Below are 72,089 nucleotides of genomic sequence, written 5' to 3'. Positions count from 1 at the left end.
GACAAACACCAGGAAATATCTATCACCATCATACTCTGCATGTGAGCTTCCCAGGGACATCTGGATGATCATTACTTTTTGAGTCAGGGAGCTAGACTAGGTAGAGCTTTGGTCTGATCCAGCAAGACAATTATGTTTTAAGTCTAATTATTGTCAGATGACTTTTCAAAACTTCACATCATTCTAAAGGAAAAAATAAGAGCTTTAGTCATCCTTTAGAAGCAAAATCTTTTTTTCTTTTAAACATCAAGTACTCTTCCTTTGATCACTTCAAATGCTCTTCCTTCACTCTGCATCACATTCTTATTTCTCCTCACCAATGATTTTTGCTTTCTAGTCAAATCTAGAAATGTAATTCTATGTGTTGTTTATCTCCTTGCAGACCCCTAAAATATGGCTTGAAACTTATTACTTCTGTATGATTGCTGTGCTTCTTTCTCCCCTCCCCTATTTATGTAAAAGCTGACTTGCTTTTTAAGTACAGTTAAAATGTTCTTTGTTGTGTTAGCTGAGCTATACAACTGGTTTTTGTTTTTTTTTAAATCCAGTGTGCTGCACTCTTGCACACTCTTCTTTCTTGCTTACTGTGAAATAAATGAAAGGCAGAGTTTTGCAATTCATAACCTTGAAGTTCTTTGAGGAGTTTCACCTCCAGGGCTCAGGAACAGAGCATTTGCAAACAGCGTAGAGAGAAGGGGGGAAAGAAAAGGCAATAAACAATATGATTTGGGAATTTTTATTATTCCAGTTATACAAAAAAGGCAGACAAAGTGGCATCTTAATGATGGAATCGAATAGTTATATAACATATACTGTTATTTGTAGGATTGAAAATTGCCACTGAAAATAGATCACTGAACACAATACATTATAAGGCACTTTTAATATTTAAGGGTATTAAATCCTTGAATCCAGTACAGGCAGTGAAATCTAGGATGCAACCCCCTTGGATGCATCAGAGAAAGGAGGGGGCAACAGAAGCCTGAGGCTGGCTATGTAATACTAAACAAATCAATGGTTTAGTGTTATGTGTAAACCAGGAAGAAGAGTTAATCTACTTACTGCTAGTAAAGGTGCAGAGCAGGGATAGGGAACCTATGGCCTTCCAGATGTTGTTGAACTAATACTTCCATCATTTCTGACCATTGGTGGTGCTCAGATGTTGTTGACTCCAGTTCCCATAGCCACAGTGAGTCACTGTGGCTCATGGGAATTGGAGTTAACAACATCTGGATGGCCACAGGTTTGCCATTCCTGGTGTAGACTATAATATATTCTCCTAGGCAATGGTTTTCTTTGGTTTGTCAGAAAAGATTGCATAGAGACATAACATCTGCCAGAAAAGAGGTGAATCTTTTTAAAGAATACCTATTTATCCTATCATTTACATTTTAATTAATATTCCAGAGCAGAGAGGGCCTCATGTGGTAAAAGGATATCTTTCAAGTATCTTCCTGGCTCTATGCTATTTAAAGCTTTATATGTGATTATATCATCCCTTGAACATGCCTCAGTAATGAACTAAAAACCAATGTAGCTGGCACAGCAGTGGAGTAGCATCATCTAAAAAAGCCTAGCCCCATCCAGATTCTCACTGTCAAATTTTGCACCATCTGGAGTTTCTGAACAGTTTTCAAAGGCAGGCCCACATACAGCACATTGCAGTTACCCATTCTGGAGGTGGCATGGGCATGTGTGACAATGGGTGGGCAGTGAGAAGAGGAGGCCCACCACACTTTGCTATCCATGGGTGTAAGTTAGATTGTTGTTGTTTTTTGAAATGTCTAACCTGGAACATGCAGCCTCAGACTGAATCAGTGTGTGCAGGTGTGCCTGTTCAGTATGCCATGTCCTAATGTGTACCAACCATGTATAATGGTTTCCCAAGTCCTTTGGTAAATAATAGATATTTATGTATAGAGGTGTGTGTGAGAGAGAGATGGGGGGGGAAGAGAGAGGGAGAGGGAGAGGGAGATCAGATACAAATGCAGATTGACCCAGTAATGAAAACCCTTCTTATTAAACTCTGCTTTATCTTGGAGCAGCCCCTTTTTTCTGAACACATCCAAGCAGATAAAGGCAACTTACCATACTCATTAAACTGTGCATGGTTTGATGCAATCAGACTTGCATCATTTGCATATGGATCAGTTTAATCTGGTTCACCCATGCTCATACCTATTGTTAATAATGCTCACTCCCTCTCCCTTCCAGCTCTTTCTCTCTTCTTTTTTTGTGCCAACGCTTTGATGCAAGTAGATTAACAAATACTTGTGAGGATATCAACATCTTTGTCAGTGATCATCACGCTTGCACATTCATAGTATCTCATGTCTTGCTGATTATACCTTAGTTGGCATTCCATATGTTCTCAATTGTGTCTGTTTTTGCTAATTTAGAAGATGCTGTACTACCAAAAGAGTGAGGAAGATAGACAATTATGAATTGCCAATGACCCTGGTTTAATATCACCACTCACAAATTAAGCTTGACTTGTGTTTTCAATTTATCGAAGAGGGTAGAATTATAATGAAGTTGTGCCTGCATATTTGTTAAAAGTCCCTACTAAAACAGTTCTCCCATCCTAATATTTGCTGTGCTAAGTTATCCTGTTCATCAGCTCCCACTGGTAGTACACGCCCTGGTCACCTCTCGTTTGGATTACTGTAATGCGCTCTACGTGGGGTTACCCTTGAAAACGGTCCGGAAACTACAACTTATACAAAATGCGGCGGCTCGACTACTCACGAATAGTCGCTGCCGGGATCACATCACACCAGTGTTGTTCGATCTACACTGGCTTCCAGTTGTTTTCCGGGTCCAATTCAAGGTGTTGGTATAAACCTTTAAATCCCTATACGGTCTCGGCCCAGTTTATCTTACAGAGCGCCTTCAATGCCACCAATTATGCCGCCCGACAAGATCAGCCACACAGGGCCTTCTCTCAATCCTGCCGACAAACAACAGCCAGATTGGCGGGTACTAGAGAGAGGGCATTCTCAGTGGCGGCCCCCACCCTCTGGAACTCCCTCCCACAAGATCTCCGGCATGCCTCTTCCCTAAATACATTTCGTAAAGCCTTAAAGACCTGGCTCTTTCAACAGGCCTTTGGGATTTCCGGGGAGGGTTAATTACTAGATTGAATTGCCTCCTACCCTGTTTTAATATCATTGTCTGCTGCTGTATTGTTTTTCTACTGTTTTTATATTGTACCATTGTATTTTATCTTACTGTGTTTTAACTGTTGTACGTCGCCTAGAGTGGCCGTTGGCCAGATAGGCGACACAGAAATTAAATTTTATTATTATTATTATTTATTATTATCACATCCCAGAAACACTAGCCTTCAAAAAGAGCTGCCTTTCTTTGGCTGGTAAACAAGCACCAGCCTAACTCATTGGAGGAGGTGAAATTGTCAGGCAAGTCAGTGTCAGACTCAGATGGGAGACTAACCTAAATATTCTCCATAGATGTATCATTTCGTACTTCTACAATGGAAGTGATAAAAGGGATAGAAGACACTGCTTTTAGCCATCTATCAATAGATATATTGGATAGGTAGGTAGATAAAAGCAATGACTTATGCAGATAATAATGTCACTTCCACACATGTTTAGGTAACATTTTGGTTCTAGCTACAATCTATAACAGATGTGGGAAATCTTTGGCCCTCCTGATGTTGCTCAACTACTACAACTTCCATCAGTCCCAGGAAATATGGCCAAATGGCCTAGAATGATGGGAGTTATAGTTCAGCAACATATGGAGGGCCCACCCCTAATCTAGAACAAACACCTTTGAAATCAGTGAATCTGAATGCACTTAACTGTGTGGTTTGGAGTCTCTGGAGTACCAGCACTGTAAATTAGGCTCTTGGTGAAGCAATAGTTTTCTTTTGAAAAAGATGAAGCTTTGTTTCTGTGGGAACAAATGTGAGCTGGCCAACACAATTTATCAATCCCAAACAGAGATTATAGAGCAGCCTTTCCCAACCAGTGTGCCTCCAGATGTTGTTGGACCACAACTCCCATCTTTCCTGACCATTGGCAATGCTGGCTGAGGCTGATGGGAGTTGTGGTCCAACAACATCTGGAGGCACACTGGTTGGGAAAGGCTGTTATAGAGATTAAAGTGATCAGTTGGTTCACAAACTGAGAGTTCAAGAAAATCCATACTCTAAGCTCACATAGTTGGGCACACAACTATGGCCAAAGCCTGTAAATATGTATACCTGGCAAGTCAACTCTATGATTCTATTGTCATTATCCTGTCAAAGTAAGATAGGATGTTTCAAGAACTATCAACCTTGTCTGCAGTCTGCTCTGAAACTGATGCTAAACAATAAAAAAAAAGAGCAAGACAATCAATTAGTTCCCGTGGCTTTGCATTTCAAAGGTGCTCTTTTTTTTTTAAAGGCACTTAGATTACAAACACAAATCAGGTTCCCAACCTACGCTGCATTCATTTCCTCTCTACCCCATCTGTTCCATTTGCCCCCGAACAGTACACATGCTGATACAGACACAGAAGAATGCTCCCTTTTCATAACACAAAGAACATTGTTGTCAGTTCAGATGAACAAATGCCAGAGAGATGGCAACATTTTCCATCCTGGCAAATGCAATCATAAGTTCAGTTTCTTAATATTGCAACAGTTGCACTAAATGAGATCACTTGGATAACAAAACATTTATCAACTAAACGCTGCCACCTACTGAAGTTTTGCAAACAGCCCAGATGATTGGATAAGATCACAAATTCACTCTGTCAGAAGCTTATGGTTTTTGCTGAAATCTCTCAGAAGGAGGGAGGAGATAGAAAGGAAGAATGATAACCAGCAGAATGAAACAAGACGTCTCTTTCATACAGTCTGTTTGGAAAGTGTCAGGCTAAATCCTGGAGAGCAGCATCCAAACAGAGCAGAGTGGATTTTTGGCTCTTGATGTTGTGGAATTTTCAAGTACAGTAACTGAAGAATGCTTCTGTGTAAACTGGCTGCTGTATCTTACAAACTTCCACTCATCTTCCCACATTAATGGCCAGGTTTTCAACCCAGTTTGTGCTGAAAGTTTAAATTAAGAGAGGGGGAAGGGAGAAAATCTAGCCCCCCTTCACTTCACAGGATAAATGACTTCCTGGAAAGAAAGAAAGAAAGAAAGAAAGAAAGAAAGAAAGAAAGAAAGAAAGAAAGAAAGCTAGGAGGAGGAGGCATTGCTTTTCCCATTTCAAAGCACACTATTATGCTCCAGGGTAATACCATTTAAGCTACTGTGATTACATGGGTAGAAATCCTGGGTAAGCCCAATCAGAACCTAATACTTTGACCGAAGCTAAGGATGCATATATAATTTAATGTAGATTATTTACCTGTGTACACCCTTTGTGGGCCATGTAGTATTGACAAAGTGATAAAAGGGTTGGCATTACTCATCTTTTCAATGCATGTTTCTTGGTGAGGTGGGGCTTCCAAGTAAGGAACCAGAGAGCTGCCGTACTTGTACAGTAATTACAATAGAATCCAAGGATACAATCATGTTTGTGCTGTATGGAAACTGTGAGCAGAATGCCTAAGCCTTCAAAGAGTGTTTCTCAAATGAAAAAGAGCCTTTCCAGATTTGCAAAAGATGTATAATTGTTAACAGGTATTTTCTCCCAAGGTAGCACTTCTGTTGCAAGGATAGCATATTTTCCCAGCATGCAAACAACAGTGTTTTGTCACAGGGAGAAATGCAGTTCTCTCCACAGCTAGCACATTCACTGCTGTTCCAAATGCTGTGTAGAATATGGTTGTGTGTATCATTAGGGATAGACAAATCTGTCAGTGTTGGTTTCTCTCAGTTTCTCATTTTTTATCTTAAATTCAGTTCATCCCATTTCCAGGTCAGTTAATGATTTTTTAAAAAAACTTCTACATAAAAATTCATGCTTTCATGCACATCTCTCTTTATATGCATTTTTGCATGTGATTTTGCCTAATATATCAATTTTTGCAAGCATTTTTGCAGCTCATTTCTATACATTTTCACCAATATACTAGTTGTGTACAAATCCCCTTCATATATGCATTTTTAATGCATTTTTAGTTGGAGAGTTGCATCACAATATTTGCGGAAGTGTGAAAATGGATAGCTGCGTTTCCATTTGCATATTCATCTGGGAAGCATGAATTAGGTAGGTGTGCAATAAAATGCAAACCAAACAGATTTCTTCCTCATCCTATGATAGACTGTCATAGGCACTTTGGGATTGAATACAGTCTAGGCAACAATTGACAAGTTATCCACTTGTGGATTATCTAGGGTTTTTTCTTCCCTCCTCCCAATATTGTGAGCGTTCACATTTTGATTTTACCAGTTTAACTTCTTTGTGGCTGTGTCATCCCAGCTATGCTATCACTGTGGTAGATCACTCATGCAGCCACTGGTAAAAAAGGGGTTTAGGGAAAAGTTTGGAAAAAATAACCAAGTCAACTCCCATCCTCCATACTGTCCTATTATTTTTTTAAATCTATTTTAGGAAACTTGATTAGGATACTATTAAATGTATCTTGTGACTCTGTGCTTCCATGCTATGCAAAGCCAGCACTGGAGTGGATATCCAGATTTTTTAAGTTGTGTACAGCACCATGATGACTGTTTCCTCTGCAGTGAGCTTAGCACCAGCATAGTACAATGGGGAAAAATCCATTTTGAAAAATATTGTCTGGGAAAGCCCAAAGACTTACTTTTATTATTCAAAGGATAAATCATTTTTCTGACACTCAAGAGCTGTATTACCTTCTTCTTGGATTATTCTTCACCCCTTTAAGCCTTCAGCTTTACTGAGATTGGAATGGCTATTTCTGAGGGACCAAGGAAAGTGTTTTGTTGATGAGGAACTTATCTGTCCTAATATGGAATTCAGGAATCATAGACCTGGGATAAAGTGGCAGCAGCAATGACTCCATGAGAAAGTCCATGGGCAATTCTGACAAATGTCATGGATGGCAGCAGCTCTTGCATTCTCATTCAAAGGGAACATTCAAAGGATTAAAAATGGATGCACTATACTCAATTTCCAGTAGTGAACTCCATTTGGAAACAAGGGGATGGTTGTTTTGGAGGTTGCCAGGAAAGCGTCAAGTTAATTTTCATTTGTATTTGGCCTGTTCACAAAACTGACACAGAATTGCTGCCAAAAGGTTCAGTGTTGTCCTTTCAGCAGTTCTAGAAATGCCAGAAGGAGCAAGACATACAGTGTCATCGCACTTGCAATGTCAATGCATAATGTTCCTCATGATATCTCATCAGCATTAGCACCACGAGTATGCTAAATAAGGGCTTTATTAAGTAGTATAGTGGTAATTACTTTATTTTATTTTATATAGGGTATCACCCTTCCTCCAAGGAAGTACAAGTACAAAAGCAAAATACATCAACAGAAAACACATACAAGATAAAAATTAAATACATTTTAAAATGTATATATATGTGGATGTATCCATCGTTCCTGTCCCATTACCACAAGACATGAGTACTAGTGGAATGGGACTTTTCCATCCTCTCCTCTCTCTTGTAGCCTGCCCCCCATGCACTCTCTAAATCAGCTCCAGAGAGTTGGGGGACCCTCTGGAGAAGATTTTTGGAGTGCATTGGGGAGGAGGAAAGGAAATAGAAGTGTGGCTGTGCCATTGGAACTCCACTGGCACTGCTTTGGATTCAACCACTATAAACACATATATATGTATCTGGGGCCATCAGTACAGTGGCTGAAGGTAACAGTGTACCTGCCACTACCACCTATAGCATCTACAAAAGTTCTCAGTAATATATATTGCACAAAATCCACCATGAACAAGAGATAGCTTGATTTTCCTACTCAGTTCCTGTTTGCACTGGATCAGCCTCTTCTGCACTGAACACAACCCTTTAAACATGCCCACATTTCATTGGATGCCAGGCCTGGCCACCTACCGTCCCTTTCAGTTCTGAACACAGAAGGGGTGCAAAGGACTCCTCTGTGTGAGCAAGCACAGTGATGGATTATGTAGATGCTTTTTGTTCCAACTGGGAAGATGGAGACACAGTCCTGCACCATTTTGTGGCCCTATTTTTTCTGCTCTTTTCAATGTGGCAGCCATTTGTGTCATGCCATGCCTCCATAGCTTTCATTTTGTGACTAGCGGAGAAATAATTTTTTATTCTATTTCTTAGGTAAAACTTTTGTTTTAAAGGAATGTATAAGGGAATTCACACAACTGAATATGTTATTCTACATGAACTGTCTTGACTTTTATACACAAGGTATCAACTGACTATCAACTGCCACATTACATTGTATCAAAACAAAGGATACAGGGGGATTGATACGTCAAGTTAGCAGACATTCTGTCTCATCACATTGAACCAGAATAGTGGCCAGCTGATGGGGGGGGGATTCCACCCATATTTGAAGTGATTGACTGGAGACAGATCCTGGTTGGAAATAAAACAGCAGTCTCAAGTCACAGTTGGAGTCTGTCAGAGGGTCAGTCTGAAGAAGGGACTCACTGTGTGAAGAGGGAGAAGGTGGTCAGCTGAAGGAAAAGCTGGAGCCAAGCAGAGTACATCGGTACTAGGAGGCCTGGTGAGCCTGAGAGATGCCAAGAGCTGAAATCATTGGAGGTCTGTGGGAAAGCAAGTATCCCAAGAGACAGCCTTTAGGAGAGTTCTGAAGCCAAGAAACAGCAGAATTGCTGAATAATAATAATAAATTTTATTTCTGAGTCGCCTATCTGGCCGAGTCAACGGCCACTCTAGGCGACGTACATAAATAGAATGAATACAACATATAACCAACTTTCGTCAATAAATAATCTAAAAAACCATCCAACTATAACAAGATAAAACTAGTCCCCGGAAATCCTGTAGGCCTGCCTGAATAGCCAGGTCTTTAAGGCTCGGCGGAAACCTACCAGGGAGGGGGCATGGCGAAGATCGAAAGGAAGGGAATTCCAGAGGGTGGGGGCCACAATCGAAAATGCCCTCTCTGGTCCGCACCAGTCTAGCTGTTTTAACTGGTGGGACCGAGAGGAGGTCTTGTGTGGCTGATCTCGTCAGGCGGCGTACTTGGTGATGCTGTAGGCGCTCCTTCAGATAAACTGGGCCGAAACCATATAGGGCTTTAAAGGTTAACACCAACACCTTGAATTGGGCCCGGTAAACAACTGGTAGCCAGTGTAGTTCTCCTAACACCGGAGTGATATGATCACGGTGACGGCTGTTCTTGATCAAACGTGCCGCCGCATTCTGTACCAGCTGTAATTTCCGGACCTGAGGTCACAAATTGCTGGCCCTGACAGAAGACTGCAGCAGGAGTCCTGATAGAAGCCTGAGAGGAAAGAGGTCATGGACCTGAGTAAAAACTGCAAATATAGTCCTCAGTGCCTAGATTGATGAGTGGAATGTTGAGTTGGAATGATTTAGGGAAGTTGGCCATAGGGTTAAATAGGGGGAGGAACTGAATCTCTCAGTTCTACCTTCTTAAAGAAAAAGCAACCCAGTGTAACCATTCTGAGTTAAAGAAACAGGAACCAAGTAAAGTTCAACATATAGCAAGGTAACATCACCCTCTCTTTATATTGTTATTTAAAATAAAATATAATTCACAATGAGTTATATTCAACTAAGTCCTCAGAATTAGGGAGGGGCGAGAAATTCAGTTCACATTTAAAACCTATCAAATTTGCACTTTCTGAAACAATGTGAGAACAGAAACACAGCCATCCCCTTCGAAACTTACACTTATTAAATTTTGTGATACAGTTTGCCAAATGTTGTTTACAAAAATTCATATATCGGGAAAGTGTGCATAAGAATGAATATATGGGTGAAAATAAAATGCAAAAATGCATTATATGAGGAGAAATGGCTTGCAAAAATGTGTGTAATAGTCAAACCTCTGTACAAAAATGTGTTTATTAGGAAATCCACACTAAAATGCTGGAGAATTTTCATGAGGATTTTTTCCTGCAGAAATTTGGAGAACTGAATTTAAGGTTGGAAAAATGAGAAACTGAGAGGACAGAAACTGGCACATTTTTCCATGCTTACTCAGAGGAGACCAACTGAAATTAATGACCCTATGTTAGTCATGTCTATTTACTTCAGCATGTCTACTCTGAGTAGGACTATAAATGAATACCACCCACTCTTTTTTCACTTCAAAACAGAATCTGTGCAGTTTGTACTACACTTTTCTACAACTACTGGTGAGTAAATTGTGGTATATGGTTAACGATGTTTACATACATGGTAGCAGGGGAGAAAGGGTTGGATAAATAAGTAAAAGGTTTTAGCCTAAAGTAGATAAAAGAAAACACTTTAGGTGTGTGAGACTACCTCCTCCAAAATAAGTAAATAGTTGGAGTGGGAATGATTTGCTCCAGGCAGTCACAGCACTTGCCTAAAATTCCAAATTTGCCCCGTTTCCAAAGATTGGCAACTCCTGATACACACATATACAGGCAACCAAAGAGCAATAGTGCATCACATAGTATCCAGTTCAGCATGACTGCAAATATGCATTATTTCCTAGGAATAATCTCCTAGGAAGTGATTGCATAGGTTCAGCTTATAAAATACATAAAAGATCTTCAGCCAGCTGAAATGCAACTTTTGCTTTTCATTGGAAAGGCTAATAATCTTGCAAAATGTGTTACCATTTAAATTGCTAGAGCGGAGTAGGAACCTCATCAAAGGACAGGAAAGTAGTATCCAGGCTCTGCTTGGTTATTTTCCTCATTCTCTGACTTCTTCTATGCTAATCTATCACAAATAAGCTCAAACGTCTTATTATCACCTCACCCACTTGAAACAGAATTATCCTGCTACTTCTGCAGAAAGGTTCATTGCTCCTACTCTGAAAAGAGCCCCAGGTCTCTATTCCATTGTCTTTTCCCTCCATTTCACCATTGCTCTTCCCCTTTAGTACTGCTTCAGAAGTTAGGCCATCTGTACGAATGCAGTATATGAAGTAAAACACCTTCATACAGGAGGAAGCGATCCTGGGGGATGTTGTTTTGGTATTGTTTTCCCTTCTGCTCTTTTGTGAATGATCTTTTGCCTAGTTTTTATAGTACTGTACTGAGTTCCCAGGAAGGAGAGAAGATGTGCTTGGGACAAGATCAGCTGGGGACAGCAAGTGTGTGTGTAGCGCAATTGCCATGGTTCTGGGTAAGGGGAGGTATGGTGTGGGAGAAGGGGCAGGCCAGGTAAGGGGTGTAAGGCACATACAATTAGTGCTTGTGTTGTGTGTTGGCCTCTGCTCCAGCCTTGTGCAATTCCAGTTGTCTTATCAGCTAGCCCTCAGGTCTACAACTGCTGCTATTGAATGCCAGGTCAGCTTTAAATAAAATTTCCCTTATCTAAGACTGGATTGGGATGAGGAGGCTGACCTTGTCTATATTACTGAGACCAGGGTGGCTGAGCAGGGGAGCTGTGCCCATCTGGGTACCCAGGGCAGAATCAGGACAGACTCAAGGTTTGGGAAGGGGAGTTGCTGTGGGCTACAGGGATTCCATGTCTCTCCAGGTTACCTGTCCACTTGAGTGGGGATCTTAGAGTGTCTGTACCTGCCGTTGGGTAATTGGAACAGATTAGGCAGTCTGCTGGTTTACTGCCTGCCTCGTAGTCTCGGTCTTGGAGGTGGTGTTGAAGACTCCCGGAGTGCTGCTTCTGGGGGACTTCAACATCCATACTGAGGCCATTAATTCTGGGGTGGCTCGGGACTTCACGACCACCATGACAACCATGGGGCTGTCCCGATATGTCATCAGCCCTTGACTGGACAGGAAGAGGGTGATCTGAAAGTGGGGGATATTAACAGCAGTCCCTTGTCATGGTGAATCACTTCCTGCTGAGTTTTAGGCTTTCAGCACCTTTCCCCCTCTGCAGAGGTGGGGGACCCGTTTGGATGGTCCACCCTCAGAGGCTTTTGGTTCCAATTGGCTTCAAGACAGCTTTGGGGAATATTCCAGCTGATATGACTGGTGCTCCTGTTGAAGCCAGAGGTGATTTGTGGAATATGCAAAAGGCCCATGCCATTGACACATTTGTCCCTGAGCACCCTCTTCTGCTTTGTACAGCCTATTTGGGAAATTCAAATGAACTCTAAATGAATGCAACTGAACATTAGTAAGTGCTCATTATCAAGCCTACTCAGTGGCAGTGAAGGTGGCAAGGACGACATACTTTGCTGCTTCCATTGCATCTTCACTGTGTCTTCTAGAACCACTTTTCTGGGTCGTGTGGGGCCTTTTACAGCCTGGTCCAAAAGAGGTAGTGGAACTGATTGTGGCTTGCTGTGACCTGTTTGCAAGACATTTTGAGGATAAAATCACTTGCATCTGCTGGGACCTTGACTCCACTTTTATAACAGATGAATCTCAAGAGGTGTTCAAAGCATCATATAGTCCTGTTGTGTTGGATGAGTTTCAGTTACTAGGGCTCGAGGATGTGGACAAGGTGCTTGGTTCAGTCCAGGTGACTGCCTGTGCCCTTGACCTTCGTGGCTGAGAAAACTAGCAAGGAGCGATGGCTGGCTTGGCCAGGGAGGTGATTATTGCCTCCTTGCAAGAGGGGATAGTTTCTACCTGCTTAAAGGAGGCAGTGGTAAGAATATGCCATAAGAAATCCTCCCTAGATTCAGAAAATCTAAATAATTACTGACCAGTTGCTAATATCTCATTTTGGGGCAAGGTCCTTGAGCATGTGGTTGCATGTCAAATCCAGGCTTTCATGGATGAAATTGATTTTCTAGATCCATTTTAATCGGGCCTAGTTTTGTCACGGAATCTGCCTTGGTTGCTCTGTATGATGACCTCTGTTGGGAAAAGAGACAGGGGGTGTATGCCCCTGTTAATTCTCCTTGATCTCTCGGCAGCTTTCAATACCATCAACCATGGTATTCTTCTGGAGCAGATGTCCAAGTTGCGGATGGGTAGCACTGCTCTGTGGTGGTTCTAGTCATACTTGGATGGTTGTTTTCAGAGGGTGGTACTTGGAGACTATTGTTTGCCCCATGGAGCCCTCAGTGTGTGATTCCAAGGGGTTCAGTTTTATACTCCTTACTTTTTAACATTTACATGAAACCACTGAATGGAGTCAGCCAGAGTTTTGGAGTTAGTTGTCAGCAATATGCTGATGACACACAGCTCTATTTCTCCTTTACATCGGCAGATATGGCAGTGGATGTGCTAGACCGATATCTTGCCTCAGTAATGGACTGGATGAGAGCCAATAAACTGAAGCTTAATCCAGATGACTGAGGCACTGGTAGTGGGTGGTTCCCTAAACCGGATGGGTGGGGTATGACCTGCTCTGGGTGGGATTATACTACCTCTGAAGGAGCAGGTATGTAGCTTGGGGTATTTCTAGACCCATTACTGTTGCCTAAGGCTCAAGTGGCCTCAGTGGTATAGAGTGCCTTCCATCAGCTTTGTCTGGTGGCCCAGCTGTGTCCTTGTCTGGACAGGGACAGCCTAATTTCAGTTGTCCATGCTCTGGTAACCTGTAGGTTGGATTACTGCAATGTGTTATACATGGGGCTGCCTCTGAAGATGGTTCAGAAACTGCAGCTGATGCAGAATTCGGCAGCCAGATTGTTGACAGGGGCAGGATGGTCAGAACGGATAACACATTCTGGCACAACTGCACTTATTACCAATTAGATTCCAGGCTCAATTCAAAGTGCTAGTTTTGACCAATAAAGCCTTAAGCAGCTCAGGACCCCAATACTTCATGGACTGCCTCTTCCCACATGAACCAACCTGGATCTTGCATTTTTCACCTGAGACCCTTCTCCATGTGCCCCCTCTGAGAGAAGTGAGGAGGATAGCGACATGAGAACAGGTCTTTTCAGTGGTGGCTCCCCGCTTGTGGAAGGCTCTTTCCAGGAAGGTATGCCTGGTGCTATCATTACCTATTTTAAAGTGCCAGGCAAAAACCTTTCTCTTTACTCGGGCTTTTGGCCCTTAATTGGAAGAGCTTTAGGTATCAGCAGCCTCTTTTAATGTGGCAGGATCTTACAAGAACTGTCTTTGGGTAGCAACACACTCATTGTTCTGAAGGTTCCAGTGTGTCTCCACCTCTCTCTTCTGTAAACAGGGGCACACAATGCTAGCCAAATCCCACCCCTTTTTACTGTAAAACCTGGTGGGAGCAGCTTGAGTGCTTTTTTGTTTTTATAATCCATTTCAAAGAGATTTCACAACTGATCGGCAGATCAACCCATTCTCCAGGTGTGGCTAATGGAAACACTTTGATCTGGCAACTAGTGTGTTTACAGCCTTTATCTGTACTGATATGTTTTTAGGTTGTTGTGTTGTTTTTAATGGGTTTGTTTGTTTTAATAAGTGTTGATGCTTATTGTTATAAGTTGCTTTGGGTTGCCTTGTAAGGAAAGTGACTAATAAATTGGAACAACAATAAATGAATAAACTAGATGCCTTTCAGTGGAAAACTGGGAGGGATATGGATTTTTTTTTAAAGAGGCTATTGCATTAGGCATAGCTGCAGCTTCGTCTACTGTGCTGCTTCTGTGGAACCCTTATCATAGTTTTTAGATTAGCTACCCTGTCACTCTGTTTTGCAAGTGCTGGAGTTGAATAAATGGTTTAGGATTTCTCAGCTAATTCAGGGAAAAGCCACTTACAAGAACGACTGGCTTTAGTTTGCTGGAACACTGACTTGTAATGCTAACAACCTGGCATCTCTGTCTCACTGGTTGAAATGTCAAGAGCAGAGCTTTTGAGTGATTGTGGTCTATTGTTCTTGAGCACATCCAGCTGGGGTCAAGATGCAAGTTTTGTGGGTTCATTTAGTTAGCCTTCCCAGATGTCATCACTTTTTGACCTTATCTTTGCTGTTATTCTTCCTTGTCGGCCTGATATCAAGGACAGGCACAAGCTTCTGTCTGGGTCACTGCCTCAGTGCTTCTAGCATGCTTTCCTGGAATTATGGGGTATATTACTATTGCAAAACCTCTACACACTTGGCTTCCATAGGCAAATTAAAAGAAAAAGGTTACTAAAAGTCAAGAGTTTCACTTTACATTCTGGAAAGTTTTAGAAACCATGCTTTTATGCTGTCTTTGGGTGGATACTGCATATTGAAATGTAACATGTTTCCCCATTTCATACATTTATAATTTGGAAAAATACCTAAGTTTGTGAATTCTTTTTTTAAAATGTGCCCCCTGTATATAAATAATACTCTATGAAGAGCTAAAGAATGGTCTTCCAATACAATACAATACAACATGCTGCTGAAAATGGTGTTAACTGTCTTTTCTGTGGAGAATTCTTATAAAGGAAGGTCACCAGTGTGCTGTTAAATAACGACCAAGAATGCCCAAGAGATATCCAATGTTAGTCACACTCAAAGTAGACCCACTGAAATCAATGGACAACTTAAGTCCATTAATTTCAACAGGTTTACTCTGACTAATGTTGGACATAACCCAAAACATATAACTTTAATTACTTTCATGTCATAAGAATATTCTCCACATTTTGACAATTTAGACTTCATTCTTTCTCACTCCTGAACTCCTACAGCACATTTTTATTAATTAATATATATTTATTTAATGGATTTGTAACCCACTTTTAAAGAAAGTTCTTTACAAAGTGGCATACAAAGTACACATAAAAATACAACCAAGGGGGAGGGAAGGCTGGAGTGGGGAGGGAAGGACAATGAGGAGGGAGGGAAGAGAGGGGGAGGACAAAGGGAGGGGAGAGGATGAAGGAGAGGGGAGAAGGAAGGGAGAAGAAGAGGGTGGGGATAGGAGGAGGAGGGGAGGGCAGGTTTGATCATTTGCATGCTTATTGAGTTCAGTGGAATTTACTCCTGTGTAATCATGCTTAGGATAGATGAAACTAACCTGGGGGAGGAGGGGGAAAGGTGGAGGGGATGAGGGGAGGGGAGGAGATTGGGTGAGTGGGCACTGGGCAGAGAGAAAGTCCCTTTCCTTTCCCAAAGGAAAACATTGTTAACAGTATAATTATTTTTCAGGGTTTCCCCCACCTTCAGCAGACATCTGTAGTATCCCACCCAAATTTAAACCAAAACCATCCCTGGCCACACCAGACATTTATTCCACTTTAAACAGTCATGGCTTCCCCCAAAGAATCATGGGAAGTGTAATTGTTGAAGGGTGCTGAGAGTTGCTAGGAGATGCCCCATTCCCCTCACAGAGCTACAATCCCCAGAAGAGGCGCTGACTGTTAAACCACTCTAGCCACTGGAGCTTTGTCAGGGGAACAGGAGTCTCCTAACTCTCAGCACCCTTCACAGGCTACACTTCCCAGGATTCTTTGGGGGAAGCCATGGCTGTTTAAAGTGGAATAAATGTCTTGTATGGGTGTGGCCCCCTGATTAGCCAAGGCAAACAGCTGTTAATCTGGCTTTTAGAACACTGATAGTTGGTTCTCACTGAGCATGCCTGCGCTATTATAGACTCCAATGTGAATTTTCTTAAATTAATTAAAAATCAGCCATGCATTTTTTTTAACTTTTAAACTGAAGATGAACGTCAGAGTATGGGGCAAGGTCAGTAATAGGATTACACGTACTCTGTGAACATGACTGATTTTTAATTAATTTCAACAAATTATGACACCATTGGCAGAAAAAAGTCCAACAGGAGTCTGGATTATTTATTCTTGTTTTAGACTTTAAACTCTGGATTCCTTCTGAGTGTTTTGTGTATCACCATGTAAACTTAGAAGGTTGTTAAACAAGTGTTTCGGAGTTCAGGACTATATATATTGTAAGAATTTGATTTGAAATGAGCTTATGGGAAGCAGAAGAATGGCTTGGGGGTGTTTTCCATTTAACATGGTGAAATGTGAAAAATCCATGCTGGCTATAGGATACAGCTACTCTTGTGGCTGTATAATATAAAAATAACAACAACAATTATCATCATCTATTTCCTGCCCATCCCCCACAGGTCCCAGGATGGGTTACAATAATTTTAAAATGTGACATTAAAAACAATTTAAAAACAACCTATCACTATCTCTTAGTCTAACCTACCTCACAGGCTTATAGTGAGGATAAAATGGAAATGGGGAGAACCATGTATACCACCTTGGTCTTTTTAAGAACAGAAGAAGAGCCATGCTGGATCAGGCCAACTGCCCATCTAGTCCAGCATCCTGTTCTCAGAATGGCCAACCAGAAGCCCGTGGGAAGCCTGCAAGAGAAACCTGAGCACAAGAGCACTCTCTCCTCCTGCAGTTTATAGCAATTGGTATCAGAAGCATACCACCTCCAACCATGGAGGCAGAGCATAGCCTTCATGGTAAGCAGCCGTTGGTAGCCTTATTCCCCATGAATGTGTCTAATCCTCTTTTAAAGCTATCTAAATTGTTGGCCATCACTGCCTCCCGTGGAAGCAAATTCCCTCGTTGAACTATGCGCTGCATGAAGAAGTACTTTCTTTTGTCCTGAATCTTCCAGCATTCAGCTTCACAAGTTCTATTGTTATGAGAAAGGGAGAAAAACTTTTCTCGGTCCACTTTCTCCATGCCATGCATAATTGTATACTCTTACATCATATTGCCGCTCACCTTTCCTCTAACCTAAAAAGCCCTAAATGCTGCAATCATTGTGGTTGCCCTTTTCTGAACCTCTTTGAAAAACAGCAACAAACATTTAAGTGTTTATATCAGCAGTACTCAACTTGAAATATGGTGCTGGTGGAGAGCTTTGTGCATACCATGGACTGTGAAAAAGATCAATAATTGGGTGTTAGAACAAATTAAACCAGAACTATCATTAGAAGCTAAAATGATGATACTGAGGTTATCATACTTTGGACACATCATGAGAAGACATGATTCACTAGAAAAGACAATAATGCTGGGAAAAACAGAAGGGAGTAGAAAAAGAAGAAGGCCAAACAAGAGAGGGATTGATTCCATAAAGGAAGCCACAGACCTGAACTTACAAGATCTGAACAGGGTGGTTCATGACAGATGCTCTTGGAGGTCGCTGATTCATAGGGTTGCCATAAGTCGTAGTCGGCTTGAAGGCACATAACAACAACAACCAGCAGTATGAACCCACACCCAAGAATCCCCGTATCCCCACATATCTTCACTCCACCATCCCACTGTTCCATGCTGTAAAAACAACAGCAATAAAACATTTGGACATACTTGATCTATATTAAAAATTAGCATCTGTAACTGCATAATTTGCAATGTAGCATAGGCAAAAACAAAGGCATTGAGACACTAAAAATAAGCGCGCACACACACAAACAAAGCCAGGAAAGCAGGCAACCCCCCTCCATGCTTTGACTGTTATATTATACTCCTGATTTTTTTTACAACAATCAAATGCCAGTTTGCCAGTCTTGAGAAAAGTACTCTGAATATGTCCAATTTCACGTTTTAAACAAGCTTAACTCATTGTTTTGCTTACTTCCTGCCTTGGGCCAGTCATCAACTCTCAGCGAAAACTACCCCACATGGCTATTGCGAAGATATAGAAGCAAGTATAACATAGGTGCAAAAGGGGACAATGCTTGTATTACAGGCATCAAATTTTGCTTCCTTTAAACATCCTCATAAAAGAACATGTTTTGTTCTCCACCTTCTTCCCCACCCATTAGTAGACTTCCAGGCTTCAACCCATCTGGCATAATTATTGTGTGTTTAGATGCTCCCAGTTGTATTCAAGTGAGCTTACCTCCATGTTGCTGTACAAGGGGCCCTCTCCCCATGAACCCTTCTGTGCCCCTTCCTCACAAGAAAACCTGGGTTGCCATCTTATACCCACTTACCTGGGAATAAGCCCCATTAAACACAAAGAGACTTACTTCTGGGTAGACATATATACCATTGTACTGTTTGTTAATTATACAGTGAATTCTTAAAAAGTGCCTGGAATTTAGGTTCTAAGTGTCTTTGCAAAATGTTCACTTTTGCATTTGTCATTTGGGGAGGGGGGGAGGGGAATTCTTGAACACACACCCGCATTTACTGTGTGGTAGAATTTGCAGAAAATAACTCATAAGGAGTGCCTGATCTCAAATGGAGAGTGCAATGAGACAGAAAGAAGAAAACAGCACCAGCTTTTAATTGCTGGTTGATTCAGTCACGGCTTTGACTTCACTCATAGGCTAACAATCGGAAGGGGTGTGGATATGGAGCAGCAGGCAGGCTCATTTTACAGAAACTGTGGAGGAGTGGCTCACCTTTTGGTGTCTAAGTTTTGTTCTAGGCTACTTAGAAACTTATTTTTTTAAAAAAATGAAGCTACGAATGTAAGTTACTTACTAGCTTTGGTCCTCCCAAAATGGATCCTTTTCACCTCTCCGGCAGCAGCTCTGTCTGGAGGGAGGATCACATTAAGAGACATGCAGGCGACTTTGGGGGAGCACGAGAAAGATGGACACATTAGGACAGAAGAAAGACTCCACCCAAAATGCACCCCTGAAACACTTGGGAAGTCTCACAGCTCATGCGCCCATTCCTCACAAGTTAAGGGAACCTACAGATGGCCTTTTGTCTTTGGCCAGCCTGCAATAATATAGTACAGCCCATTAGAGACTGTACAAATGAATACCAAAATACAAACAAAAATGTAGCAAATTGCAATAATTTTTTTCAGTTCACAACTCAGCCAGGTATACTATAAACATGATAATTTTGCTGTTTGATGTTCAAAAGGTGTAACTCATAAATTGTTTCAGGAAATAGTATGCCAGACCTTTAGTGCTATAAAACAATCCTGGTGCATGGAAGTTGGTGAGTTGACTAGAATGATCCACCAACTGATATGGCTACCTCTACTCTGAGCTCTTGTCTTATGCATATTCTTGTATACGTGAATATTCTTTCAAGGCATAAGCTTTAAATTGAGCAACACTTTCTTTTGAAATTGTATATGCTCTAGCTTAATGTTTAATAGCACTAATGTAATATGTTTGAAGGATGGCAGGATTTTGTTTGTTTTGCATTAGAAAAAAAAGAAAAGAAAATCCCACCCTTCCTGATGCGGTTCATTAACACATTTCATGAAGAAGTCAGCTCCTGAAGAGGTCACAAGCTAAGACTGCAACTTTCTGGCTTAGCATGTATGGTAAAGAGAAACGGGGCGGGGGCAGAGCAAGAGAGACTACTGCCAGCTTGTAAAATACTCCTTGATGGTAACAATATTACATTTTAAAATGTTAACCCATCATGTAGGGACAACACAACTACAGCTGAGCTGCTGAAAGTACAGTAGTCTTTGTTATGTGAAAGGATAAGAAGAAAGGAGAAAAAAGCGCTTGTTTACGAAGGCAGCAGAGTAAAATATGACTTTTTTTTTTTTAAAGGCAAACAATCTCTTTGGAAGAGTCTGGCACTGTACCTTCTTTCCTGCCTGCATCATTTGTAAATTGAATAGCTACATTTTCATGGACGGTTCGGAGTGATGCCTAGGGAAATTGAACACCAATGAAATCAGCCTGGGTGTAAAGAAATGTGTGTGCTTTTTCTGGCTGATGGATTAGTAAACCACAAAGTACCAAGATCTCATTAATGCAGAATTCTCAGACTGTGGCTTGTGGGGATGGGGAAGTGCTCCGGAGAGACAGAAAGATGTGCACTATTGTCAGTGTGGCCTCCTAAAGCAATGGATCATGGGAAAAGAACAGCCCTCTAACTGTTCAGATTACCTTTCCCTGGAGAGTACTGGTGTTTCAACTAGCATATGAATCAGGAATGGGGAGTTGTGAAGAATAGCAGTTTAGCCCAACTTTTGACTTCAACTCCTCTGACCTGGCTGACTAGATATCGAAATAACACAATTTCCTTTTCTCCACATTCTTATGCTGCAAAACATGGACATTTCAGAGGCGCAGTGTCTGATCAGGCACTATCTGGATTAGGATCTATTTTGCGAGCTAGCATGTTAATTGTGATTCACAGCATCAAATGTTACTGTATTCTGTATTAGTACTAAAATAAGTCACTTTTTGATCTTGTATTATCTGACAAGACAACTTTGTCTTGAAGTGTCTAGGGCCCAGTTCAAAGGAGCCCTATGGGTATGGTTGTCTTGGGGAAAATGGGGTCTCCAAATCAGTTACACAAGCCCATCAATAAGAGGGAAGTGGCTTTACCAATATTCACCATTTGCACAATGAAAATTGATAAATGGAGCTGAGCCACCATTCCCATCACCAGATGTCCATAAAAACTCATAGCAGGCCATTAAATTTAGCAGATCCCATCTTAATTAAATTAGCTTCTGCACAGCATGACAGACGAATATTTCACTGATGGAGAATTTATAAACATTTCTGGTGGGAATTCTTTATGGAAGATGTAGTCTCTTTTCTCCAGTGAGGGAAAACAATAATGACACACCAACACTGGCATGTTAGAACATAAGCAACATCTTTTTTTAAAAAAAGCAAATTGATGTTCCCCTTTTATTTCTCTCAAGAACATACAAGCTTTGTGCATACTTTTGTGTGTTTGCATATAAAGCCCAGTTAACCTAACAGCATACACAATAGTGAGAAGCTATAATTCTTATTGTCAAATCCCATTATCAGGCTATCACCGTACAAAGAATTCATTTGCTGCCTTGACAGTTCAAGAGTTATTATTTTTACCTACATAATGGAAACAGAATTCTACATGTTGAATTGAGTGGATTTTGTATGCTGTAATCTAGCATCTTTCCACTCTGTGTGCGTGCATGCGCATGCGCACACACACACAATCCAGCATTGTGCCAACAATTCCACAGGAAAATACAAAAGATATAGACCTTGAATGGTAAGCTTCCAATTCTGTTTGATGGGGTGTATATTTGTGACACAATATGCTCACTCCTTGCAACTGGTTCATTCTTTCCAACCTCACAATACCATCTCACCCTGCTTGGATTCTCATACCTGTACAAATCACAGATATGGAAAACTAGAGGCTGTGAATAAGAATGAGCTTGGTGATGATGGGAAGGAGTGAATTCGGTGGACAAAATTGCTCCCTACAAATCTGATTGCACTGTAAACTGCTGCAGTTTAAAGACTGGTTACTTCAACATAAGTTCCATCAAAATCAGTGGCATGTGTTTTCAGGGTAAACATTTTGAAGACAGGCCTATCTGAAACACAAACTGGGAGCACAGGATGCTCCAGCATAGGTTTTAATTAAGGATACTTTCAGGATCCAACAAGCAGCCATCAGAGCTAGTCCAGGACATTTGCTGCATGAGGCAAGAGACTAAATAGCACCCTCTCTGTTTTCCTATACAGAAGCCAGCTGGACTGGCAGTTGAATCTTATTTCAACACTGCTGATGGGACAGCATCCTCCACTGCATCTGAAGGCATCAGGCTAGGTGCGGGAGTGCAGAGCATGCCAGCAGTGGTTGGTGGGGCAACGAAGACAGGGAGGCATTGTGCAGCTGGCTTACCGATGCTGAGCATCACTGCTGCTTACAGAGAGAGGGAAGGGCAAGGTATGGGGAGCTCTGTGCAGTGTGGGTGTGGCAACAAGAGCATGGGATTAGTTCCACTGCCCACCTGCACTAAGCTCCCCATGCCTTGACCCTCCCTGTTCAGGTAAGTGATAGCGATGTTTGGCTTCAGGAAGCCAGGTGCAGAATGCTGCCGATGTGTAGCACGCCTAACTGTCCTCCACACTTCACTGCCACCGCTATCCCCACCAGCTGCTGCCTGACACAGCTGCCTCCATCTGCCTAATGGCAGGGATTGTCCTAGCAGCCATACTTGTATGCACTATAGTTGTAAAGACTGATGCATGTCTGCATGTGTACATTATCACAAGATACCCATTGGTCTAGATTGCTTTAGTAAGGATGAACAAATTCATGGATAGGTCTATCAGTAACTATTATCCAGGATGGTTAAGTGAACATTACACCTTCAAAGGCAGCATATATCTCATGATTAGATGCTGGGAATCAACAATAGGAGGTGGGTGTCATCATCATTCCCTTCTGTTGAGCCCGATCTCATGTTCATATCTCATCAACATCTCTTTTATTAGGTCACTGTTTACTAGGGATACTTGAGGAATTTGATATTTGCAAATGCCATTTCAAATGGACCTGATCCACACCTCCTGGACTAATGTGTGGATCAGAACTTAGTTATTCACCAGCTTTTGTGTTTGCCAAGTGTTCCATCACAGCTTTTGATTCAAAAGTGTATTTTGAGAGGAAATACTTTTGGAAATGTGAATTTGGAGAGAAATATGCTTAGAAATGTACATTTTGAGAGATATTTGAAATATAATTTAAATGCAAATTTTCATGCAGATTTTTAAAAAGGAAACCACAGATGTGGAAATGGGATGGAATAAACTTAGGCATGTGAAAGTGATATGGACCAAAAAGACTGATTCACCCACCCTACTTCATACAGGAATTTGCCTCTGAAATGTGTGACGAGTCTTACTGTGGATTAGATGTATAGGTGTTTTCACAAATCCAAATCATCACTTGATGCTGTCATCATTATGTGATGAATGGACATGTGTGAATTCACCTTAAATTACTCAAAATAAGAGTTACAAGTAATTTTTCTAGTCCCAATCCCCATTTGAAAGTCCATTTCCATGTGAGCAGAGGCCATCTTCTTTCTGAAAAATCTTTTGGGGATGCTAGCGAAGGGAGGCAAAGAAAGAGCAAAAATGTCAGGCAGTACTCCCACTCAAATCACAATTTTCATATAATAGCAAAGGAGCCCTTCAGAACACAAGGATGCATAAACGCAGAGCACGCATGCTGACGGCTGATAAAAAAGAAAAGACCAGCATTTGCTCACACTGCAGGCTGATAGCATTCACATCATACACCATTTGTTACTAGGCAACTGATTAAATATATGTGCTGGTCCTTCAAGCAGTGCTTGCAATTAATTAACCAACCCATTTTCATTCTGACTTCCTTCCTTCATTCCTTCCCCCACTCCCTTTCAAATGCTGACATCTGAGAAGTGCTAGTTATCCTCCTAAATTGAGGCTAGCAGTGAGCTGGGGTCAGGAACACAGGTAACAGTCACCTGTGAATAAACTTGGAGAGTTTAAAGGGCACATAGACAGCACAAAATACTCCCCCTTCCCATGTTATGCAAGTGCAGGAGATAACTGAGCTGCAAAAACTGTAGGGTATATGTTTGTGGAATGGCTACTTAGCAACATTAAATGAATATATTTTATTTGGAGGGACACTGAAACTCATTCCTGCCAACTATTGCTTTCCCATGGATTCTGCAGGACTTGCCTACAGGAAGTGGAAGATTCATTCAGAAAATGAGAGTGGTCCAAAACTGGATCAAGGTCAAATCAGCATCAGAAAATGGTAGATGGCAATTATGGGTGGACCAAGGAGCGTGGGGGTGCAAAAGCCCAATAAGTAAGAACAAAAACACAGCAGTGAAATGGGCAGACTGACTGGGTACTTGAAGACCAGAGTCACAGCAGTGCATCATTTCCTGAATGACAGAAGTTCCAAATATGGGGGTGGAGTTCTTTGTTTATCTCACACATTTTGAACCCTTAGGTGGCTATTTTTATTTTTAATTAGGAGAATTCTTAAACAACTTAATAAAAAAATCCCTAAGGGGTCTACATAAAACAGTGTAGAACAACTATCATTATACAAATAAAATCTGCACAATTTTAAAAACAGATATATATAATATGTTTACATGTCTGGGTAGGCTTGCTGAAACAGAAATGTTTTTGCAGGGATCTTGTTAGGTCCCAGCCTTCCTTCATCAGAGGAAGACCATGAAGCTCCGGTCTTGGACCCAGCCCTGGCTCAGGCTCCATCTGAGGGTGAGCTGCCAAGGTCCTATGATGAGGCCCAGAACAGGCTATCAGTACCTGAGGCAAGTGGGGCCTCTGACATTGAGGCTGAACAGCACCCCAAGCCCTAGGGAGAGGCATAGCCTCAAATGCCAGATGGAGACCCAGTCAATCTGCAGGAGTACCTGACTACAGGCCTGGACTCCTCAGGAGTTGAAGTCTCCTTGGGAGTAAAGGTCTCCTTGGAAGTAAAAGTCTGGCTGCAGGGAATTAATGGGAGTCAGCTAAGTTTTGGTGTGTTGTTCAGCAGCTCTAGCATAAAAACATCAGTGCTATGCTGGAAGAGCTGCTGGAACAACATCTGTACACGAGTTCTGTGCCTGACTTTTCTGTGGCTTGACTGTTGATACCTGAACTGACCTTGGACTGCTTTGGACCTGCCTCTCACCCTGCATCTGACTTGTGTTGCTTATCAACTATTTGGCTCTTGACCAAGGGTATAGCCATCTGGGGTTGTGGGGGGTTGTAGAGCCATTACTTTTTTAGGAGCATGGTCCCAGTCAGGTCTCTCTATATAAGCCAATCAGCATGTAAAGGGACTGTGTTAGCCACTGAGAAGAGCCCTTGTCCTTTTGTGCTGATAGGAGCTAATCAGAGTGAAAGGAGGTAAATCAGCCATCTGAGAAGACAACAGGGAGAGCAAGGGAGATAAGAGATGGGGGAAAGGGGGTGTGGCTGTGAGGGAGTGTGGTGTGACTATCGTGAAGGAACCCTGCACTTCTGAATTTGCCACTACTCTACTGCTCCTGACCCTGGACTTTTCTTTATACCTGACCCCTTTGTTATTGTGGTAGAATCTGGGCTCTGACTGTGGACTGACCCTGGATACTGTCTCTGTGCTGCTCTCACTTGTGTTTCTGCTGGGCATCTCTTGAATCTTTAGGACCCTGATGAGAACAAGATAGGTCTGAAATAGTACAAGGAGGGTGCCTACTGAATGTCAGGAATTCCAGAGCACAGCTGCTGCCATTAATCTTGGGGGTGGACCATCCAAATGGGCTCAGCCCCCTGGACCTGTTAAAATGGGATCAGACAGAATTATGGACAGTAAAACTGTGAATGGCTATCAGTCATATTTCAATGGAAAGAGCATTCCAGATTTGGGGTGCTACCACAGAAAATGCTCTCCCATTTGTAGCTACATAACATATCTCTTCTAGGGAAGGCACTTAGAGAAGGACCTCTAGTGAAGATCTTAAGTAGCAGTAGGCTGGTCAATATATAATATATATTATGTGTTTTAATACCCTGAATGCTAATTATTGTTTGGAGGGGAATCCAAATAGCATGATTCTGCTTCCCCCATGTCCTTTATATCCACTTGTAATGATGATCTGGATCTATTCTTATTATATCAAGTATAAGTAGGTGTTACTATCACATGTGAACAATCTAGGTTGTGTTATACTATTCAGGCACATCTTCAGCCCTTAACCAAATCAAATACAGATACGTTGAAATGGAGTGCCAAAAGTGGTCCTGCAAACAGATTCCATTCAGAATGGCCAAACAACAAAAATGTAGGAAGAGAAATAGAAGTGGGAAAGGGAAAGACTGTGCAATGGCTGTTCAGAGGGGCAGTTCAATGCCTGGGATAGTGTACCTGAGACTCAGATTTAATGATAGTGAAATCGACCAACCTTGCTTTTTTTAACCTGCTAGTTCTGTAATATACTTGTCCTATTCAAGGTCTATGAAAGAGACTGGAATTACACATGGAGAATAGCTAGCTGCAAGGATCTGGGAAGAGCTGACTGTTCCTATTACACTTGATCAAATGCAACTGTCAGCAGCTTTGGCAGAGATCACCTCTGATGAGGAAAAGGAAAGAACTACATTACAGAAGGATTCAAAGGCAAAAATGTTCACTGCAATCTGCAATTAAATGGGAACAGCTATTGTTCCACTTTCTGACTGGGAATAGAGCTATACTCTTGCTGCTCGGCTTGCCTTTAATGAGGACTCCCTAAACTGAAGCAAGTTCCCTTTTCCCTTTCAAAATCTAACTGCATTCAACATCATTTAGGTAAGGAATAGATATATATGCAATTTTATTTCCAGTTGTGTTCCTTTCTTCCCCCCCCCACTGATTTCCTGGATTTTTCTTTCACCCCCTCTTCCCTTCTTTTTTTGAATCAGTGGATTCTCAGAAGTACTCTAGTAATAGAGTTGAGCGAGTGACTGATGGAGATGAATTCTAAAAGTACAAAACTGCAGAAAAGTGAAAAGTGTGGGCAGATTGAGTCAAATTCTCAGCTGGTTTAAACTGGAGTAGCTCTTCAGCATTGTCAAGAGAATCCTGCTAGGTATGAAACTGTGCAGGGTTTTGAGAGGTGATGATCTGGCCTGCTGTATTTAATGGGTAATGGAACCACTTCCTAGTGCAAATGGACTCAATTTCTTAATGTATTTAATTACAGAAAGTCCTTAAGCTTACAGAGTAGCTCCAAGTAGCTTAGACATTCTCCCATAAGAACAGCACTGCTGGATCAGGCCAAAGGCATATTGTTGTCAAAGTAGCCAGCCAGATGACTACAGGAAGCCTGCAATCAGTTCATGAGCACAATGGTACTCTCCTCACTTGTGATTCCCAGCAGCTAGTATTCAGACCAGCATAGTCCCTCAAGCTGACACTATTGCAGCCAACAAGTGCATCGCTTTACATTATATGAATATTTACATCCAGTTTCAAAGCATTGCTATTCTCTAATGTAGCTTAAGGAGATTCTGTATATTATTCCATAATGGCAAGTTAGTGTGAAGCAAAGGCCTTACCTTATTACTTTTCAATTTACAACAATTAGTATAGGGTCAATTCAGTTTTCTGTTGACATTGCTGGCATTTGTAGAATGTTTATGGTAGATTATCACATAGTGATGTTTTGGAGACAGTTCATTCATGCACTGTCCATTTCAATCAGTAATTTGTATAATGAAATTATGTACATGTTTAAAACTGTTTTGAAATTGTGTTCAGGTAAGAAAGTGTTCATAGAATGTTAGTAGGTGCAGATAAGGTATGACTGACAGATGGGAGGGGGTGTGTGAGTAAAATTCCCCTCAGAATTCTCAAAGAGAAAAACCATTGAGATTTGACAGAGTTAGATAGGATTAGGAATCAAAATGAGAACATTGAGTTAGAAGGGCTGGGGTTTTGGGGGTGGATTTCATTTGGATTAGTGGGGTAGGATAGGGACAATAACATTAACATATCACATTTAATATTTTGTATATAATATAGTTTGTTTGATTCAAAATCCCATGTGTCAGCTTGGTCAAGTGTGCTACCATACTAATGGATCAATTCAAGTGCCGGGGAGCCGGCAGAAGAGAGCTGGTGGAAAACTCCACAGGATCCTCCTCCCCCCTTGGGAGCTGCTGGCCTGGCTGAATGCTGGCTCTGTTGGAAGCCATGCAAATGGGCTGGCTAGGAAGCACCAGCTCTCACAGAGAGGTGCTCCCTTTAGGCCACAATTTATTTATTTATTTATTTATTTCAAAAATTTATATACCGCTCTAGTTCCAAAACTCAGGATTCAGAGCGGTGAAGATTAAAAAACACAGATAATACAAAAACAGCATAATAGAATACCTAAAAACAAATAAGTAAATTAATACTAAAAAGTTCGACAACAATCTCACTTCAAACATTAAAAGCTAGTTGAAACAGGTATGTTTTAATCCGCCGACGGAATTCAATGAGAGACGAGGAACGTCGTATCTCAGATGGTAAATTATTCCAAAGAGTAGGGGCTATGACTGAGAAGGCCTTCCGCCTGGTGTTCATTTGGCGGATCATGAAAGTTGAGGGAATAATAAGAGTACTTTCAGAAATCGATGTCATAGGGCGATAGGTTTTGAATTCAACGAGACGGTTTGTCAAATATACCGGCGCCAGTCCGTGAAGAGCCTTAAACGTTAGAACCAGAATCTTAAACTGATGTCTGGAGCTAATAGGGAGCCAGTGAAGATGGTAAAGAAGAGGTGAAGTATGAACCCGAGGACCAGTTTTAGTGATCATCCTCGCGGCCGCTCTTTGTACCTGCTTGAGCGGTCGAAGTGCTCTAGCAGAAAGGCCAACATATAAAGAATTACAATAGTCCAGTCGAGAGGTTACTAAGACCTGAGTTATTTTCATTAATTCTGATGTTCCTAAAAATGGGCGGAGTTGACGGACCAGTTTTAGTTTTGCAAATGTGGCTCTAGACACGGCTGCAACCTGGGGTTCAAAGGTTAGGGCTGAGTCCAAGATTATACCTAAACTACGGACTTGAGATTTTAAAGGGAGAAAAACTCCGTCAAGTGAAGGCAGATGTCCAGTTCCTTGGGGGAGATTTTTGCCAATGAGAATGACCTCTGTTTTTTCTGGGTTTAGTTTCAGTTTGTTTTTATTCATCCAACTTTGCACTGCTAGGAGACATTGATTAAGGCAGTTGACAGTCTCTACAGTGTTCGGTGGAAAGGAACAATACAGTTGTGTATCATCGGCATATTGGTGATAATGAATCCCAAATTTTTGAATGATTTTTCCTAAAGGGCTTACATAAATATTAAATAATATCGGGGATAAAACAGAGCCCTGTGGAACGCCATATTTTAATGGCCAGGGTTTAGAGCAATGATCCCCGAGGGCAACTCTCTGAAGCCTTTTTTCCAAAAAGGAGTGAAGCCATTTTAGTACTGTACCTCTGAGACCCATTTTAAAGAGACGGTCTAACAGAATGCTGTGATCAATTGTGTCGAATGCGGCAGATAAATCCAATAAAACTAGAAGGGACAGATTGCCTTTGTCATGTTCTAGTCGAAGATCATCGACTAATGCGACTAGAGCCGTTTCAGTCCCATGATTCGGTCTGAAACCAGATTGGAAGAGGTCATAACAGTCGGAGGTGTCTATAAACTTTTGAAGCTGTGAGGCTACCACTCTCTCAATGATTTTACTCAGAAAAGGTAGATTAGATACCGGTCGATAATTATTTAATATTTTAGGGTCGAGAGAGTGTTTTTTTAATAAAGGTGTAACCATTGCTTCTTTTAGGCATTCCGGTAAGTGGCCTTGTTGAAGAGAAGAATTTACGATTGTACTGATCCAGCTTGCTAATTTCAAATTTGATGTTTTTATCAACCAGGAAGGACATGGATCAAGTAAACAGGTTGTTGGATTCATTCCATTTAGAAGTCGAGGAATGTCATCTGGAAAGATTAATTGAAAGGTGGCAAAAAGCGCAGGGTAGTCATTTTCTGATCTGATGTTCTTTTCCTCTGCCATTTCAGTATGATCTATATTAAAACGAATCTGATCCACCTTAGCTTCAAAAAATGAGGCAAATTCTTGGCAGCAGGCTTGAGAACAGATTAAATGAGAGTTTGGGGAATAAATAAAATTACAGCACCGGCCTTTGAGCTGGTGGAGTTTGCGGGGGACCCAGGGGAGGAGTCAATGTGAGGAGGATCTTGCGTAAGTCCACCTGTGACTCCTCCTCACCATGCCCCCAGAATGTCCCATTTTCAGGGCTTCCACCAGCTTCCACCAGCTCTCCATCCACCAGGCTGACCATCCCTGGCAGACCCCCCTAGCGGCTCTGGCAGGCTCCTGGTGGTGCCATGGCTCAGCCACTGCAGAGGGCTGCTGCAGACAGAGCCTGGTGCAGCCAGGAGCTTGCCGGCACAGCCCGGGCTCCGTAGCATCCAACTCACCCCCAGCGAGGGGGTCAGCCCCACCACCTTTTCCCCCCAAAATACTCTGTCCGTTAAATTGGTATAGATATAGGTACAGAAGAGAACCTTAGGGCACAATCCAACTCACTTTTCTGCAAGGCTGGGGTGAGTTGGATGCCACGGAGCCCAGGTAAAATCCTTGCAAGGATCCTCGCAAATCTCCTCCTACCAATCTCAGAGAATGTCCTCCCCAAATCTCAAAATGGTTTTCGCCCTTCCAGGGGGACAGTGGACATTATTTTTACTGCATGACAGCTTCAAGAAAAAAGCCAGGAGCAGAATCGACCTTTATATATGGCTTTTATTGATCTGACTAAGGCCTTTGATACTGTGAATCGAACCGCTCTCTGGACCATCCTTCTGAAAACTGGATGCCCTGATAAATTTGTGAATATTTTGCGACTCCTTCATGACAACATGACAGTGACAATTTTGGATAACAATGGCTTTCAGAGCGATCCATTCAGAGTCGGATCAGGCGTAAAACAGGGGTGCGTCATTGTTCTTACCTTATTTGCTATCTTCATTGCTATGATGCTACACCTTATTGAGGGGAAACTTCCCCCTGACGTGGAAATCACATATTGAACAGATGGAAAGCTTTTTAATCTCAGTAGGCTGAAAGCAAAAAGTAAGGTACAGTAATTACAACTTCTGTCATAGAACTTCAATATGCAGATGATAATGTAGTCTCCGCACATTCAGAGAAAGATCTTCAAACTATCCTAAATGTCTTTGCAGAAGCATATGGAAAGCTTGGGCTCTCACTTAATATTAAAAAAACCAAAGTGCTTCATCAACAGGTGCGAACTAGTCCCTCTGTAGCACCATCAATCCAACTTAATGGTGTGATGCTGGAGAATGTTGATCACTTCCCCTGTCTTGGCAGCCATCTCTCTGTAAAAGCTGACATCGATGCTGAAATTCAACATCTGAGCTCTGTGAGTGCCACATTCTCCCAAATAAATCATAGAGTGTTTGAGGATTGGGATATTTTCAGGGAGACCAAAATGCTTGTTTACAAATCCATTGTACTACCGACCTTACTGTACGCCTGTAAAATATGGACCATTTATAAATGCCATTCCCAACTTCTTGAAAGATTCCACCAACGCTGCCTCCGGAAAATTCTGCAAATTACTTGGGAAGACAGACGGACTAATGTTAGCATTTTGGAAGAAGCAAAGACACTACCAGTGTTGAAACAATGATCCTTCAACATCAACTTCGCTGGACTGGCCATGTTGTTCAAATGCCTGATCACCGTCTTCCAAAGCAGCTACTTTACTCCCAACTTAAAGATGGAAAATGGAATATCAGTGGACAGCAAAAGAGGTTTAAAGATGTTCTCAAAGCGAATCTAAAAAAATGTAACATGAACATCGACAACTGGGAAGTCTTGGCCCATGAACATCCCAAATGGAGGTCGGCTATATTCAAAGGTGTTATAGACTTCGAAGAAGCACGAATACAGGGCAAACGGAACACACGAGCTAAGCGGAAGGCATGTCAAACAAATCCTCATAGCGACCATCTTCCATCTGGAAACCTATGTCCTCACTGTGGGAGGCTGTGTGGATCCAGAATCACTTACGGACCCACCGTTAAAGACCTCATCTTGGAAGACAATCTTACTGGGCCACGAGTGATTGCCAATGGTAAAAAATGGTGGGGCTGAAGCTTGTGGTTCAGAGGGCATATCTGACTCAAGCTGAAGCAGACTGCCTTCTGAAAATCTCCAAAACATAGTTTTGGTTAGTTTGTCTTGACCTCAACGATCTTTAAGCTGGAAGTAATATAAATATGGCTACAAATGCCAATAGTGTGATGGACACGGTCTCTGCTGTTTTGGATTCAAGTATCTGATCAGCCACAGATTCTCTTCCTGGCAGCCTGCCAGGCTTGACATCAGCATCCAGCATTCTTAGGCAGCTGCTGAGGCCCCAAGAGTGCTGATGCCTTCCCTAGACTGGGTCCACGCCATCTCTCCATTCCCTTTGTTCACCTTTTGAATAGAGGTTTGCAGTAGAGGTCATTGCTCATTGAGCAGGGGGTGGGGGTGGGACAGGGTGTTAACAAGGTTAATGGTGCACTAGTAAAGCTAATCCACTGTTCCCACCAGTGCGCAGGTGGAGCCATGACCTTTGTCCTGCCCTGCCCCACCCACCTGGAAAGTGGCTGTGATGCCACTGTTGGGAGGGCAGTGCTGGCTGTTCCTGGAGGCAAGCGGCTGCCAATCATCCATTATTTTAATGACCCAGACTGATGCTATATTGGGGCATTCTGAGAAATCTGAACAGTGGGTGGTTTTTAGCTGATATTGCAGATCATGGTGATGCTGCCACCACTGATATACCTTTTGGGCATAGGCATCGGGAGGGGGGGGAGCAAACAGCACTTTGCCAGGACATAAAACTGGAACCATTCCTGCAGCTGGTTATCTTGTAAAGGATGTCTTCCCCCCCCCCCAGGCTTTAAATTAGTAATTTAAAACACAGGAAAGACATTATTAGGCTTGTTAAAGAAGTTTGTAAACAAGAAATATCATAGAAGTAAAATCAGTTTAATAACTGATCTAATCCAAATCATACTCTTAAATGGAAAGTAAAAGTGTTAAGAAAGATCATATTACCATGTTTTGAAAGAACAATAAATCTCAGCCTGTTTGTACATCGTGATTTACTTTCAGACAGGCTCTGTAAAAGGTTATCTTTATGTAGAAGAACAGAAGTATTTCATGAAACTCTGCTTTGATCTATCTGCTCAAGTTTAGAAAGCCAATTATTATCTCTTCTCTTGGAGCAGAGGTCTTGCAACAAGCTCTTCTTTGATCCAGAAAGCTGCTCTCTTGCAAAGCTTATCTTAACTGGCAAGAGCCTCACTTAAGAAATCTCTGTGAACTGAAACCGAATGGATTGGGACACTTAATGAAACCAGTATCAAAACAAGCTTGGTGTTCTTCCAGTACTTCCCCCCAGGAACAATGCATTTAGACAGAGTGTGTTTGTTTATTATTAAATTTCTATCCTGGCCTTCCTCCCAAAGGGAGGCCAGGGTGTGTTGGGGAAGAGAGTACATAAGGGATGAAGTAGTGGGTTCTGTTGGGTGCTGCTACTCCTGTTTTTCATCATCTCTCTTGTAACTCTCACACTGATCCTGCCAGCCTGTTTCAACTAGCAGTAATCACCATGGGATTTGGCAAAGTCCGTTTAGATTGTGAGTGTTGGAGTATGCTGATTTAATGCACACCCAACGCTCACAACAACCCCCTTTGAACAGAAACAACAATAGAGGTAGTAGGTCAGCATCAAAAGTGTCAGGGAAATAAGCCTTAAGCGACATCGTCTATCATGCAAAGTGCTGGAGCCAGCCCATCTGTAATCCTGCATGCATGCTTATATCAATGAGCAATGAGAAGCTCATCTCAAAGATACAAAGATTGTGATTTCTGCCTGTTCAGTCACTCCTTCCCAAATTTATTAATCCAGGAGTGTGGGGTGGGAGAGTCAGAGAATACCTGTATTCCTTTTTACAGGCCCTTGCATGCTCTTCTTTTCATTGTGCATTCACAATGTTTTATCTTTAATTTGCTTTTAATTATGCCTTCACTCCTTTTCATCTTGTGAGTGAGTCCTATGCCAAAGCTTCTTGCCAGCCTCAATTTCCCATATTGCTTATGAAAGTAAATGTGGTAAAGCTGAGAGAGAAAATTGGCTTACCAGGTTCAGGCACGAAGTGTTTCTGTTGGAGTAGACAAAAGTCTTCATCCCTCCATATATCTATAGGGTTTTTAAGAGGTCTGCATTTACTAATTATCCATTGCTGTTAAACAAATAGATTCACCTTCAAGTCTTTAAATTTCATTTTAGAAAATGCAAAGCAACCCAAGCAAACCTTGTAAACAACATCAAGATATATCTTTGTGCTATCGGCAAATAACTTGGAGTGCCTCTAAACTGTCACTTTTTGCAAGAAGGATTCAAGTGCCTTCTGGGCAATGTAGTGTTTGTGCAGTTAAAGTGGATTAAAGTGCTCTGTTGCCCTAATGCAACAAATTCACTTTTAAAAAGAAATGAACTTCTTGCGGTTAGGAAAGTGATGGGGAAGTGCATTGAAAAGTGTGGAATGGAAGAATGATATATAAACACCCCACAAACAAATAACGATGAATGCTCAATGAAGACCAGATATAGTTAAACCTTCATGTAAACTTTTGTGAAGTAAATCGGGTTAAATGCTAGATAAATAGGTCATTTGGATGAGCCCTTGGTTTAGCACTGTGCTACGTGAAAAGACATGGGAGAGATCACCTCAAATAGAATTAATTATGAAACAGACTGGAGCTGTACTCTGCTCTATTCTAATCTAGTCTAGATTAGGAGTTGAATATTTTTCTGTCTGCATGGATGACCAAAGTTTAGAATTGAGCTTGAGTTAGGGTGCTCAATTATGGATTGCCAAAACAGCCATGTCACACCACCCTGCTCTGCTAGCCACTGTTGGTGTATACCTTGTGTTTTGGGGCTTGTGGTCTCATCTGGAACCTTGAGAGAGTGCCATGGGCATCATGCTATCTGGTTGGTTCTTTCCCATCCCCAGAAAGTGAGAAAGCACATGAAAACATGCTTTGTTTTTCAATGGGGCCAGGTAAAAGTCATATCTGGGTAAGTAATACGGATCTTCTTGAATTTGCATGATTTTACATGGCACCCTCTCAACACAACAATAAAATTAAGCATACATTGGTAGACTGCACTGTAAAAATCAGATGTGGTGCTTCCCAGAATCATAAAAATATTGATCCAAAGCACGGTTTCTCATGGAGTTTCATGACTTATATATAAAATGACAACAAAACCTGCAACAAATCACAGAGAACACATTTGTTGGCACAGAGGTAACCTATGATTTGAAGGTGATTTTGAGAGATCTGTTAAAATATTTAGATCTGTAAGGTTCAATGTTTTGGATCACATTTTTGTACCATGTTACACTGGAAATCACTGGATCCATTATTTTTATGGTCCAATCAATGGAGACAAATGTGATTTGTGATAATGGTGGTTCCCAGGTAATAGCTAACATACAGTTTCAAGGGGATCTGTTTTATTGGATTTTATGTGTGTGCATATATGTCTTCTCTCTTTCTCTCTGGCACTTCATTCTCTCTCTCCTGGCCACTTTGTGCCCACTGCCTCCCTCCAAGTCGCTCCATTTTCTCCTCCTAGTCTCTGAGATCACTTCTGTTTCCCTCTTACCATCTCAGTCAATCCACTTTTTGTACGGTTGCTCAGGTGCCAATCTGAGTTTTTAAAAAGCACATAGAGCTGAAACAGGAAGGGGAAAAGAGCATACTTTTTAAATTTCCTTCAGTTTTATGTACTTCCAAGTATACCACCTAATGATGAAGGGGGCTTCATGCAGGGGGGGGGGAATAAGGAGGACGAGGTTTTGCATGTGCCAAGGCAAATCCTCATGGATGACATTGCACCCACAGGCATTTCATTAGTACCCCCAGCTCTGTTACAACTTCCAGAGCAGTAGCTATGTTAGGTTATTAAAACCAGCAAGAATCCTAGAAGCAATTTAAAGACTTACAAATTACTTACATTGGTATTAAACAGTCACAAGAGTGGCTGTATACTATAGCCAGCATCGATTTTTCACATTATGCAATGTTAAATTGAAAATACCCCATGCCATTCTGATGCTTTCCATAAGCTCATTTCAAAACATAACCTTACAAAACTTACAGTCCTGAACTCAGAAACGCCTGCTTAACAACCCTTTCAATTTTCATAGTGATACACAAAACAGTCAGAGAGAATAGAAAGTTCAAAGTGTAAAAAGAGAAAAAAACTCAGAGCCCTTTTGGACTTTTTTCTGTCAGAGTACTCCTAATCTGTTGAAATTCATTAAAAGTCACCCATGTTCACAGAGTACTTGTAATCCTATTACTGACCTTGCAACATACTCTGACCTTCATCTTCTGCAGTTTAAAAGTTAAAAAAAATACCTGGCTGATTTTTAATTAATTTAATAAATTTTGCATTGAACTGAATGATAGTGTTGGGCATGCTCAGTAAGAACCAACTGTCAGTGTTCTAAAAGCCAGACTCACAGCTGCTGGGCTTGGCTAATCAGGGGGCCACACCCACACCAGACTTTATTTCAGATGAGACAGTATAGCTTGTGAAGTGTGCTGAGAGGAGACCCCTATTCCACTGACAGAGCTCCAGTGGCCAGAAGGGTTTAACAGTCAGCCACTCTGATTGAAGGTCTGTGAGGGGAACCAATTACCTAGAGACGTAGTGGGGTCTCCGACACTGGAGGCATTCAAGAGGCAGCTGGACAGCCACTGGTCAAGTATGTTTTAATTTGGATTCCTGCATTGAGCAGGAGGTTGGACTTGATGGCCTTATAGGCCCCTTCCAACTCTACTATTCTATGAGGGCAACTCTCAGCACCCTTCACTAACTACACTTCCAAGGATTCTTTGTGAGAAGCCATGACTGTCCAAAGTGAAATAAAGGTCTGGTGTGGATGTGGCCAGGGACAGCTTTGGTTTAAATTTGGGTGGGAGTCTACATGTGCCTGCTGTGGAATAAAAAGGTGGGGGAAACCCTGAAAAAGAATGATACTGTTCACAATGTTTTCCTTTTGGAAAGGAAAGGCGCTACCCTTCTGCCCAGTGCCCACCCACCCAATCTCCTCCACTCCCCCTTCTTCTACCCTCTCTGCCCCTCCCCTGGGTCAGTGTTGGACTATGATCTGGTAGACCAGGGTTTGAGTCCCCACACAGCCATGAAGCTCACTGGATGACCTTGGGTCAGTCACTGCCTCTCAGCCTCAGAGGAAGGCAATGGTGGCACCACTTATGAATATCGTTTACCATGAAAACCCTCTTCATAGGGTCGCCATAAGTCAGGATCGACTTGAAGGCAGTCCATTTCCATTTTCAAACATTTGCACAGAAATAAATCCCATTGAACTCAAAAAGTATGCAAATGATCAAACCCTCCCTCCCTTCTCCTTCCTTCTATACCCTCCCTCTTGCCTCTTCTCTTCTCTTTCCTTTGCCCCTCCATTGCCATCCCCAACCCCTTCCAATCCCATCCTTCCCCTTCCCTTCCTCCTCCGAATGGTCACTTTAACCTATCTTAAGCATGATTGCATGGGAGTAAATAGCACTGAACTCAATAAACATGCAAACGATCAAACCTGTCCTCCCCTCCCCCTTCCTTTGTCCCCTCCATCCCACTCCTTCCCCCTCCTCCCCATGGTCAGTTTTACCTATCCTAACCATGATTGCATAGGAGTAAATCCCATTGAACTCAATAAGCATGCAAATGATCAGACCTGCCTTTCCCCTCCTTCCCCTCTCCTCTCTCTTCCTCCTCCTCCTCTCCCCTCTTCCTTCTTCCTCCTCCCCTGCCCACTGCAGCCCTCCTTCACTCCCCCCTGGTCAGTTTTACCTATCCTAAGCATGATTCCATGGCAGTAAATCTCACTGAACTCAATAAACATGCAAATGATCAAACCTGTCCTTCTCCTCCCCTCCCCCTCCTGCCTGCTCCCATCTCCCTCCTGCCCTCTGCCCTTCATCCCCTACCTCCTCCTCATCCCGTCCCCATTCCTCGTGGTCAGTTTCACCTATCCTAAGCATGATTGCAGGGGAGTAAATCCCACTGAACTCAATAAGTATGCAAATGATCAATCCATTCTTAGCAAACTTGCACAGGATCCCATTTCTTACCTCCCAGATTAAAAAGAGAAATTCACTAACAGGAAAAAAAAAACCTTGTGGTGTAAGAACGTACCTATAGCCAACAGATATTTCTATCAAACTTTGAAAAGCAGGGGAATTGGGTAGCTATAGTGAATGCACCAGGGGAGCAGGAGACCTGACCTGTTCTCTGAGATATTGTACTGCCCTACAAATTGGTCAAAATGCAAACACAATTTGGATTGATCTTTCACAGTCCAATCCACTTGCTATGTAGCTTGGAAGAATTTGGTAACATGTGCCTCTGAGCATTTGGTGAGTGGTGGCAACACCTGCAATCAGCCCAAATAATAGAATGAAGACATGTGCTGTGCTGATCTTGTTTTAGCAGGGAGGAAGCAACATTATTAAGACAGTTGATATAGTTCAGATGGTCACTTTAAATATGTCTGATTTACTTCACAATTTTAGTGAAGTTTCCTATAGGAAATCATTTTCTTTTGTTTCTATTTCTGTGAATATGTGAAGTACAGCAACACTTTGCAAAATTTACACTAAACAAACTCCAAAAATAATTGTGGAATAATGGCACTGACTATTCTGCAGAATAGTCTCCAGTGGACACCAGTTTGCACAATATAAAACAGTGGGAGGTGAAATATATTCTAGCAAAATTCTAGGTGTGCTCTATGTTTTTAATTGACCAGGCCCACCTTGCCTTAAATGAAGTGGTTTAAACATAGCAGGCTCAAAACATGCATCTTGGGGAGGCTAAGTTTGTTTTTTCCAACAGCTAGAGTCATTGCTTAAGTAGCAACATATTGTAATCAGTCTGATTTGACATCAAACTGCAGTTTCAGATTCAACTCTTAATGCACTCAAAATAGAAATAGAATATAACCTCCAATTTGAAACACAAAAGGCTGTCTTTACCATCATATGACACTGACCAATAAAAAGGCTTTGAAGTTAATAAAAATAAATTTGACACAGATTTATAGGATGAATAACGAGGAAAATAAAATTTTGTAGATTTGATTCTCTGTAGAAACATTAGTAACACAGGAAAGAAGGAAAGTAAGATGAACACCAACAAACATACAAAAATATAATTCTCCATCTTTGGAGATGGCAGGTGTTGCCCCCACTCACCATAATAATAATAATAATAATAATTTAATTTGTGGGTCGCCTATCTGGCCAATGGCCACTCTAGGCGACGTACAATTTAACAACAATACATTACATCATAATAAAATACATCATAAAATACAATATAACAATAAAACAATAAAACAGTTCCAGTACAGAGTAGTAGGCTATTCGTCGTAAAAATTTAACTCTCCCCGTAAGTCCCAAAGGCCTGTCTGAAGAGCCAGGTCTTCAAAGCTTGGCGGAATACATGTTACCAAATTCTTCCAAGCTACACAGGAAGTGGATGGGACTGTGAAAGACCAACCCAAATTGTGTTTGCATTTTGACCAATTTGTAGGGCAGTACAATACCTCAGGGAGAGCCAGTGTGGTGTAGTGGTTAAGGTGTTGGACTACAACCTGGGAGACCAGGGTTTGAATCTCCACATAGCCAGGAAGCTCACTGGGGGACCTTGGGCCAGTCACTGCCTCTCAGTCTCATGAAAACCCTATTCATAGGGTTGCCATAAGTCGGAATTGACTTGAAGGCAGTACATTTACATTTTTTACAATATCTCAGAGAGGAGTTCAGGTCTCCTGCTCCCCTGGTGCATTCGCTATAGCTGCCCAATTTCCCTGCTTTTTAAAGTTTGATAGAAATATCTGTAGGCTATAGGTACGTTCTTAAAGTGCAAGGTTTTTTGCCTATTAGTGAATATAGAATCATAGAATAGTAGAGTTGGAAGATGCCTATAAGGCCATCAAGTCCAACCTCCTGCTCATTAAATTAAAACATACTTGACCAGTGGCTGTCCAGCTGCCTCTTGAATGCCTCCAGTGTTGGACAGCCCACCACCTCCCTAAGCTGTCTGCTTTTCAGTTTTGGCTTGAAAAATGTGCATTGGCTGACCAAGCTGTGACACTTCACATTGGGGTGGTTCCTCCTCTAACCCACCCCCTTGAGGTTCTTCAAAATGCCAGGTCATTCTTGCTTCAGAGTAGGCTTAATTAGGCTTTGTTCTCAGAACTCAGGAACTCTGGTACAGGAGCCTCCTATTAACTTCTATCTTCTTGTGCTCAGGTCCCTCCCCTCCCCTTCTCCCATCTCATGTATACAATTAACACAGGCAGTACTACTGCTTCTTTCCTCCCCCCAGCTACTTTACCTTTGGCTCCCTAGGAATTGAGGTTGCCACACCTACTTAGCCTGTCAGCATTTGGGTCATCTGCTGTATTGAGGCAAAAGGAGCCATCCTCTCCCTTGTCTCTCTGTATCAGACTGTGGTCCTGTTGCAAGCAGGCTCTTCTCTGCTGCACTGGCTTTTTCCCTCTTAGCATTTCTGTTTTATCTCTGTACACTGAGGGTGGAAGCATACCCTCCAGCCTGACCTTGGTTGCTGGGGAAGTTTCCTGTAAATACTTACGGAGGCATGAGGCAATTACAGGTGCTTCCTCACACAGTCCTTCCTTCAGTACTTAGTAGCAATGTCTCCTGCACCAGGGACACAGTATAAGTATATACTTTGTTAATTTAGTTTTAGTTTAATTTGCTATTGATATCCTGCTTCTGCTCTTAAGATTTATTTGGTACTATTTATTTATCAAATTTGTTAGTCACTTCAATTTACAAGGTAATAACCAAAGCTCCTTATAGTAAAAAGAAAAGACAGTATCACTGTGCAAAGAAAAGGGGGTGGAGATTCTGGTAGCCATGAATCCCAAGATGCAGGTAAGTTCTCTGTGGGTGAATACCAGGACCCCCTTTCCAACTACTGCTACCACTCTCTGAACATTTTGATTATTTTTGCCTTACAGGATTACATCCTTGCCACATATAGCAGAACAGACATTACACACAGAATATTTCGTATCAGAGGGGTAGCTATCATGGTGCCTTCCAGATGCTCTTAGACTACAACTCCCATAATCCCTGTAATTAGCCATGCTGACTAGGTTATAGCCCAAGAACATATGGGGGGCACCATGTTGGCTACCCCTATTCTACTGCTACGCGTTGTTCCTCAACAAGGAGAGGGTCTGAATCAAGGCACTGGGGAGTGTCTAGGTGGCAGCACACTTGATCAATGAAACATTACTGAACACCTACTGAGCATCTACATCCAGAAGATGAAATGGCTATTGCTCTTTACTATCTGTGTATCTCTCTTGGGTCTCCAGAGTCAGTCCCCCTATAGGTACAAAACAAGGACATTGATGTACCTCGACCATAGGATGGCCCTGTAAATAAAATATACCCCATCGTTGTTCCATTATGTGATTGTTGATTAACTCTTACAAAGACTGTGGTTGTAAATACAGCCTTAGAGAAAAATCTATCTCATTATATCTATCCATTCATTTATTCTTTCTAAGTATCTTTAATTATTTTCTCACTTGGGTAGTGAATTGCTCAAGAACAGACACCAGAGTAAGACACCTGTCATTGGGGAGTTCTCTGAATGGCCTTCTAGCTGGATGGTTTATGTAGCTTACAAGCCCTGAGGTAAGGAAACAGGAAAACGGATTAATAGACATAGCAACCTTCCCCAAGATACTTACAGATAAACACAGCCTTGGGCATTTAGAGAGCTGGATGTACTACACCTTAAAAGAGGTTTCTGCAAAGCATGGCTGTTTTAGTTTAAAGTATGCAGCTGAAGGCACACCGTTCTTTAATCTTGCCACTTCTTGCCAACAAACGAGCCCTAGAACATGTCCCCGTCTTTAGAAAAAGCTACATGGAGACTGGAAACAATCTAGGCACTGCTTTAAAAGAATAAAGATGCTCCCCCACTTCAGTACTGAAATAGGTTTGGATTGAAGCCAAGCATATATGCAGTATCTGAGGGGTAAACAGGGAAAAGACAAATGTCTAACTGATGTTGCCGGAAAAGGGGTGTGTGTGATATAATCAACACACACCCTCAGTGCTTCTCCCGAAGCACAAGAATGTATAGAATGTCCATTGCCAGCCTGGTGACCTCCAGATGTTTTGGATTACAACTTTCATCAACCCCAGGTTGTACTGCTGATGGAAGTGGTAGCCCCAAACATCTGGAGGGCACAAGGTTGTCAAAGGCTGGGACAGAAGTTAAATTAAATGGGATGATTTGATAATGGCTGGTGAATCCCTTTCTTCTTGCAGTTGTCAATGGTAAACAAGTTACATTCACCTCTAAACAGAGAATGTAAGTATAATCTGTTTGGAGCCCCTGAGTGACCAAAGAGGATACATGTTAATTGGGATGTTTACTTCACCTGTAGACATCTAGATTTCCTAATCCTTAGTTGCAATAGTGTGCAGACTGAGAGTACAGAATGAGCAACATAAATCAGCAATCATAACTTTGTAACTCACCTCTTTCATAACCCATCTTTGATAATACACTTTCTAAAGGCTTCTGTCTTACAATGGAGTTGATGCACATAAGTGTCTTCAAACAAAGTAAAATTGCAGAACAAAATATTACTGCAAGCACAACACTGGAAACAGCATCATTTTTATTTATTACTATTTTTGTGCTAGTGCCTACTGTGGTGGTGATGGCACAGCCTCTCTTTGTGGCCATCAACTGGTAGTCATCATTCCCTCCTCCACCAAATGCCCAGATATAGTGGCATTCTGGGTAAGAAATGGCAACTTCTCTCAGCATCTTCTGAGAGATCTAAAAAGGACCACCAACACACTGCTACTGCCCCTCAACTTTTAAACAATGTCACTGCCCCCAGTCTCTGAATACATGCCCCAAACTCACCTCTGGATCTGAATGGGGTTGCCAAGTTTGTGGGAGTGGGCATTTTGGTTCAGCTAGTTCACTTCTATCATGCACTTCACCCACTGAGGAAAATATAGTGAACCTCTATTAGCTGTTTTTCTTTTTAAAAAAATTAACAAAAATATAAATAAATATCATAAGAAAGGAGATGTGAACAATGTTGATAGGGAGGGCTTTGGCTCAGTGTTAGACCATATGCTTTGCATGCAGAAGGTTCCAGGTTCAGTCCCTGGCATTAGCCACTGAAGCTGGGAGGGTTCCTGACTGAAACCCTGGAGAACTGCTGCCTATCAGTGTAGATAATATTCGGCTAGATGGACCACTGGTTTGACTCAGTATAAAAAACTCCTTATGTTCAGCTCACTTCAGCTTCTGACTAACACTCTGAACCTCTAAACCAGCCTTTTCCAACCAGTGTGCCTCCAGATGTTGTTGGACCACAACTCCCATCAGCCTCAGCTAGCATTGCCAATGGTCAGGAAAGTTGGGAATTGTGGTCCAACAACATCTGGAGGCACACTGGTTGGGAAACGCTGCTCTAAACAATCTATAAACTAAAGCAAGCTTGGGGTTGCTGGTTGCCCCAAGGCAACAGTTCCTATAAAGTGCTCCATCATCATTTTTCTTTGCCCCTCTCTCATTCCACTCTCTCTGCCCTGCTCTTCCCCCTAATATAGAAGTGCTAGCATTGCTAGTTTAACCTTTTGCAAAGAATCTCAGGGCAGAATTATCACATGCAGAGAATATTCATGCAGCAAATGTACTCTCCCTCTGTCCCCATATACACTCAACTCCCACCATTGCACTTATGTAGGGATTTTATACATCTTTACACCTGTTTATTTTATCTTCCTATGATATCTGATGTGTCTGAGTGCTGATCCTTATCTACTTCAGCTCTGCTGGCCCAGTTCTGAGACAACCTACTAAAGCCTTCTTGTGCTTTCAGAGCAGAGGCAGAAGGTATTTTAGCCTCTTGCCTGCCTGATAGCATTACACTGGAAAAGAGAAGGCATCTCTGGAAATGTTTTGGAGTTCGAAAGAAAGAAGAATCTCTTTAATCATTCAGGCTCGCAAGAAACCTAAGACAGAGAGAGGCAGCAGCATCTTAATCAGGATTGTCCCGGTCAATCAGTGATGTTTCAAACAAGACTGCAGCCAAGCCAGATGGTGAAAATATTAGCAGGGTCTCAAATGAAAGGGCTGCATCCTTTGGCCAAACATATACATAGACATTTGAGACTCAGAAGATGGATTCAGGTTTCTAAGCTGAATGCCTGGAATCAGTAAGCAGGCTTTAGCAAAGATGGTTCTACAATGAACGCAAGGATTGGCCAGTGCATGCTTTCAAACCATTAACCCCCACTCCCCTTTTCCTCCCACTATAGAGCAACATCTTCCTAAGCAGGAGTGTAGTTGTCCAGGATCTCGGGGGGTTCTTAGACCCCCTTACATTTTTGGGAGCCAGGTCCTAGCAAGGTCCCCATGTTTCCAGCATCCTATGAGCCAAACAGCATGAAAGGGAAGTGTGTTAGCCACTGAGAACAGTCTTCTAATGTCCTTCCTTGTCTTTTCCTTCTGATTGGAACCAATCAGAATGAAAGAAGTTCCTGTTAGTTTCCACTTCCAAAAGCGAAGTTGTGGAGAGTAAGAATTCTGTGACTGCAGAAGACGAGACAGTGAATCCTGATTATAGCATCCCATCTACATCATCAAGCAGTAAGGTAGCAGCAAGAGATGAATGTGTAGACACTGAATTCAATAATCCAAGCAATATCTTTAACAGTGAGAAAGGACAGTCAAATGGTGACAATGCTAGAGAAGCAGAAAGCAGTATTTAAACCTGGCCAGATTATTCTATAATCTTAGAAAGTTGTATAATCTTAGAAGGGGGTGTGGCTGCAACTATCATGATGAGACCTTGCACTTTTGAACTTGCTACTACATTACTGTTCCTAATCATTCATGCATACAAAGACCTGCCCTCAGCAACCATTTTGCTGTTTCTTTGCGTCCCGGGCAAACTTCTGCCAGTGGATGAGTTCTGAAAGAGCTGGATTCACAGTCTAACTCTGAACTGCACATTTGTTAATCATAGTTAGGATCTGATCCCAGATCAGCCATTTGCAAACAGAAGCTCTTATATATTTTGGACTTCAACTCTCATGCATGCAGCATGCAGTCCAAAACACCTGGAAGGCACCAGGTTGAGGAAGGCTGTCTTAGAGCCTTATGTCATGAACAGCTTTTAGTAATGGGAGAAGGGGATTTATGTATATCTCATGCAGACCCAGAGCAGAACGGAATCTTAAATCATCTTTCTATTTAAAAAAGCAATCCCTTCATAATTTTCCTCGAGACCCGCTTCAGCTTTCTGAAACTGCCCTGACTTCATTGCCACTTGGATTTCCTTTCCTCCAGTCTGGCAGAACTACGCTAATTTCTCATTGGTTACTGCTTGACTTCTCCTATCTTTGTCTGTTTAATGAAGACTGCAAGCCATCTGGGCAGAGGCTGCTGGTATTACATATGTGTTACACTCCGCTGCGTCTCTGCTTTTGTCCCGGCATTTTGTTGTTCTTCTGCATGTGTTTCTTGTCATTTTCTTCTCCTCTTGCACTCCCCCCCCCCTTTAATCTGGCTTCTGTAATAGTACTAGTTTGAAATTTTCATTGGTATCATCCCGGAGAAATCCTCACCTTGCGAAGGTCACCTTTTCACAGCCTTTTCTATTAGAGAGCTGATTTCCAATACATTTTGCTCTCCTCTCCTATCTGGCCTCATTTCATGGCTTGGGACCTTGTGATTTGTGGGGTTTAAAAGATTCCGCTTAGACAACTATCTGAGCACCCTGGTAAACGTTTGCATTGGTATAACTACCTGGAAGGTCGCAATTGCATCATGTTTGGTGACGGCTGTCTGGCATAGCAGTCAGTATACCCCATCCTAAGCAATTGTTTGCTGATGCAGCACAATTTCTGACTAAGCTGTTAATGATGGTTTATATGGCTTTGAGATCCAGAGTTCTAAATCAGTGATCAGTATCCCACTGTGCTAAGGCTAATGCCTACTTTACCCCTAGGCACAGTGCAAGAGCTGCTTTCCTCTGGAGCAGTTATATGTGATCAGGACCTTAGGAGCACAACAAAGTTGATTTTCAAAGGCCCATTATAATGATTACATTGCAAAGTATCCTCCAGATGACCTGCTTATTCAGCATTCATTCTGATCTGCTTGCACAAGCTTACTCAATAGTTATACCATGTCTGGTCTTTATTGACTATCCGTTCTGATTTGTTTATGGGGCAGTTATATGACAATGAGCATTCATCCTGATTTGCTTGTGAGTTGTTTATATGTCTTCCCATTTATGATACGTTAATTTCACACTTTTAAGTGTGGGATTTTCTTTTTCTGTCAATGTCCTCACAGCAAAATGTTTTCTGGGATTTGTTGTACCAAGGCAACCGAGTGCTTTAATCTACTTTAATTATGCAAAGGTCCAGTATCTACGTGCATCTATCCCGCAAAATAATGGCAGCACAAAGGCATCCCAATTCAATGAGTGTACATCTAAGATATGACTTTTATACACATTTTTATATTAGAGGCTTAGGGCACAATCCAACTCACCTTGGGGTAAGTTGGATGTTGCAGAGTGCCAGAGATGTGGCTCCACTAGGAGCTGGTGTTGCCAGGGGTCCACCAGGAACAGCCAGCCTGGTGGACAGAGGGCTGGCGGAAGCTGGCAGAAGCCCCCAAAACAGGGAGTTCTGGAGGCATGGCATAGTGGAGCCATGGGGGAGGGCTTACACAATATCCCCAGATCCCGATTCCCTTCAAATTCTGCCAGCCAAAAGGCCAGTGCATTAAAAAAGAAATTTAAATTCACATTAGGGCCTGTGGGGAGTGCTTACTTCCCAGGAGACCTGTTTGTCGGAGCTGGCACTTCTCAGCTGGCTCGTGTGCACAGCTCCCAATGGAGCCCAAGTTCAGCCCGGCTACTGGCTCCTGAGAGGAAGGAGGATCCCATGACACTTTCCACCATCTCCGCCACTGCCCCCTCCCTCCTCTGACTTCCCAGCAGTTGGATTGCTCTGTTACTATGTATATTTAACCACAAACATAATGTAGACTATCACAAAGCCATGTAATGGAGAAATACATCTTGGGGATGGGAGGTAGGGTTTGGTGTAGAGAAGTACCTGAGAGTAGAATCTCTCAGCTTGCTGCTTCTCCTATCAAAATCAACAGTCCAAAGGGTTTTAATGTGAATGGTTGTCAGCTCTGCACTGAGACAGCAGTGCCGGTGGAGGCTGGAAATTCCTAGATAGTTATCAGGGCGGGAAAGTCCTTAGCTGGCAGTCTGGTCGTAAATCTGCCAGGCTAACGAGGATGAAGCATGATAAGGGCAAGGCCCATCCTAAGCTTACCTGCCAAGCCAGAAGTGCAGAAGCGAGGTCAGTAGAGGTCCGGGTTCAATTGCCAAGGGGTCAGTCCCAGATAAGATTCAGGAAAACTAGAAACACACGAAGCCACCCCTGACGTTGTAGTCAGCAACAAGCTGAAGCCAAGGTTTGTCTTTTAAGGAGCAGGTTTGTCAGCAGGTGTGAGCCATCAGCGTTTTGGCCTTAAGTGGACAGGCCTGCCCCTCTTCTGCCTGACCTTCTGCTGTCTACATTCTGCAGGTGAGGGGGGAGTATCCTGTTCACTGTCTGTGTCTGGCTGAAGGGCTTCAGCTGTGCCTGGGGTGCTCTGCAGCTGAGGGGGAGAAGGAGCTCCGTTCTCAGGAGTTTCTTCCGTTTCTCCTTCTGGGTCTGCTGCTTCTGGGTCTGCTGCTGTTACTCCCGAGTCATCCTCGTCTGATGAGTCCTCTGACGGGGCCATGACAATGGTGTGCATCAAATCTAAGTTCTAATGTGAAAAAAAAACTTGCTTCTAAGTCCTTTCTGATATTCTCTTTGGACAAAAAACCAGTGTTTGCCCAGGTAAACAGTTGAGTGAAGCAGAGGATAGGTTAAAAAAAGAAGATGTTAGCACTGCCTTCCCCAACCTGGTGGTGCCCTCCCTATGTATTAGACTACAGCTCTCATCATCTCTGACTATTGGCTAGGAGTGCAGGAGAGGGGAACCTTTGGCCTTACAGATTTTGCTGAACTACAACTCCTATTAGCCCAAGCATGGGCAATGGCTAGATATGATGGGAGTTGTAGTTCCACAATATTTGGAGGGCCAGAGGTTCCCCACTCCTGCCATTGGCTAAGTTGGCTGGGACTGATGGGAGTTGTAGTCTAAAACATCTGGAGTATACCATGCTGGGGAAGGCTGTGCTATATCATAGCAGAATAAGAAGGAATCAGGGCAAGTAGGAAGGAGACTCACTGAATTTAGTGCAACTTTCAGCCTCCCAGGCAAGTGTATATAGGATTGCAGCCTAAATTTGCAACAGATGCTCACTTGTTCTGCATCATTACAATGGTTGCCAAGGAATAGTGTTTGGTAGCTTCCCATCTCCCTGGGTGTAGGGCATTTTGGTGGTGAAGACTTTTACAGGGTCAGCTTCACTGTGAGTAGTTGAGACTATAGTGCAGGAGTGGCATTTGGCCCTCCAGATGTTGCTGAACTGCAAATCCTGTTAGCCCCAGCAAGCATGGGCAATGGCTAGGGATGATGGGAGTTGTACTTCAGCAATATCTGGAAGACCAAAGGTTTCCCACTCCTGCTATAGCGCTTCTATGATATCCACATATTTACAATACACAAAGTGAGCTTGGAAGAGCAAACAAGCAGCCATGCAGCCAGCCAACTTTTTAAAACTAGCATTAGTTAAAGGCCCAGTCTGCTGTTTTTCAGCCAGCTGCAAAGTTCAGATTCTTGTTTCCTTTGCTGGCTACAGTCAAACTACAAAATGCCCAATTGCCAACTGCAATGCCTACTCAAGCAGGTAGGATATGCTGTATCTATGGGCAAGAATTTCAATGAATTCGGATTTAGCTCCAGATTTTTCAATGGTCTCCACATTCTCCATCTTTATAGAGAGATCCTGTTTGTTCTAAACATCAGCAGCTTTTCCCTCACACCAGAATTTTTTCCCCTGGAAAATGTTATATTATTGATTTTACTGGCAGCACAACACAGCAGTATAGGTTTCTCTCTCTTTCTCTCTCTGTGCCATCCCCCTACACCTGAATAACCCACACTCCAACCAGGGATGAAGCAAGCCAAGCCTCTTTAGGCTTGCCTTCTAATCTCTGTAGTGTTAACCACCTGAATGGTTAAAAGGCAATCCCAGAGAGTCTCCTGAGTCCTTAACATGGGTGAGACTCTCTAGACTTGCCTTTTAATCATTTAATGGGTTAACACTACAGAGATTAGAAGGCAAGTCTAGAGGAGTGGCACACACACACAGAGAGAAACCTGTATGGCTGTGTTGTCCTGTGAGTAAAATCAATAAAATAATATATTCTAGGGGGGAAATTCTGGTGCCGGGGGAAAGCCACTGAAGTTTGGAGCAAACAGGATCTTTCTGCAAAGACGGAAGTACTGATGGAAAATATGTGGACCACTGAAAAATCTGGTACTAAATCTGAATTCAGCTGAATTCTCGCCTATTCCTAGTTACAACACATCCCATCTGCTTGTACCCATTTTTGCAAGCAATTTCTCCTTATAATGCATTTTCTTTGTTATCTTCAGTAATATATTAATTTTATATGCATTCCCCCATATGCATTTTTGTAGTTCTCCAAGCAATATTTACAAAAATTAGTCAAAACTGTGTCAAAAATGTGTTTATTAGGATAAATTCACACTAAACTGCTAAAAAAATTTCAAGAGTATTTTTAAAAAAATCACAAATTGCTGCAGATACCTGTAGATCTGAATTTAAGATTAGAAAAATGAGAGACTGAGAGAATTAAAACTGACAAATCCTTTCATCCCTATTTGTAGATTACTGCACATATGCTGTTAGGTACAACTTTCAGCTGCTTATGATTTCCCACAGCTTTTTTCAATGACAAGGTTATGGATACACACAGTCGTACATCAGTGTAGTGTATTTGCATGAAGATTCTCTTCCACACTGTGTTTTTGCAGACATCAATAATCTGGACAGAAAACAACAACACACAAATGAACATAAGGAACTGAACACTGTGGCAAATTGCACATGTGCCAGTTCTGGAATTAAATTTAGAAATCATTTATGTTAAATTGCAAGAAAGACAAGAGTTGAGGCAAGGGGAGGGGAGAGAAAGAGCATGGAACAATAATGGAATGGAAGGGGGGAAATACCATCTCCCATATGGCATGTTAGCAAGTGTCGTGTATCTGTTTGTCCAAAAGGCCTACCGTCTATTTAGCAAGCGCTGAACCTTACAAAGAGTTGCATCCAACTAAATCATACCCAGAGCAGATCCACTGAAATCAAAGGACTTAGTCAGTTATGGCTAACAAGTACATTAATTTCAATGGGTTTATTCTGAGTACGACTTAGTCAGATACAACCAAAATTAAAATCATCAGCAAACAGAAAATATTAGTGCCTCTTTGATTTAGGAGTATTGTTTATGTTCTATTTTATAGTGTGTGGGTTTTTTTAAGATTATAAATCAGGTTTTATTGTTGCTCTAAGGGGAATTGTAATTGAGGAAAAGTTACTTAATGCAGTAGTTACTAGAAGCTTATTTGTATGTTTATCTATGACAACTAACACAGGCTTTGTGCATGTGATCACGACTCCCTCTGTTGGATGATCCAGCAACCAGACAATAGAGTCTGCAGGATTTTTCCATCTGCAAGATGTGACATGTTCACCAGAGTTACTTGTTCTAACACTGTATTTTTCAAGGATTCTTTCTGACCCCTTGAAATTGTTCGGGCTTTTTCTGGGGCTGTTATATAACAGTGTTTCCATGAAATGTTCAGGACAGCTGATGCAAGTCACTTGTCTTGTCAGCCTGAAATAGCATCAAGGGCCACTAACTAGATATGATAGTGGAAGTGAAAGACCTGTTTGTTAAAAAATTGTCCCCAGTCACATATACAGCAGGAATGACTGATCTGTATAGCAAAAAGTTTGTATGTCACTTCGCTCCTTATAGCTTTCCTGCACCAGGTATTGGGGTTCTGGGCGAGACACACTGCAAGAAAGCTGCAACTGCGGGTTTTGCTTTGCATGCCCCAATGTGCGCATCCATCTCGCTTTAAAAAGCAGGATATCTCCTCCTTCTGCTTTTATGTGGCTGGGGCAAACCTCAGCAGCAATCCCTAGTATTTTGGCTCTATGGGTCCTTCCAGAATGGTGGAGAGTTTTTTGCGAGTGTATTCTGCAACATGCCATTGACACATAGTGCTTTAGTGGTGGATTTATTAGTTCTTCTGTGATGCTTCCTTGATGTTGCTGTATTATTGCCATCTGGAGGGGTGTTATAGTGCAACAAAGAAGGGATAACCCTACCTCACCCTATAATATCTGTGGTATAAGTTGCAGAATTTCAGTAGGAAATCAGCAGAAAGTTACAGGACATGTAAGTGAAGGAGTATGTCTGCCCCAAAACTTTTACAGGCACAAACTATTGAAATTGGGATTGCATATAACTGCTCCAACACCATCATGAGCACAAATCATCATGAATGTATAATAAAAAAGATGCCCGGGGGGAGGGGGAGTCACAAACCTTAGCTAGTTAGTGTGCGGATGAGTGAAAGAAGGATTATAGAGCTCTTTGTGCACTGTGAAGGGTTCCAGAAATGATACATGATACATGATGATAATACTGATACATGATAGACAATGTTGTTCTTGCTTCAGAACAAGTAGCTCAAATTTTATTTATTTTTATTTATTTATTTATTTATTTATTAAATTTATATACCGCCCGACTAGCAATAGCTCTCTGGGCGGTGAACATAAAACAGCATAAAAATACAATAAATAACAAAACAATACTAAAATACAAGCAACAATCCAACACAGTAAACATTTTTAAAATTAAATCAGTGTAACTTAAAATGCTTCAGAGAATAGGAAGGTTCAATCAATTGTACAATCAATTGTAGTTCTGTAGCACATAAGCCTTTGCATATAGGCTGAAGTCCATCACTAGACCAGTGTCTTTCAAACTTTCTGCCTGCAGGGAAATCTTTCCACGTTAGCTCATTTTCCAAAATGGAACCGCTGTGTATCTGACCCGGAACCAGCCTATTGCACTTGAACCTTGAGGATGATCTTCTAAAGCGGCCTTTCTCAATCTTGGGATCCCCAGATGTTTCTGGACTACAACTCCCTCAGCCCCAGCTAGCATGGCCAATGGTCACGAATTATGGGAACTGTAGTCCAGCAACATCTGGGGACCCAAAGGCTGGGAAAGGCTGTCCTGGAGTACACACTTGTAGGGTTCATTGGGCCAAGGGAGAACAAAAATGGATGGTTTTAAATTTCTTTTTATACATCAGAGTTTTAATTTTACATGGATTTCTTTCTTTCCCTGGAGGGACTAACTTTCTCTAAAATAATAACTATTTAAATAATCCAGATATAAGCATGTTAGCCCTACAATTAACCTCTACACAGAATCAATGCCTCTGTACCACGCATACTTGAATTAAAGGAAGATTTTCTATGTAAACAAAGAAGTAATCTGATCATTTCTCAAATATTAATATTTACATTTTACTTATCAAACATTGGCATTTCATTCTCACCTGATGAAAATTGATGGTCCTAATCTGCCCAGTATCCATCAAACTTTGTGTCGACCTTTTGTAGGGTCATGCAAGCTACACTTCCTGGAATCCCCTCTTCTATACAAATATGAAAGGTGCAGGAGTCTTGACCTCATTTTCACCTGCCCACTCTCATGTGCATTTCCTTTTTGTTTGCTACTTTGTTTTTGTGAGGGTGAGGCTGGGCAGAAGCAGACTGATTTAAATCAATGGCTTTTTTCCTTGCTGATTTAAATTACAGGTGGGCAACCCTCCTGGGGGCTGCATGTTATGTGAACCCCATCTCCTCCTAAAGCGCTCCCATTCTTCTATCCCATTGTTTTCTATCCCTTATTTTCCTTGGTTATAAAAGTATCTTCTGCTTCTTTCTACATATTATTATTATTATTATTATTATTATTATTGCCCTCCCTTTACCAAAGGTCCCAGGGCAGGTTACAATAATTTAAAATACATAATTAAAAACAGTTGAAAACAACCTAAACAAAATCACAGAAGTGCAGGTCCTAAAAATATACACATCAGGTGTTGAAGGCCAAGGTGAAGAGGTACATCTTCATTTTTCACCGAAAGTTGTACAATGAAGTTGCCAGACACACCTTGGTGGGGAGGGAGTTCCACAACTTAGGGGCTGCCACAGAGAATATCGTCTCCCAAGCAACCCCCCCCCGAACTTCTATGTGTGGTGGAACTACCAAAAGGGTGCCCTCTGCTGATCTCAGCACCTGAGAGGGTCTGTAGGGAAGGAGGCGGTCTTTCAGATATGTGGGACCTATGTCATTTAGGGCTTTAAACAGTAATGTGAACACCTTGAACTGGCCAAACAAACTGGCAACTGATGCAGCTGTTTTAAAACATCAGTTTTATGAATTCTAAAGGGAACCCCAGCCAGAAATCTAGCTGCTGCATTTTGGACCCGTTGAAGTTTCTGAGTCATATTCAAGAGCAGTCCCATGTAGAATGCATTGCAATAATCCAATCTGGAAATTACTAGACCATGGACTACTGTGGCTGTCTCTGTCCAGAGAGGGCCAAAGGTGGCAAACTTGTCAGAGGTAGAAAAAAACACTACATTTGTATTTGACAAAAACAAATGGTTTATAAAAACTTTTTCCACTATAGGAATTGTACCTCTCTGAGGTCTCCTAACAACTCTCAGCACCCTTTAACAAACTACAGTTCCCAAGATTCTTCGGGGGAAGCATGACTGTTTAAAAGTGGTATAATACTGTTTTAAATGTCTTCTTCTTGGCGATCACTCGTGACCGAGTAAGGTTGTCTTCCAAAATATAGTCTTTAACAATGGATCCGTCTGAATCTGTATCCACCGCCGATGTACCAGACCATGACTAGGGGCTTCTGCCCCGTCGCCATTTGCCAATTGCCATGGGATTTTTGTTATGGAAGATGCCTGTGTGTGAATTTGTTTTATGTGGGAAGATCAGTGCACCACGATCAACACCCAATCTTGACAGAAAAAGGCTTTGATCCAATGGCATGGGTACCATGATGATTGGAAGTCCTTTATCTGCTGCAGCCTTCATCCACCTTCACAGCCGTTGTAACATACAGATTGTTATCCTCTGCCTGTTCTGCCGTTGAGGACTTTCTTGGATCGTTCTTTGTCTGGTTCCTCTCCCTTGACCTTACCGCCATGGGTGACCCTGCTGGGAGTACATGACTCCCGATGGCATCGCTCACAGGGTTTATTGGAACACGCAAGCCCACTCACCACTACAAGGTGATGATCCAGCGAGGGGTATGTTTTAAATGTATAGTGCAGATGGGACCATTACTGCTGTCTGGAGAGGTTATAGTGCAACAAAAGCTGGACAAAAATAAATTAGAACATTTGTGGTATAAAAAGTTATGGGATTTCGGCAGGAAGTTATGGAAATGAAGTAGTGTGACCACCCCAAAACTTTTCCCCACCTGATGGCTGCCTAATGCTCTGTCCCCTGACAGCCTCAGATCATTCTGGGGAATCCAATCTGATACATAGCTATCTGTGGTAGCAATCTGTGGTTGTCTCAGCTTGACTCACCAGAGGCACAAATAGGGCCGCTTTGGCTTGGGACTTGGCTGAATCTGGTACACGGCACTAGTGGTCAAGTGTCCTCATATGGATTAAGACAATCCTGCATGTAAACTGGTTCCAAGCCATTGAGGGATTTATATACTAATAGTAACACCTTAAATTTGGCCTGGTAACAAATCTGTAGCCAGTGCAGATCTCTTAAGAAGGGGTGTGATATGTGGACAGTAATTCACTCCTGTCAGTAATTGTGCTGCAGCATTCTATACCAACTGCAGTTTCTGGATCAAACACAAGGCAAGTCCCACATAGAGTGCATTGCAGCCCAGTTATGAAATTACTAATGCCTGAACTACTGTGGTCAAACTCCCCTGGTCCAGGAACAGCCACAGCTGTCATACCAGCTATAGCTGACAGAAGGTGCTCCTAGCCACCAAGGGCACTTGGGCCTCTGGTGGCAAAGCTGGATACAAAAGCACCCCCAGAAGGAATAATAGCCTTCATATCTTTGTTTTAAAAATCAAATACTACCTATTGCAGTTTCCTCCATTTGTTTCTTGGACATTGCTCTTGCCAGTCACTGCCTCTCAGCCTCAGAGGAAGGCAATGGTAAACCCCCTCTGAATACTGCTTACCATGAAAACCATATTCATAGGGTCGCCATAAGTCGAAATTGACTTGAAGGCAGTCCATCATCATCATCATCAATCATGGTTGCACAAAACAATTTTCTATAAAATACATCCATATGCATTCGGTGCCATTCAAAATCTTTGTTTCCTGTTCTGTGGTCCTGATGTGTAAAAGTGGCAAAGTAGTGACATTTCATCACTGTTATAAGACTGGATTCTTTGTGCAGCTGCATTGCCCTTTGGATTTTTTCTCAAGGAGTTTCGGCTGACTTAAGAGTGCAACAACGAGCTGAACTATTTGAAGTGTTGGCTCCTCCTTCCTCAGAGCTCCTTCAGTGCCACAGTTCTACATTTTATAAAGTTACCATTTTGTCTGAAAGTTGATGGGCAGCACATTACTATATGCCATGAACCACAATGGGGGCAGTCCTCTTCCAGGCCACTTTGCTACTGACTAGACTCTGACCTTATATGGTCAAGTATAAAACTGTTTTTAGCAGCTTTGAAGAACTACAGAGAAAGGAATGGCTTTGAACTCTTCACACAGATGCCCTACTTTTTCTAGGGCTAACATAGCTGAGTTATTATTATGAATGAGTAAGGATGGGTGAGAAATTAAATTCAGTTCCACTTCAAGATGAATCTATCAAATTCACACTTTCTGAAACAATATGAAAACTGAAACACAGCCATCCTTTGAAATTTGCACTTATCTGAGTTTTGCAATGCAGTTCTCCAATCAACCAATGTTCACACAAGTGCATATGTTATGGGAAAGTGTGTACATGAATGTATGAGTGAAAATAAAATATAAGAATGCATTATATGACAAAAGATTGCTTGCAAAAATGTGTACATTAGTCAAAAAAACCCTACAAAAATGTGTTCATTAGAAGAAATTTCCACTAAAATGCTGGAGAATTTTCATGAGGAATCCTTTTTTTTAAAAAATTGGAAATTGCTGCTGAAATGTGGAAACCTGAATTTATGATTGGAAAAATGAGAAACTAAGAAACTAAGAGAACCAAAACTGACAGTTCTTTCCATCCCTACTTATGAGATAACTGCATAAAATATATTTCAATTGCAAACCTTCTTTTATAATGTGATGTCCATCTACCTCAGCTGCGAAAATATTCATTTATTTATGTTTTCTAATGACATTTTCATTGGATTTCATACTGGTGATGCCACTAATCTGATCCACAAATTTCTGTTGCTAAGGATGTCCAGTTACAGGCTACTGAGCATAGGAAGACACTTGGATGCCAAAGACTGTGGTGGGAGGAGACCACTGGATTCCTCCTGCCCCCCCAACACACACACATACACACACACACACACACACCCCTCTCTCTTTGAGTATGAGATGCCAACATTGTTGTGATACAGAATAGAGCCTTAAAGGTCTGCAAGAAACTGGAGAGTTTATTTGCTGAGTTACTATGCAAATTTGACAATTAAATCTTAGCTCATCTCCTGAGGGAAAGATGGGGAATTACGAAGGGAAAGGAATTTGACATGATTAAAAAGAGGCAGTGGAAATACAAGGATACTAGGCAGTTGATCATTTCTTCTCTGTACCTGAGTATCGCAGCCGTCAGTGGAAATTACTTTAGAGAGTTCCAGGTAGAAACCTAAAGAAAAAAGAATAAAAAATCCTACCCCGTAATATAAAAACAACCACAGTGTAAATCAGCTTTTGTGTCTGTTTGCAGAATCGAATTAATGACAGCATCTTCAAGGCCTTGCCCAAACTCCACATTTCCTGGTTTTTCTACACAGTCCTGTAAAGACAACTAGCTATCCTAGATTTCAAGGGGAGAAAAAGAGCAGCTGCCTTTGGTTTAGTGTAAGATATGGGATTTTTTTTTTAATGGTATTCTGCTTTATTTATTTGCTTATTTTACTGCCTGCAGTTTCTGGGCTTCGTAGCTTGAGTAAGAAGCTTGTATTTTGACAGCATGTCTCCTGGGCCTCCCCACTGAAAAGGCCAAAGCTCCCAGTGCAGAGGCATTTGCTGCCTTTAAACACAAGATGAACGCTTTTTGCTTTCCTGCACTGCATGCAAATCAAGGGCCTGCTGCGTTACCCACTTTCCTGGCAGTAGGTCTCCTGTACAGCAATGACCAATGCACACAATCTTACCAACAATGTGACTCTGACTGCATTAACATTCACCAGCCTGGCTCCACCGGTCATATTCTGCATTCATCGCTTACTGTAGCCTTCACCAACCTGGTGGCCCCTGGATACTACATGGCTATGCTGGTTAGAGCTAATGTTTATAATCTGAAATCATGTGCAAGTCATCCCAAATCTGTAGTCAACAATACTTGTATTAGGACCAATTCAAGTGTCATAAAATAGTGAGCAATCTTTCAAACTGACCAGAACTCTAACTCAGACTGAATGTTACACCTCCCGCCCTGCTTTCCTTAACATCCAATCTAATGAAGAGTTCTGGAGAACTTGAAAGCTTGCATCTTATGTTGTGGCATGTTAGTTGCTCCTAATAAAAGTAGCACCCAACTGTGAATTTTGGAATTCTTCTTCCTAATAATAGTGATCTCATGCAGCCAATCAGATTTGCATGTGTGTTCATGTCATTAAGGGGAAATATTGCCCTTACTCTGAATTTGATTTGTTTGTTCTCTGCATCACCATCACATTGGAGGGAAAAAATGGTGCCAAACTGCAGCTGAACAGGGCTGTGCCTGTGAAGGGGATCACCTTTGAGAATCGCCGTTGCTGCCTGAATGCCTGACATAGACTGGGTGGACTCATTTAATGCATGTGTGTGTGTGGGGGGGCTGTCTAAGTATGTGATTTAAAAGGTCTCCCACCTGAAACAACTTCAGAAAGGGGAACACTTTTTGTTTTCCTCCATTTTGCCTCAATCCTACTGCAGCAGACCCATATATTTATTTAACTCTTTTGACATTATATATAGTCCTCCCCTAAACATTTTATATAGCTTTTCAAATTTGTGTTAAGTTCCTGGACAATTCATAAATGTATTTTCCTTGCGTAACCACGTCTGAATTATTCAACACATGCATAAACCTTGATTTTGCATGGCATTACAAATAATGCAAACACAAGTTAAATGCCACATAGCAATTTTGTGATTTTGACAATTTGTCCCAGTAACTTCTTTGCCATGGTCATTGTATAACCTAGAGAGAAACAAAAGAGGGGGGCTGCATGCAACATGATCGTGTGTGTGAACTGACCCAAAGAAACACAGTGGAGTACAAAGAAATTAAATGGTTTTTCTTTGAGAATTGGGCTAGAAACAGACAATGAGACTGCGGACCGGTGAGGTTGGAGATAAGTCCTTGAGGAAAATATTCATATCCACACATCAAATTTTGTCCTCTTGAACAGCACCATTAACAATGGAAATGCTGATGCAACCTTAACCTTGGATGCAAGAGTGCTACATTACATAATCAATTTAGAGAGCATTATTTGTATAACAAGCATCAACAGAGGGATCGGAGAATATCGCATTAACTGTTAGAAACAGCACATAAACCAACCATAGTCAACAGAAACCCTTTTGAAGTTCTGAAATAGGTATTTAACAAAATAAAAGATGGATTGTTTTTGCCCTCAGTGCTTCTGCCTTCAACATGTGCATAGATTATTCTTGATAAAACAAGAATTCTATGTGATGGAGGTGTTAATGGCTGCAGTGGATCCCTTTAGTTAACCATAGATATACTGTGTTGCAAGTTCAGGCTACCAAAAGCCTTGAAAATAGCAGAAATTCAGTCTAAGTGAACCACCAACGTTCCTAATGAAAATTTACCATTTGGAGATGCTTGTTGGATTGTCAAGACACCAAACCAGCAGCCTGCTGCAAAATTTTACATCAGTTGTATATCTTCAGCATTATGAAATAATTTGTTGTCATGATACAACCGGTACACATAGGCAATTAACATTGTAATTGCAATGCACACATTGACTCCTAGCTTTCTAGTACTACTGCTGTGATTTAGAATATGATCACATTTTGGTCATTCCCAGATTTCTGGTATCGGGCTGCTGACAAATAATGCTGCAGACTAGCGTTGCCAGGTCTCCAGAGACTCCAGATTTTGGGGGTCCTCTCTGGGTCTGTAGGTGAGTCACCTTACTCTCTGGACTCTCAGCTTTCATTTTTTAAAAAAATTAAGTTTCTAGGTGGTCTGGTTCACAAGATACACACCAAAATGTCAGCTGCCGCCCCCACAACTTCTGTTAAATGAGCTCGTAGCTGGCTGCTCTAACCCCGACTTTTCAGGTTTGTAGCCAATAAGTGAAGTCAGGGTTGTGATTGACAAGGGATTTATGGGCCTCCAGGCAGTACTTAGACTGCATTGCAAAGGTAGAAAATTATTGTTTTTTCCTGTTTATCTGAAAATCTCATAAACTGAGCAGGTATATAGCTTTCAGCAGTACCAAACATCTTTTTCTCTCTTGTGTGCAGGAGTCAAACAAGTTTAAATTTAACTGGGCTGTTGAAGAGGGCAGTGTTTTGAAAGTCTTCCCAATATGAAGCTTTTATCCAACACTTGCTTTTCTGGGAGTAAAGCTGTAATGCTAATCCCACATACTCGGAGTAAACCTCATTGAATTCAGTTGAACTTGCTTTTGAGTAAACATGGTTAGGATTGTGCTGTAAATTAATGGGACTTTTGAGTGAACATAGCAAAGGATTGTGTTTGTGTTGTAAATCTTTTTCTCCCCCTCCAATCCTATTTTTGTTTCTGTTTTTCTATTTGCATTTCATTTACCTTTAACCTCACTCCTCTACATACATGGAAGCAACAACAGTTGTTCCATGCGCTAGGTTCAACTCCCTTAAACCCACTGATGATGCACTTTGTTGGTTGCATGATGCTGTGTTTCTTGCCCAGTAGTGGTAAAAGAGAAGTCACATACTGGGAAGTGTGGCTACAATTATTGTTCCCAAGCTGCTGCCTGTGAAGGTACACCAAACCATGTGTGTTTTCTCTCTGTTAATTATTACTCAATAGAATTGGGTTGGCTGTCAAAGTGAGTTTATAGCAGCCTACAAGGTTGAGGGTAGAGAACCTTCTTACCCTTACTCATTTCTCAGACCTCTTTCTGAAGTGAAGGGTCAAATCTGGAAAGATGTTTGGAGCAGCCATGTTAAAAGGTAGGGGCAGGGCATTCCAGGCAGGGGGTTACCAACCCTGCTTGGATATGGATATCTTTGCAGAGGATGTCTAATCAAGCTTTATCAACAGTACAATCCAAACCATATCTACTCAGAAGTCCATAGAATTGAGGTCTATGGGGCATAGTCCCTTAGCAAGTGTAACATCTCTGCAACACTAGTCTTCCTTCTTCCTACAGTGGCCTTCTGGTGACCTGCCTAGCCTGAGGGCACTTAAACCCTTCTTGCCAGAAGCAAGTAGGCTAGATTAAATGTTCCCTACCCAGTCGCTCCCCCTTTAGGATGCATGCCTTAACATGGTGAGGGGGTTTGAGAGTGTTGAAGAAGCTGAGAGCAATGCCGTCAGGAGTCTAGAACAAGAGGCTAGACTCCTAGCAGTGGCACCCAAGGTGGAATGGTCAAAGCTGAAGCATCAGACTAAGATGCATCCAAACTCAGAGGAAGGCAAGGGTAAAACACCTCTGAATATCTCTTACCATGAAAACCCTATGAACAGAGTATCCAAAATGCAACACAAGATAGTGCTGGAAGATGAGACCCCCAGGTCAGAAGGCACTCACCAAGCTACTGCGGAAGAACAAAGGGCAAGTACGAGTAGCGCTGTGACTAATGATGCAGCTGCGTCAAAGCTGAAAGGAAGCCCAAAGGCTGATGCGCACAGATGCGAAAGGAGAGTCCAGAGTTGTATGACACACACAATATGAACATGGAATGTGAGAAGTATGAACGAGGGAAAGTTAGAAATTGTCAAGCAAGAAATGGAACGCATCAACATTACAATACTTTGTGTGAGCAAACTAAAATGGACGGGAATGGGACATTTTCAATCAGGCAACTACAAAATATTTTATGCAGGAAATGAGAAATTAAGAAGAAATGGGGTTGCTTTAATAGTGAGAAGTGATGTAGCAAGAGCAATTAGGAGCTACAACGCAAGGTCTCAGTGAGTTATAGCAATGAGATTAAACGGGAAACCTATCAACATAACCATCATCCAAGTCTATGCTCCAACGGCAAACGCAGAAGAAGAGGAATTGGAGAGATTTTACGCAGAGGTACAGGAGGAAATTGATCATACACCAAAACAAGATATGCTGATAATCATGGGGGACTGGAATGCAAAAGTAGGGAACAGAGAACTAGGAATTGTGGGGAAATGGGGCTTAGGAGACAGAAATGAAGCAGGAGAAAGACTTATTGAATTCTGTGAAGCCAATAATTTGTTTCTTGCCAACACATTTTTTGAGCAACCAAAAAGATGACTGTACACATGGATATCACCAGATGGTCAATATAGGAATCAAATTCTTTATATAATTGGAAACAGAAGATGGAGAAGTTCCATACTTTCTGCAAAAACAAGACCAGGAGCAGACTGCGGTACAGATCATGAACTGATCGTATTGAAAATCAAAGTAAAACTAAAGAAGAACCACAAAGCAATCATAATGCCAAAATACAATTTAAATAATATCCCAGAAGAATATAAGGATCAAATAAGGAACAGATTTGAGGCTTTAAGCTAAGTTGACAGAGAACCAGAAGAACTATGGAATGAAGTCAGGGACATTATCAGGGAAGAATGCAAAAAGACAATACCTCTAGTTAAAAAGAGAGAAAGACCTCAATGGATGACTGAAGAAACTCTTAAAATAGTTAAAGAGAGAAGGAAAGCAAAAGCAAAAGGAGATAGAAACATGGTCAGAACCCTAAATGCAACTATACAATGACTAGTACATAGGGACAAAGAAAACTATTACAATAGTTATTGTATTGAAATAGAAAAGGACAACAAAATGGGTAAAACAAGAGCTCTATTCCAAAAGATTAGAGAAATGAAAGGGAAATTTAAACCACAAGCAGGGATGTTGAATAATCAACAGGGGAACACACTAACTGACCGAGATGAAATAAAAGGAAGATGGAAGCAATACACTGAAGAACTCTATAAAAGAGATGCAAGGATAACAGATTCATTCACGGAGGAACCATATGATGAAGAACCAGAAATTTTAGAATGTGAGGTGAAAGCTGCTCTTAAAATTCTTGGAAGAAACAAATCATCAGGAACAGATGGCATACCAATAGAGTTGCTACAAGCTACTGAGACTGAATCTGTCCAAATTTTGACTAAAATTTGTCAAGAAATATGGAAAACTAAACAATGGCCCACAGAATGGAACTGTTCGATATATATCCCAATTCCAAATAAAGGGGATCCCAGAGAATGCAGTAACTAATGAACTATTTCCTTAATATCCCATGCAAGTAAAGTAATGCTCAAGATTCAACAACAAAGGCTTACCATATATGGAGCGAGAAATGCCAGACATCCAAACTGGATTTAGAAAGGGAAGAGGCACCAGAGATCATATCACAAACATACATTGGATAATGGAACAGAGCAAGGAATTTCAGAAGAAAATCACCCTGTGGTTTATAGACTACAGCAAAGCCTTTGACTGTGTAGATCATGAAAAACTATGGAATGCTTTAAAAGATATGGGGGTGTCACAGCGTCTGATTGTCCTGATGTGCAACCTATACTCTGCACAAGAGGCTACTGTAAGGACAGAATATGGAGAAACCGATTGGTTCCCCATCGGAAAGGGTGTGAGACAGGGGTATATTTTATCACCCTATTTGTTTAACCTGTACATAGAACATATCATATGGAAAGCGGGATTGGACCAAGATGAAGGAGGTGTGAAAATTGGAGGGAGAAACATCAATAATTTAAGATATGCATACAATACCATACTGCTAGCAGAAACCAGTAACAACTTGGGATGAAAGCTGATGAAAGTTAAAGAGGAAAGCACAAAAGCAGGACTACAGCTGAACATCAAAAAGACTAAAGTAATGACAACAGAAGATTTATATAACTTTAAAGTTGACAACGAGGACATAGAACTTGTCAAGGATTATCCATACCTCGGCACATTAACCAAAATGGAGACAATAGTCAAGAAATCAGAAGAAGGCTAGGACTGGGGAGGGCAGCTATGAGAGAACTAGAAAAGGTCCTCAAATGCAAAGATGTATCACCGAACACTAAAGTCAGGATCATTCAGACCATGGTATTCCCAATCTCTATGTACGGATGTGAAAGCTGGACAGTGAAAAAAGCGGATAAGAGAAAAATCCACTCCTTTGAAATGTGGTATGCTTTGTGCATACCATGGACTGTGAAAAAGAAAAATAATTGGGTGTTAGAACAAATTAAACCAGAGCTATCACTAGAAGCTAAAATGATGAAACTGAGGTTATCATACTTTGGACACATCATGAGAAGACATAATTCACTAGAAAAGACAATAATGCTGGGGAAAACAGAAGGGAGTAGAAAAAGAGGAAGGCCAAACAAGAGATGGATTGATTCCATAAAGGAAGCCACAGATCTGAACTTACAAGATCTGAACAGGGTGGTTCATGACAGATGCTCTTGGAGGTCACTGATTCATAGGGTCGCCATAGGTCGTAATTGACTTGAAGGCACATAACAACAACAACAACAATAACCCAATCTCTTTTAGCAAAGATTTCTATCTTAATTTCAAATCAGATAAATGTTTCTGTTGGAATTGTATGCTCCAAGCAACTGTGATTGATGCTTAATATTTCATCCTTAATGATATCATTTGGTCCCACCCTGTGACCTCACTTGGACCCACCCCTGAAATCCCAGGGTTTGGGATGCTTCTGACTTGGCAGCCCTGCTACAGACTAATCCTCCATGAAGGGCCATTGCGATGCCTTGGTGTATGTGGGCATGCACAAATAATTGGGCAGAGGACTATCAGTGGTTACTAGCCACAGTGGCTATATCATTCCCCCAATATCAATGGTTATATACCTCTGAATACCAGTTGCTGGGTATCACAAGTAGGGAGAGTGCTGTTTCACTCAGGTCTTGCTTGTGAGATTCTCTGATGCACCTTGGGGTGGTATTCAATGCTAGTCCTACTAACAGTAGACCCACTGAAGTTAATAGACATGATTAACTTAGGTTCAGTCATTTCAATGGGTCTACCTGAGTAGGACTTAATTGAATACAACATCTGGTTGACCACTGTGAAAACAGGGTGCTAGGCTAGATGGGCCATTGGTCTGATGCAGCTATAGGCAGTAATTGATTAATTAAATCAATTAATTGATTACTAAAGTAAGAAATATTTTCCCCACACCTTGAATAGACTTAAGTTGTGCAAATATTTACACGAATTAAAGTGCCATTGGCGGCGGCTGCTTCTTCAGCAATATTCCATCTGCTGCTTTTTAAACCCCATTTCAGAACTACCCAGTGTCTTTTTCCTCCTGTTTCAATTAGTCACATAGGTAATTCCACCCAATCAGGTATCATATAGTGATCAAGATGATGTCACCATGACACTATATCTGTCATGCAACTAAAAGTAACAGCCAATCAAACTTGGCTATTTCACTACAATATCTAGACAATTTTGCATTTCGTCACTGAAATGAAAACGAAGATGTTGTTGAAAATGAGGTTTGGTATTGGCTCAGGCCTCATTGTAATAAATACCTGCTTTCTCCCTGTAGGTTTCAGAGAAAAATGGCCTGTTTAGTTCTTTATCCCTGTGAATCCTGCATGCAGAAGGACTTCTTTTCTGTGATAAAAGCATAGATCTAGGCAGATTGCTTGTTTGTCCCCATCAGTCAGTGGGCATGGAATGTCTTGATGGGAGGTGACACGCCTGTGTTACTGTAATCACTCATGCATTGGCGATATGAGCAATCTGCAGTAGGCTGAACAATGTCTCTGATTATATGGAGCTTTTTCAGTTGCAAAGTGGGGAACTGAGGCTGGAAGTCAGACTGCATAATAAGTAAGGATACTTGAGGAATTTCATTTGCAAACTGACCAGATCTGCACCTCCCAAACAAATGTGTGGATTGGAGTGTAGTTATCATTTGGATTTTTTCCAACCTTTCAGAATGCATTTTCAAATGCATGTTTTAGGATTAAATGTTTTAAAATACTTATTTTGAGAATGAATAGATTTTAAAAATGTGTATTTTGTTCAAAATAGTAGTTAAATGTGTTTAAATATGAATTTGTGTGCACTTTTAAAATAAATGCAGGTTAATGCATAACAGGAGGTATGGCTATATAAATGAATGCATGCAAAAGTGATATGGACTGAAATAGATTGGTACATCCATCTCTAATGAGTCTTTGGAGAGATAGGACTTGAACCTAAGTTCCCCAGATTTAAGTCAAACTTTCAGTATACTGGACCATGCTATTTTTATTATTAACTTTTTATTTTTACAGAAAAAGAAAGATCTACACTGACTCCAGAACAATATACCACAACAAAAGAAAACATTTCACAGGATGTACTGCTTATAGGTAATGGAGTATACTAAATCCTTTTACAATTATTGCTGTCGATAATAGGAGTCCCTCTCTATTTCTCCCATATATTAACTATAAATTAAACAGCTAAAGTAATTAATTGATTAACTGAACCCTGCAAAGGAAGCCATACAGGTAAGTACAGACCATGCTATTTCTTTCTAAGAAGACAATATGGCAGAAGTAGATAACTCTGCAAGCCTTCCGCCAAGTGTATTTAGATTTTGCGTGCATACATATTATTAGATACAGATTCTTAGAAGTCTATAGACTCTTAGAACACTATCAAAATTGTAAGGGGCTGGAAAGAAATTTTTAAAAGGGGGGCATGTTGAAATGATCAATATAAGCACAGCTAGTCATCTAATAGGTTTTATTGGGTCACACAAAAGAGAATTTAATAGGGAATGAATGGCTATGCTTTTAAAATTACTTAGCCACATTAATTTCATTTCAGTGGAATATCATTGTTTTCACAATAGAATACAAAAAGGACTCATTGGTATGTCTGACTGATACATCCAATACCATTTTTTTTTAAAAAAACTCTCAACGTACAGCTTGATGCTATTCATTACAGCGTGCCAGTTAATTTTTTTAGATTTTTTAAAAGTTCTTTTCACAGTGATAAGAACAATATGCTTTTTAGAAACTATTATTCAAAACTGAAAATATGTAGAAATCTAAGGTATTTAAATAGCTGCTTAACAGAAGTCAAGTGTGTATCAAATAAATGGGCATTTCAGTCTTTTTTGGTACACATTCTATTTGTCATACTACAGTCATTTTGAAGTAGGAATTCCATTTTCTTATAGTGAGGGAGGCAGATATAACCAGAAACACTAACATTATTTATTGTTTATTGTACTTATAAGCCATCTTTCAGAGCAAAACCTTCCTAAGGTGACATACAAAAGATAATTAGCTTCTTGGTCCACCTAGCTCAGTATAGCAGCAGCTATTCAGGTTTTCAGACAGGGGTCTTTCCCAAGCCCACCCTGGAGATATTGGGGATTGAACCTGGGACCTGTGCATGCAAAGCAGATGCTCTGCCACCCAGCCGCAGTATGTCCCCTCTGTATAATTTAGCCTCATATATGTGGCAGGAACATTATGCTTCCAAATAATTTATAGAACAAGACTTGCACTGCTTCCAGTCCACATCCAGAGTAATCTTCCTTTTACCCACCCACCTTTGATCCATTCTGCCACACTAATCCACCAAAGTTGCTCCCAGCCCTTGTTCCAGGGGCTGGGAACATTTTTCAGCCCAAGGGGTACATTCCCTCATGGGCAACCTTCTTGGGGGCCGCATGGCAGGGCTGGGCATGGCCAGCGGCAGAAGTGGACAGGGCAATGGATATGGCTTTTACCTTTGTACAGCAGGCTATGTTCCAGCTGTGCAAATATTAGATATTCCTGTGCGTGCACACATGCATGCGCACACAGACACACACACACATGCTCACGCACACCCCTCTTCACCCAGGCAAGGAAGCTGAAGGATACATTCTAGCCAGGCAAAATCTCTCATGGAAGGGGCAGAACAGGGCTGGCAAGGAGTGCAGCTTTGGGAGAGTGGTGTGTGACCTGGGGAGAGGAGGAGCCCGGAATGAGTCCTGAGGCAGGGCCGGATTAAGCTGAGGAGGGCCCCTAGGCTGATTGGTGTTTGGGGCCCCCTATCCCCATGCTTCACCTACCTTTCCGTTGTTTTTTGCGGCACGTGCAGGTTTGCCATCAATCAAGATGGCGGCTGAGGTTTCCCTAAGGAGCTGAATACTCTGCCACCATCTTTGTTGATGGCAGCAACGCGCACGTGTAGCACGCATGCATGCCATCAGCCAAGATGGCAGCAGAGGCTTCAGCCCCTTAAGGAAACCTCGGCTGCCATCTTTATTGATGGCAAATCTGTGTGCTGCAAAAAACAACGGAAAGGTAGGTGAAGCATGGGGATAGAGCTCCGGGCCCCTAGGCTTCAGCCTACTAAGCCTAATGGATAATCTGGCCCTGTCCTGAGGGCTAGATTGGGAGACTTGGAAAGCTGCATTCTGCCTCCAGGCCTGAAGTTCTCTACCCCTGCCTTGTAGCTCCCTCTACATTCCCTCCTTGGCTGGTCTGATGTTTCAGTCTGTGGAACTTTGTTGTAATAATGGAAAGTTTTTGTAATTTGTAGAGCACCCTTTTTCAGGTGTGGTTTAGACTGGCTTGACCATGTGATCTCCAGAGAGCCCTTCACATTTGCAGGGCTGGCAGTAGTTCAATAGGTCATAAGCTGGATCTAAATGCACTGGAGGTACACAGCGAGCAAAGAACTTGTTTATCAAAGGAACAGAAAGATACATGTACATCAGGGATAGGAAACCTTTTTTAGCCCAAGAGCCACATTCTCTTATGGGCAACCTTCTGGGGGTGGGTGGGCAGAGAGAAATGCGGGCAGAGCAATAGATGTGCTTTTCCTCCTCTCTCTGATAGCCTCAGCAATGGGAGCTTGAAGGAAGGGGTACTCAGCTAAAACTGTATCCATGCACAATGAAGTAATGCCTGACTGCTGCCTCATCTCCCTTTGGCGGTCTCCACAATGGCATTTGGCCCTGTTAATCAAACTCTATTGTGTACACTGATTGATTTAGGTTCTGTAACAGACGAAGTGTATTTAGAGTCCTGATGTGGTGAAGGCACAGTGTAACAGTTGCACAAGAAACTTCCCCAAATTTGTGAGGCTTGACAAGGAAACTTGGTTAGAAGGATGATATGCTTGTATTTCAAACAGGGTGGGTCCTAAAAATATACATTACAGACAAGAGTATCCTTTACAGCTGATAATCTATGCCAAAGCTACTAGAGGTTACTTGTCGTGTTAGTCACACAGCAACTAAAGAAGCTGATTCTCAAATGAACGGTAAGATATGCCACAGTCATGACCGTGCCTTACATCAGGGACGGGAAACCATTTTTAGTAGGCTACATTCCAGCACTCAAAAGTCAAAGGTTTCTACAACACACACCCCATCTCCCCATTCTTCATCAGATAAGCAAGGTCCACTAATACAGTTCAAGGACATATTCAAGCCAGTCAAGAGCACTTGAAGAAGGCAAGAGCGTGGGTAGTGAAAGGTGTGGCCTTAGGAGTCCTGAGGTTTGGAGGACCACATGTGGCCTGGGACCTGGCATCTCCCACCTCTGCTTTACTGGCAAGGGTACCATTTTAGACTTAAGTAGTGGAAGAAGAATAGAATTCTTCTCAGTCTGGAGTATATACACAGTGGTTATACGGGCCCTGTATGGGCCTATGGTGAGGAAATAGTTCCCAGATTTCCTGCCCTATTATTCCTAACCATGATTGTACAGGTAGAACAACCTGAAAACCAGCTCCAAGAAACTGGTGAAAAAAACTGGCCTAACAAGGCAGTAGAAGAATGACTAGTTCTATCCACATTAATGGATGTGGAGCTGGCCTGGAAGGGTGTATTGGAAGAAGGTTAAAGATCTGCCAAGCTGGTGCAGCTGCAAAATAAACAATAACCAGCTGATGCGTTAGAAAGGAACCAGCTTTACTGCTAGCAGTGGTTGCAATCCAGAGAAAGTCTGGTGATCCTGGCCTGCTGAAATCTGTTGGGTATAACCAAACAGTTCTGGTTCTATGCAGAGTTCTCAAGCTGGCCAGCTCTCATGTTCTCACAAATGGTTTAAGTTTCATGGCTCCACAACCATGTCTACACATCAAATAATGCTTGCTAAAACTCAGTGATAACTCATCAGGATGAACATGTACTAAAAAGGCTTATACATATTGTTTCATCTTTTTTGTCTGCCACTCTCTGCAAGCTGAGTTCAGCTCCACTCTCCTGCTTCTCTTTTCCCATCTTTCCATCCGTGGATGAATCCATTGTTTCTAGTAGAGCTAAGGATGAAGTCTGGCTGCTTTGACACACCTATCCTGGCCTCCTTCAAGCCGGGCTAGATCCCAGCCCCCATCAGGGAAGTAAACAATGTACTGAAAGCTGGGAAAAGGTTCCTTAGCTGACTGCCTATGCATAGCTACACTGAAGAAAGTTTCCATTGTGTTTTTCAGTGGGATTTACCTGGGATTCCCATGCATAGGATTACAGCCTGTGCCATTGCTAGGAATATGCCGCCATGGGCTGTAGCTGCCTCTGCTTCTGGGTAGGAATGGGCCCAGGCAGGTGAAGGGAAGGAAGGGAAGTGGGCCCAGTGGTGCGGGGAGCAGCAGCTGCAGGCAGAGCTCATGCCATGGTGTGGAACTAATCCAGTGTCACGCAAAAGCCACTGTGTTCGCAGCAAGCACGCTCACTCCTCACAAAAAGCAAATGTGAATTTGGGGGGGGGGAAGCCAGTTAGAAATCTGAAGCGGGTGGAATTCTTGTCCACCCCTACTTAGGATGCTGGACTAGATGGGTCATTGGCTTGATCCAGGAAACTCTTTTTATGTTCTTATTGGTTGTGGTACCTATCAGCACTGCATGAGTTCTCAGAAGGGGTTGTCAGAGCAGGGTTATTTTGTGCTACATAAACCACTGCCTTCTCTCACGAGACACTCTCTCAAAAGCACTGTTATAGACAGACTTGGAAACACTCTAAGGACTGTGCATATGGATTAATAACAGAATCCCGGTCGCACCATCACAACACCCAACAGTATTTCTGCATCTCTCCCCCTCCCTGCTCCAATTCAATGCTTGGGAAAGAATTATTGAAATGAAGCTGGGAGCAGATGAATACTCTGAACGTGCTTCAGCCCATTACTTTCTGTTAGACCATTTGCCTGTAACTCTCACTTGAGCGACTGTTCGGCAAAGTTAATAGCTGGCAAGGTCTTCGGGGAAGGTTTATAAAACCATGTCCAAGAAAATAAATAGAATGAATGAGCAATCTCCAGAGAAAGCCTTGACATTTTAAAAAAAATGTAAATGTGTTCCAAAAGTATCATCTATGAAATATCCAAAGAATATGGGGGAGGGGGGAAATGTGGTGATTTTTAAATTTTTATTTTGCAGCAGTTAGAAGAGGGGATAAGATTTCCTCCAGGGAACCACACCAAAAATGAGATGTGTACAATATCCAGGAACCTAAACACGTCTGATCCAAAGTTGCTCTGCTCATAGGTTTCTCATCTCACCCTGCCTGCATTTCAATGCACTGCTGCTGCTGTAGAATCAATGGGCTTTGATATGTGGAATGCTGGAGAACAGCTTTGAACTCCACTGAACCCAATTATATCTGGCCATTTAGAAGTGCCACCACTTGGTGATGGTAGGATTCTGCTCTTTGAACTAAGAAACAGAGTTCAAGGCATTCTCTGAGAGCAGCAGCAAATTCATACTCCATCAGGGTATTGCTTCCTCAAATGAACCAGAGTCAGAAAAGGGAATGTGAAAGGGGAATTGCATGTATTAACATAAAGGTGTTTGGGCAGCCAAAATGTGGGAAATAGAAAACTATTTTACAGTTCCTTTTTTAAAGTTTCAGTTTCTTAAATTGAAAATACTAAATCCAAAAGCCTTAGACAGCTATGCCTGTCCGACTGCTTGAAAATATTGGAATAAGGCAATCATCCTGTGACAGGCCTCCTTCAGCAAACTTGGACATACTGAGTGCTTCCAGCAGCATGCTCAAATCTGATGCATCCTGAGCTTAATGCACACCCATGGTAACACATCCCCCACAGAGTGCGATGGCAAAGCCAGGGGGTGCTGTTTTTGAGCAGTGCACTGATGCATGCCTCCAAAATCCCCTTTTGTGCCAGATGAGACAGCCAGACAGTTTGCAGAAAAGGAGGATGGCATGTACCTTCACATTATGATTTGCTGATTCTGTATTTACTTAATGAAAAAATCTAACCTATTTTCTTTACATAGTAAATTCAAAGTGACTT

The 72,089-nt window shown here is 41.8% G+C and overlaps 1 long non-coding RNA gene across 2 annotated transcripts; it reads right to left on the bottom strand.

Annotated features, from left to right (window-relative positions):
• Positions 1-23,356: 23,356 nt before the first annotated feature.
• Positions 23,357-40,746, bottom strand: LOC133384425 (uncharacterized). Of its 2 annotated transcripts, XR_009762555.1 has the most exons (5): positions 40,650-40,746; positions 34,308-34,367; positions 31,631-31,728; positions 31,098-31,206; positions 23,357-23,661 (listed from the first exon to the last, which is right to left on the bottom strand). It is a non-coding gene; the product is annotated as an uncharacterized LOC133384425 (long non-coding RNA). The 2 variants fall into 2 exon arrangements; XR_009762556.1 differs by lacking the exon at positions 31,631-31,728.
• Between the last annotated feature and the right edge of the window lie 31,343 nt (positions 40,747-72,089).

The sequence above is a fragment of the Rhineura floridana genome, chromosome 4 (assembly GCF_030035675.1).
Source record: "Rhineura floridana isolate rRhiFlo1 chromosome 4, rRhiFlo1.hap2, whole genome shotgun sequence".
Lineage (NCBI taxonomy): Eukaryota > Metazoa > Chordata > Lepidosauria > Squamata > Rhineuridae > Rhineura > Rhineura floridana.
This window is presented reverse-complemented; position numbering and strand designations above follow the sequence as displayed.